Raw genomic sequence first — 53,782 nt, 5'->3', positions numbered from 1 at the left:
TATTTTCTTGCAGGTGCGTGGATACTCCAAGGAGCTTCAGGAAAGGTATATATAAGTCCAAATTTAACAAGTAAGTAAATTCAATGTATTCTTTTCTCTTCCAGGTGGAACTCGAAGTGTCCGGACTCAATCCTTCCGAGAACCCGACAAGCGGCCGGCTGATAGTCACTTGTTTCATATACAACTATTTCATTAGGGGTCTTCTATCCAGCCCATCCTAAGATCAGTAGACACGCAAAGTATATTCCTGTGTGTCTGTCCCGGCACACCAAGAACCAAGCCGTGCGCCAGACTGTGGATTTCCACTATTGATTCTAGCTTTTGGCACTGGGGAGGCTTATCTTGTAAAATGTAGCCTCCAAGTGGTGGCTGGAGATCTTCCGGAATTACAACTGATCTCCAGACCACAGAGACCAATTCCCCTGGAGAAAATGTCTCCTTTGGAGGGTGGACTCTGGCATTATCCTCTGCCGGAGGTCCCTCCCCTCCTCAAATCCCACCCTTCCCAAGTTCCACCCCCCAAATCTCCAGGAATTTCTCAGCCTGGAGCTGGCAACTCTATGCCTGCAGCTCCCCTCACTATTTATACCAGGCTGGGCCAATCCAAAGGCTTCCTACTGGCTGCCAGTCACAGGGCTCAACATTAACCTGCCCGGAAAGGATTGAGGCTTGAGCACCCAAGCCAGGCCTCAGCCTGGTCAAAGTGCCAAGTTCGAGCCTCTACATCTCTGACAAAGACACGATTCACTAACCATCGCTTCTGTTCTGTGCAACCCCACAGCCCTTTGCAAACAGCTGACACAAAGGCAGAATTGGAAGGCCTGCAAAGTTCGTGGAAGAAAACGCCCCCGGAATATTAGGTCACAGGAGAATTTGATCCCAAGACCGAGGCTGTCCGGCTGTGTTACCACGGCGACAGTCACATATCATCTAGAAAGGAGTGCACTGTTATGGCTGCACACAAGCAATATTAATTCCAGAAGAATAAAAATCCCCCTTTTCCTGTGCCAGTTGCTTGTTTGGGCTTTATTCTTTTCCTTTTTTCCCCCTTCAGGAAAAGTCTCTCCTCCAAACAGCCCAGCAATAGAGGCGTTTATCGTAACCCCTTTTTAAGGTCACAGCAGGATAGAATCTGTCTCCCTGCTTTCCAAATGAAAAGATCGCTTCCCAGAAAGATTGCAATGGCTGCAGCAGATGCTTTGCCCTTCCCCTGACAGCTGGCGGCAGAAACCGGAGGCATGCAAAATCCATTATTCCTTTTTTGCTCTTTTTTAAAAAAAGAAAAATCAAGAGTTTAAAAAAATATATGAGCTCACTTCGGTTATGTGTGCATTAGATTTTTTTTCTGAGTAAAAAAAAAGAAATGACGATATATATGTCAACAACAGGGGACTGGTAGTCTCTATGAATATTGCAATAAACCAGCTGAACGATCTTTATTTAGTGCTATAAATTATGGGATGCTGTCAGGCCCAGGCTCTGTCAAGTTGGGAGGCAGAGTATGACCAATCTATAGCAACCAACTGGAGCCACCAAAGCAGAGCTCCATTTCGTTTCAGAGCCATCAGCTTGACTTCTGAGTATTTGTATCATTATGAGAGTATCACATGATGCAAACTGGCCTGTCGCTGTTAGGTGACTTCCTTATTGGTCCATTTTATCTCTGTGCTTTTTCCTCCTTTGGCCAGATCCTAGAAGGGGCCTGCAGGTTGAATCCTCAGGTGACACCCTTTAGCTCCCAAGTTACAGATCTGCTACAGACTGGAGTCCTTTTCAAGCAAAAAATTAGTGCAAATGGCAAGTAATGGCGAATGGCAAGTAATGGCAAATGGCAAGTAATTACACAAAATGCAATTCAAGGAGAAGCAAAGTAGCCATCAGTCGTGTAAGAACATAAGAAGAGTTCTGGTGGATCAGACCAAAGGTCCATTAAGGCCCACTTGTTTTCCACAGGGGACAACCAGATGCCGCTACGGCCAAAGCTTCCCCCTGTAGTTTTCATTGGGACTATTCAGAGACGCACAGCCTCTAAACATGGAGGGTCCATTTATCCCTCCTAATAGCCTTTGATGGGTCTGCCCTCCATGCACTTTTATGTTAACTTCAGCAATAACAGCAGGAAACATGGCAAAGAAGTGACAATTTGCTATCAAAGCTATAAGTAGGTCAGCATTTGTCTGTTTAGAGGAGTGGCCACTTGAAAGTTTGCACCTGAAAACTTGATTTTGGGAGAAAAAACCCTCTGATCTTGGTGAGCGTTAAAGCAATAATTTTTTTTATCGGTTCTATCTTAATAATATTTTATATTTTGATACCTTGCTTTATTAAAAAAGATTAGAGTTTATTTTAATAAAGAATAAACAATAACCTCTAATGAGAAGTCTTGGTGGGGAGATTACAAGGAAGAAGAACCCATATAAATCATTTGTACTAATTAACAGGCTCTCCAAAAAAGAGTTCTCTGAGGTCTCAATTCATACGGCCTTGAAAATTGCTCAGGGTTGCGATCTAAATCTTAATACTGGCTGATTCCGCACACATTGGATAATGCACTTTCAATGCACTTTATCAATCGTTTGAGGTGGATTTTTTGTTCCGCACACAAAAAAATCTGTTCCAAATGATCTATAAAGAGGATTGGAAGTGCATTATCCAACGTGTGCGGAATCACTCACTGACCAGTTAGAAAGCCTTAATGACACACAGATGCGCGTTCTGTTGCTTATCTGTCGGGGATGCTCTTGCTGTGGACCCCATAAGCTCCCTTCCAACTGTAGGCCATTTATTTTATTTTTTACTTACTTCACTTATACACCACCTTTCTCACCAATCAGGACCCAAAGCCGCTTGCATTTTTCTTCTCTCTTGTATCTCCACAATAACCCTGTGAGGTAGGTTAAGCTGAGAGTGCATGACTGGCCTAAGGTCACCCAGCAAGCTTCCACGGCAGAGCAGGGATTCGAACCTGCATCTCCTAGATCCAACTAGTCCGACTCTCTAACTACTACACTACACCAGTTCCACCCACATTGGCACCGTCTTCCATTCTCTCTTAACACACCAACATGGTTTTTGATTCTCAGACCAAGGATTACCTCTGGGTACACATACCCTCCACAAATGCATGATTACGTATTGGTGATGATTTTTCTGCGCCTGGTATGTTTATTGATTCTGTAATAGCCTGCCATCCATGGATTTAAAAGCCAAGAGGTTTCTTTGAAATAAACAGAAAATTTCAAATATAACAGCCCTACAACACATAAACAGTTCAAAACAAGCCTTGTGAACCACTGTGTGTGAATTAGCACACTGTTTGCTGTACATGGTGCCTGTTCATGCGCACACACTGCGACGTGAATGTATACTCAAAATAAGATGCATCCAACCTCCACTGAGAGTTTTAATTTCTTCTTGAGACCTGGGGAAGGGGTTAATCTTGAAGGACAACAACATCGGCAAATCAAGCTAACAATATTTTAACATGGCCTCCCAAAAGACAGGAGGAAGAGTTGAGACTGGGGCAGTTGTTTTTGAGGGGCAGCCACCAGAAAATAGGGGTAGTTGGAATGTCTGATATCCCACCCTAGTTCAGAATATTTGAAATTATCCATTTGGGTTCCCAGAGTGTTGACGGGCCTTCAGCAAAATTTGTTGATTAATCAGATGCAAAATCTCAGCTGAGAAATTCTTTATCAAGACCCAAAGACCACCAGAGTTCCACCCCCAAAAAGGTTGCTGGGAATTCCAAGAAGTATCCTGGTTTCAGCTTGGATCTGTACTGCGAGGTTGCACTGAACAGCCTCAAATTGTACCTTCTACCATGCAGACCCCAAAGAGAACAATTCGTCACCCCGAATAGTCTGATAAAGAGTTCTGTGAAGAGTGGAAGGATGTTCCCACACCAAGCAGGCCCAATTAGAGACAGTCGTTTATGGAAAAAAATATTTTTAAAATGACAGCGCAGTAAAAGATATCACAATATCCATTTTGTGTTTAAACATCAAGCTAAGCGCCTATTTTTTTCAGCTTATTTTTAAAAAGTCAGTTTAAAAAAAACACAAAATACTGATTCAAATAAGGAAAAGGAGGGAAAAGGGTCAGAAAGGCAAAAAGTTAAAACCCCCCCCCAAATCTCCCCCTCCTTTAAATGACCATTTTATAGGATAATAAAGAGGAATGTGTCACTCAAAGCATCATTGATTGCTTTGGTTGCCCCCCAAGAGAGGGAGAAAGTCTAAACTGAGCTCTTTCGTAACCGGAAGGATGACTTCATAAGAGCTTCTTTCGCTCTTTTAAGTTCTAATCAGGGCTTCTGGTCCAGCCAGGAGCGTTGAGGTCCTCATTTTTCATTTACAATATTCCTTCCGAAAGTCTGAAAGCAACAAAGAGGTGAAGAGTTAGTATTCAGAATTTTGTTCCAGGATTCCACCGAAACCGAAAATTCACTTCAGCATTTGTTCGACCCTTTCTGTGCTCGAAACAGACACCCCCAATAGAAGTCAGAGGACAGCAGTCTGAGAAACACGGCCGTGTTAAAACAGTCCGTAAAAATATAGAACAAAACAGAGCTTTTTTCTGGGAAAAGAGGTGGTGGAACTCAGTGGGTTGCCCTCGGGGAAAATGGTCACATGGCTGGTGGCCCCGCCCCCTGATCTCCAGACAGAGGGGGGTTTAGATTGCCCTCTGCGCCGCTCGGCGGCGCAGAGGGCAATCTACACTCCCCTCTGTCTGGAGATCAGGGGGTGGGGCCACCAGCCATGTGACCATTTTCAAGAGGTTCCGGAACTCCGTTCCCCGGAGTTCCTGCTGAAAAAAAGCCTTGGAAAAAAAGTCAATCGGATGCCCGAAAGGGAGAGCATGGCTAGAAACAAAGCAAAGGAATCTCATGACATCTCGAAGATTAATGGTAGGAAGAGCTTTCCTGGACCAGACTGGGGCCCACTTCACACTCCTTGGGGGAGGACCCGTGGATCAGGTGCCACAAAACTTTTTCGGGTTTCGCTGCAACATGGCTACCCCTCTGGAAGCTGAATAAATATATGACAAGCAAATTAAGGCAAAAAACACACACACCTGCTCAGCCAACAGGAAACACCTACTGGAAAAACAACAACTTGGTGTTGGGCAGCCATTGGAGAGGGGCAGCTACCTCATGGGCCAGCATCTAGGGTTGGCATTGTTGGGGGCACCTTCTGAGGCATCTGACGAAGAGAGCTGTGCTTCTCGAAAGCTTATGCTACAGTAAAGTTGGTTAGTCTTAGAAGTGCTACTGGAGTCTTTACTATTTTGCTACTACAGACTAACACAGCCAACTCCTCTGGATCTATGACCAATCTGGAGTTGGCACTGATGCCTCTTTCCATAATGGGAAGGCACCACAGAGAAAGGCCAGCACTGTCTCGCCCCCCAATCTTCCTAAAACAACAACATGGTGCAAAACAAGCCTTCTCTTGTGGATCTAGGAGAGCAGGAAAACATATGGACAGATATATTTAAAAAATCATTTGTTCCATGTCACAGCACCGTGCACCTGTCAATGCTAAAGACTTACACCGGTTTTGAAACCAGTCTAACTGTTGTGGCTTCCCCACAGAGAATTTATTTATCGATGTAAAGAAATTTTATGTCACAGAATCCTGAGAATTTATTCATCAACGTAAAGAATTTTCTTGCCACTTCTCCAGGGAACCTGCCTAGGTAGAGAACGGTAGTGTAGCAAGATCGCTAAGGGTTCCTTGGCAGATCTCCACCGTTACAGATCCTAATGTTCCATGGCATAAAGGAATTCAAGCTTCTAACACAGACACACCCTAAACCTTCACCTAGTACAATATTTACGAGGCAATCATGCAGGCAATTTGCACCAGCTGCCAAACTGGAGAATGCCAATTAACGTTACCAATTTACACCAGTGTTAGCAGGTTGTCAGAGCAGGATCATAGCATAGAGCTGTAGTTTGCAGCAGCGCCAGGTAAGGTCTGGAGACCTCTCAGAATTACAGCTGATCTCTGGACTACATGGATCAATTCCCCTGTAGAAAATGGCTGCTTTGGAGGGGGGGGGGGCTGTGATATTATATCCTGCTGAGATCCCTCCCTAAACCTTGCTCACCTCCGGCTCCACCCCCAAATCTCCAGGAACTTCTCAACCCAGAGATGGCAACCTCAATAGTCAATGGATTGTGAAGCTGCAAAAATAACACTAAAACAAAGCTTTGCCTGCTGTAGGGAGATTTTTGTCGGCACAATGGAAACAAGTATTCTAGCACAGCACCAGAGAGGGAAATGATGACTCGTCATCTACCAACCTATCGAAGCAAGTAATAACCGCCTGTAACTAAATTGTGGTGTTCCAAGGAGAAACCATAGATGGGACGAACAGAGCTGTTTGTTAAGCTATGCAAACGCTTCTCCCCCATCAGCAGTCGGCTCTGCAGACAGCAAGAGTCTGACACACCCTTTCCCAGCATGCCGAGGGAAATGGATCCATGCCGCCAACAGCAACCCGAAATAATCGTGTGCCGTCACAACCAACTTATGGCGACCCCTTATGGGATTTACGAGGCAAGAGATGAATAGGGGTGGTTTTCCATTGACTTCCTCTACACAGCACTGGCTAGGGTTGCCAGATCCAGGTTGGGAAATTCCTGGAGATTCCTGGGGTGGAGCTTGGAGAGGGCATGGTTTGGGGAGGGGAGGGGAGGGACCTCAGCAGGGTATAATGCCATAGAATCCACCTCCCAAAGCAGCCATTTTTGATCAGTAAATTGTATGTTGGCCCCAAAAACCTAATTAAAGGATTCCATGTTTGGGCCGTTAGCAGAGTCTATCGTTTAGCAGAGGAAGCGTGATTCTAGGTGGTTGTGAGCTGGTTCTGCTGGCTTGTGCATGTGCAGGAGAGAAAATAACAAGTATAAACTTGTTTATATTTAGAAAGGAAACAAGAGTTCTTTATTGTAGGAACTCCATACTCTGATAGGAAAGGAGGAGAGAAAGATCCTAACTACCTATCTATTCTAAGGATGGACATGGATGCCAGGACAAGTCCTGTATTTATGCTGCCAAAATGGAGGGAGGAGAAGGAGAGAGGTGTTGCCTGGAACCATGCCAGGAAGAGAAGAGGTGAGAGGGAGGAAGACAGGAGGAGGAAATCTTGAGAATAGAAATCTACACCTCAAAGGATGGTCAGAGCAGTAAACAGCTTGCCCTGACCTCGCTATCTTTCTAACTATTTGGTTTGTCCCCCTCTGAAACCAGAGGAAAGGGACAGCGCTGAATCTTCTTCCAATAATTTTCTCTAGGGGAACTGATCTCTGTCAGCTGGAGATCAGTTGTAATTCTGGGAGATCTCCAGCCACCACCTGGAGGCTGGCAACCCTACAGCAACTCCAGTCTTCCTCGGTGGTTTCCCATCCAAGTACTGACCAGGTCCAACCCTGCTTAGCTTCCCAGCTCTGATGAGACTGGGCTAGTCAGAGCTATTCAGGCTGCAGACAGCAACGCTTACCTTTGTCTAAGTCGATGTTCTTGGCTGGAATGTACTTGCTGTGCCCAGCCTTCTCCTTCAGGATATTGTTCTTATAATCTGTTGCAGGAAAAGAACTCAGTTCAGAAAACAGCTTTCCTTAGGTGGGGGACGGGAAAAGCCACTCATGCCCCCCCCCCAGCTCCCAAGGAGGTCATTGGGTCTGGTGATTTATCTCGAGTTGAAAACAGGCAGCCTGTTTTTTTGAGCTCTCAAGGCAAAGACAGATGTCCTGTTTTAAAAGCTACAACCATTTTTTCAGCCATGGCTTGAGTCCTGTGTGATGGATTTGACATGACAGAGCAGCAAACTAGAACCTGTGCTGAGTGCCTTTTTAAAAGAATAAGTGCCACATTTCGTTTGTATATGTGTTTACCCGTATCATTTTCAATGAAGGGTTTTGTTTTGTTTTAAGTTACAAAACTGCTTTGGGAATTGGGGGGATGAGATGGTGACGTTATATGCACACTCCAATAGGTGCCTTCCATAGAGCTAAGTCCAGCAGCACCTTTAAGATTAACCAACTTTATTGTACCATAAGCTTTCGAGAACCACAGCTCTCTTTGTCAGATGCATCTGATGAAGAGTGCTGTGGTTCACGAAAGCTTATGCTACAATAAAGTTGGTTAGTTTTAAAGGTGCTACTGAACTCTTTACTATTTTGCAACTACAGACTAACTACAGGCTAACTCCTCTGGTTCCATATATCTATCTTCTCTATTCAAAAAGATACCCCCCAACCTTTATGCTAAGAGACTGGCCTTGGAAAAGGTGTTTGTTTAGAAAGGAGCAAAATTTCAACAAGCCTTGGGATATATAGTTCTCAGAGACCCTGATGCCCAGACTTAATAATCCGGTACCCTGCTGGGGCTTTGGCTTTGGGAGGCTGCCAATTCAGTGTTCTAGACATCAAGGAGGAACAGAGGGCCACCAAGAGGCCTCCTTCTAGCCACAGCTGCCACCAAAATAAGTTTTTGGGGAAGAGACCAGCTGAAGTGGTGCGAAATAACGGTGCTGGGCTGATCTCAGTACGAGCTGAGCCTGAACTTTGGTGGGATTTGAACTCGGCGTGAAATGAGCTATGAGTTAGGGTGAACTCTCAAGTTTACCATTCAGAGCCCCTTCCATTTCGCGCTTTGCAGGGGTATCACCAGCATTTGGAAGGCAGCAACAGCATCCTCAACCTGCCTCTGCCGCTCTTAAAATGTTACAGCTGTCTGCACTTATGGCTTCTGAAAGTCTGGTGCTCAATACCAAGCCACTCTGAATCGCTCCAACACCTACCCAGCGTAATGTCTTCGCTTTTGTAGCTGGACAAATTGGTCATGTCAGCCGTAAACTCCCTGAGATTCACGTCTTTCCTAGGAAAGCAACAGAGGAAAAGGGTCAGGCTGGCCTAATATTTTGCCTACTCTTCTTGTAAAGCCGGGAGGCAGCAAGAATTTCGCATTGCTGGTCACCTAAGGCGTTCCGTTACTGGTGGCTAGAAAACACTTGCTTGGATCAGCATTGATGGCTTTGGAGTGGGGGAGGGTACCAGGAACTGAGTGCAAATGGGTACAGGTGCAGCTTTAAAGGCTGATCCCCCCAGCCCCCCTCAACATGCAGCATTTCCCCCTGTAGGAACCATATTGGTGGCAGAGAGAGCCCTCAAGTCATAGCTGACGTATGGCAACGCCTGGCGGGGTTTTCATGACAAGAGACTAACAGAGGTGGTTTGCTGTTGCCTGCCTCTGCAACCCTGGTCTTCACTGAAGGTCTCCCATCCAACTACTAACCAAGGCTGAACCTGGTTAGCTTTTGAGATCAGGCTCACCTGGGCTATCTAGGGCAGGGCAGGAACCATATTAAATCTCCCCAATGTTGACATTTGAATTAAACTTGCACACCCTTCCACTGTGTTACGGTCTAAACTGCTCCCTTCAAGGGCTGCTATTTTTTAAAAAAAACCAGACTACAAATTTTGAATTGCAATCCAAAACTGCATGTTAGCCGGGCCCTCACAACGAACAATTCCTAGAGTTGTGTGTCCCTTTCACACAAAGATTGACTCTCTACTTACTGGTCACATTTCTTCATGTTGTACTCGAAACCTAGAAAGAAGGGAGAAGCAGGGCATTCAGATGTGTCCTTTCGTCCCCGAAGACTAACAGAGCCATCACAGACCGACGGCACAAACCTAAGCAAACAGTTTTGGTGTCTGAAGATGGGAGCTCTCTGACTCTCGAAAGCTTCCACCTTGGAAATCTTGTTGGTCTCTAAGGTGCCACCGGACTCAAATCCTGCTGTTCCTACTCACCTAAACTATCCTAAGCAAAGTGATGCCTTCTAAAGACCATTAACATTGATGGGATTAGAAGAGTGTAAATCTGTTTGGGATTGCACAGCAGACTCCTCAGGGAATGTTTTGGGCACAATCTTTCTTTGATATTAGTGGCAAAACGGGCGATAATACAGCGATAGATGAGATGTCCATGCATGACTCATGGTTATCACAGTTAAATTAACAGGAACTTGCCTTAAACCAAGTCAAGTGATTGGTTGATGGAGCTCAATATTGTTTTCTCTAACTGGCAACAGATGACCGGGTCTTAGGCAGAGAGACTTCATTTCTCAGCACTTGGTAGTTTATGAACTGGACATGCTGGGGAATGAACCCTGTGACCTTTTCCACGCAACACAGGTGCCTACCTCTGCCACAGTCCCTCCTCTAGAATATATGACTTATACCAAGTCAGACAATTAGCCCGTCTAGTTTAGCATTGTCTCTCTTTCTCTGACATCCGTTCTGAAGGTTATGCCTCAGATCTCTTAACTGGAGATGCCCTCTTTTTAGCTGGGATCGAAACTGGGGCCTTCTGTGCACCTCCTAGTCCAATTTCAGACAAGCATGCAAAAGAAAAATTATAGGTAGATACACAGCAGCTATTAAGCCTGGCCCTGAAAAGGAAACCGAAACATTTCTTAAGAAATTTTACAACCCGCCTCTCTAGAGAACTGTTTCGAGACAGCTCGCACAGTCAAAAATTGCAATAAAAACTAAGAAACAAGAATTATTAACAATAAAGTAAGCCAGGGGCATAAAATCAGCACAAAGCAACTTTTGGTAGGCTAAAACGATATTCATAGAACAGGCTGAATCAAGAAACGAGAGTAACTTGTGTTACTCCGTAAAGTGTTTTATCACTGGAGCGATTGAACAGCACAAAGGTGTCTATATCCTGACCTCTTCTCCGGCGCTTGCGGGTGACGAGAACCACGAGGATAAGGAGGAGAATGAAAAGCAACAGTGTCGCCAAGATGTACCCCAGCTGTTGGAAGAAATGGGCTCGGCTCTCGGGAATAATGACGTTGATCACGTTGTGTCCACGGCCAGCGTTAGGATCTGGGTTAGCAGAGGGAGACCCAAGAACAAGGGATCGGTCAACAATTCTCCTTGGTGGAAAGAAAGTGGTAAGACGGACAAGATCCTGAACAGGGGAAGGTGAGGGCAGGCAGAAGCCAATCCGCAGTCTACGGGGGATCACTGGTCAGTTTCTGGTGGATGAGTCAGTACATGTCAGTTGCTGGGATTCTTGCAAAAGAGGTGGACTTTAGACTGATCCAGAGGGACGTTTGTGTTCTTGACAGGGCATGCTTAATATCACATAAAGTAATTACGTGTTACTTGTTAAGAGAATTCAAGTCGGCTCGCTAGAATATTGTTCATTTGATATACTATCGTAACAATAGGTTTAGCAAGTTTTCTGAATTCTCAGCTTTCATTTTTAAAAGATGTAAGTCTCTAGTATCCTCCCTTGTGAAGGTATGTCTTTCCCCTTATATCTCCAAAAGGGAAGGGGCTAGCAACTTTTTTTAAAAAAATGAAAGGTGGGAATTCAGAGAACACACTTGACCCGTTGTTGCTACAGTCTGTCAATATAGTGATATTCAAGTGCCAATTTTTGTAAAAAATTGCAAGAGCCCTGGTGGCCCAAGGCGGGGTGAGGGGGCACTTCTGGGGGATCAGGGCAGGGGAATCTGCCATGTAGAGGCCCTGTTGCTTCCGTGCTTTATCTGTAGCCTCCCTAGCATTGGGGAAACCATAAAACCCCAGTGTAGAAGACTCCTGTGACACTGATAGTAATGGTGCCAACCTCCAGATAGGGCCTGGAGTTCTCCCAGAATTAAAACTCATCTCTAGACTACAGAGATAAATTCTCCTGGAGAAAATTGCTGGTTTGGAGCATAGATTCTGTGGCATGTCGCCCTTCCACAAACGATGGCCTTTCCAGGCTCCGCCCCTGAATCTCCAGAAGTTCCTCACCCGGAATGGGCAACTCTAACTGGTAGCCATTTCAGTAATCCCCAGTAACCCTTGTCTTATACCTGTTTGCATGCCTAGTAACCCACATACTACTCATTAAAGAAAGGTAGCAAATTCTGTCTTGCAGAACTGCTCTGGAAACCAAGGGTCAAGAATGAATGCAGGCACACAGCAGTACGGGCAATACACGTTCTCACCATTTTGTGGCCATAGTGTTAGTAACTCGTTCAAGCAAGTACTCTGTGCAACTTTGGTTCCAGGATCTTGCGCTACAAAAGTGCCCAGCTGAGTGGCGTTAATCTTACCAGAAGGAAGGAGATTTTGTTGCCCCAAAAATTATCTTAAAGAAAAACATACACACACAAAATCTCAGACAGCAAGCCAGGAAATCATTCTTCGGCAGGGTGTAGCAGCTCAGTCTGTTGAGCCAGAGAGGGGAAGTGGAGCGCGAGCCTCCAACGTGGAATGCATCTCTGCACAACCCCACTAAGTAGGTCATGTTTAAAGGAGAGATTCTGAGCGATGTTTGTTCGGGAGAGCCAAAAAGAGTTAGGCAAGGGATTGATAAAGACATTCTTGTTCTGTTTTGTGGCAGAGGAGGCTTGGCTTTGTATCGGGATTCAAAGCAGAGGGTTCTCAGAACAAAATCTGGGGAAAGCTAGGCTGGAGACAGACCTGAGTTGCGGAGAAAATGGTGTTAGCTTTCCACTTCGGCTGATTTCCAAGGTGCTGGTTGATACCTTAGAAGCCCTCATACCTTGGGCCCTTGTTGTGCCCTCCTATGCCCTCTCATCTCCAATATCACCCAAGGAAACCCTATCGGAAGTTCCCTCCCCATCCCATATGCTCCAATCAGCTCAACTGATCATGGTCAGATCTTATTGTTCGGTCTCTGTTAGAGATCGGCATGAACTGAAATATGAACCAAAGTTCATCATGAACCGGGCTGATTCGTGGTTCATAAACCGGTGGTTCATCAGAGCCCATTTCTGATGAACTGCCACGAAATTTAGGCCAGTGTGTTTGTTTTGTTTTTTGGTTCGTCACTGAAGACAGTCTGGCCCGATCAATCAGTTTTCGAGGCAACGGGGAGTGGGGGGGGGGCTTTCTGCAGACCTTCTGCTACCCCGGAAGTGATGTTTTCACAAACCAAATGAAATGGTTCACGAACCCAGGGCAAGTTCGTGAAAGTTCGTGGTTCGTGAAACGTGACGAACCATGAACCGCATGCTTTGGTATTTTCCCAGTTCGTGCCCATCTCTAGTCACTGTCCTTGTGTTTGGCAGGAATGTCTTCTTAAAATTGTGTTGGACTTAGGGTCAAACCAGACATGCAGGTTTTTAAAGAGTTGGATTGAGGTTCCCCAGACCCAACTCAGGTTCCCGGCAGCCACACCGCAACTATTATCCCACCACCACCACCATATTGTAGATAGGGTTGCTAACTCCAGATTGTGAAATTCCTGGAGATTTGGGGTGGATCCTGGGAACAGCAGGGTATAATGCCATAAAGTCCACCTTCCAAAGCAGCCATTTCCTCCAGAGCTGCCTTCTTGCTCACTGATGAAGGTTCTACTCTGCCTATTACATACTGTATTAATTTACTCTGCAATTGCCTGTCCAGCAGTGTTTTAAAATCCAAGAAGCATTTGTCCTTTAGGTTACACACAATGTTCCTACAGTCTATTGTTATCATTCAAAATCGTTCCTAACTGCAAGTGAAAATTCTATGTGCCATGTGGCACCTTCTTGTTCACATGTGTGCACAGGAGATGAAATGCATCCCCCTCCGCTCGGAGATTTAACTTCTTAAAGAGCTGGGTCTTTCAAAACCTGCACATTTAGTTTGACCCTGTCACCAGAGCTCTTGATCTGTGAAGCTCACGTTTCTCAGCCCCTGCAGAAGTTACATCTCCGAGTGGAAGTGCATGCATTTCATCTCCTGTGCACACTTGTGAACAAGAGGGTGCCACATGGCACATAGAATTTATGTGCCATGTGGCTATGACAGCGATTAAATTTAGGTAGGGCCCCAGTTATGGAACTCTGGAAAATTTGGACGACACTTTCCACATTTAGAAACAGCCCTTGCCAGAACAAAAGCTGACCACACCATTTTGATTCTGCCCACTCTCCCAGGAGCACAGGGCAGTGAACACAGCTCTCTCCTTCCCTGTTTCGGCCTCAAAACAACCCTGCAAGGTAGGCCAGGTTGGCAAAGGGAGCTTGGCTCACAGTCACCCAGGGAGCTTCACGGACAGTCAATCAGGATCATTAAACAGCATAACTCTAGAGCCTGGCAGCTTGACATCAGAGTAAAAACTCCGTGGGGGTCGGGCGTTGTGTTGACAGGCGGTTCATGCTTTGCCACATGCACACAGATGAACAGCTGGAATAAATGACACGGCAGGGCTGGGGAAGGCAACTCTCATTGTGTAGAAAGGAGTTGAGCGTACGCTCAGCAGAACTTCTGCAACGAAGCAGCCTACAGAGTTAATAAGTAAATCGGACGGAGGGGGCCAAATTATCCCCACATCAAGAACAGCTCGACCCATCACAGCGCCCCAGTTTTGAAAAACAGCCTGGGAAAGGACAGCCACCCTAATTTCCACAATGACTGTCATTGCAGAAACTTCGCCCGAAAGCCACAGAGTTAACTTCGGCTTCTATGGCAGAGGCAGCGAAAATAGACGCTGGCTGTGTTGATATTGTCAGCAGAATAAAATTTCCTGTCTCGGCAAGCGTTCCAGGCCTTGGAGCCGTGCCTGGGATTAAGAGCATCCACAGCGGAGCTTTGGAAGCTCTGCTTTTCTTTATCTTTCTGGTCTTTTTTTTTTAAAAAAAGGCCCTGACCCTGTAGGAGTGGACATGGACTCCCACAGTCAGTCAAGAGTCTGTTGCAGCCGCTCTCTTGCTGAGTATACAAAGATCCATTTCCCATACCCTGCTTAGAAGGGGCTGGAGATGGGGAAGCAGACAGATGAGACGTTCCAGCCTGTCTTTCTTAAGATACAACATAAAATTCCCATCGATTCAGCAAGTTCTTCCTCGGATGTTTTATACACCAGAGGAGGCTCCACCCCAGAACTGTGGCAGAAGCCCAGCGCAGACACACAACCCCTAAACAGCTAACTAAACAACACTTAGCATTTATATACCGCTTTCAGTGTTCAAAGCATCTTACATAATTTTTTTTGGTAATCATCCCAATAGCCTTCTTACATAGGCCGTTGCTGTTATCTGCCACCATCTATACTGCAGATAGGGTTGTCAACTCCAGATTGTGACATTCCTGGAGATTTGAGGGTGGAGCCTGGGAAGGGCGGGATATAATGACATAGAGTCCACTCTTCAAAGCAGCCATTTCCTCCGGGGGAAATGACCTCTGTCTCCTGGAAACCAGTTGTAATTCCAGGCAATCCCCAGGCTGGAGGTTGGCAACTCTAATTGCAGAGAAAGGGGCTGAGAGCCAAGCTACAAGTGATGCCTTACACAGGTTGGACACTTGTCAGCTTCCCTCAAGTTTTGATGGGAAATGTAGGCGTCCTGGTTTTACAGCTTGGCTCTCCATTACAGCTGCAAGGCCAGGATGCCTACATTTCCCATCAAAACTTGAGGGAAGCTGACAAGCATCCAACCTGTGTTCGGCGTCACTTGTGGCTTGGCTCTGAGAGTGACTCGTCTGAAGGTCAAAACAGGGAAGGAGCCATGAATGGGTCTTGCCAACAATTTTTAAGAAGCAATTTCAGCTGTGCAGGGCACCAATTTGGGTCAGAATCATGTGGAGAGGGGAAGGGGGAGTTAACCTTCCAGCTCTCCACAGTTTTGTTAAAAATCGTCTTACCCCACACGTTGGTATTGCACCCACCTTTACAGATAGTGTAAGGGAGAGGGCTGTTTAGAGAAACCACAAGGGATTGAAAGAATTAAAGTCTCTTTGCCTTTCCTTGTATGGCCCCAATTCAAACCAGACCTATATGCGGGTGAAATTTTAGATGATCCAAGATCTGTTTCACAGGGGTGGTACCACGTCTTTTGTCACCCCCAAACACTGCTCTGCCCCAAGTTATTTGTGTGAAAGCAGGTCCTGCCATCTCATCTGACCATAAAGGCCACTTCGGGGACTAATGGCTGGGGCAAGATTTGAACTGGAGATTTCCCACATCTCAGAGTCTCTCTACATGAGATGCCTTGGCACCTGTACGTCAATTGTAGAGAGATGCAATGATAGCTGGGAAGCGTAGTTTAAAATGACAGAGCCTGCGGAGATCGCTCATCAGAGGGTTTGTTAATTTCATCTTCGCCTCCCCAAAGGCTCTGTCACTTTCACCTCTCCAGTCTAAAACTGTATGGGATCACAACCAGAGGGCAGCGAGGAATGGATATGGGCTGGAGCTGCCTTCCAGAGCTGGGCTTGGACCTGGAGAGGTTATAATGGACTGAAGTTTCCCTTCTGGCATTTCCCAGCCCCTTTACACTGCTCCACTGTATAACAAAGCCTTTGCCTTGCCACAGGCTCTGTCTTTTTAAACTACCCTTCCCAGCTTAGCATTGCATCTCCCGACATGTATTCTTCACGTGTCAGACGTCTCATGTAGAGAGAGACTCAATTCTTTCTCTCTTTACTACAATGCTGTCAGCCCTCGTGTGTCTTCAGGGATGGAGCCTCAAAAGCCCCTAAAGATAAAGATTTTTATTGGAATTTTGCTTAAAATCATTTCCTTTGAGAATCTGGCCGATTCCTTTGTTGCAGTTGAAATTCATTTCTGAGCAGTAAGGCGAGAGACTTCTCACAAGGTTTATCTGTTTTCTCAGATCTGGGAAATCTGATTGATTTCACGCCTGTTCCCAAAAGGTGGCCCCTTTAAAAATTTATCACATCGTCTGCAAATCTGATATTAAGCGGGCAATAAATATTAAAAGCACAATAAATATTTTAAAGTGATAATAAATGGAGAGTTTCACACCCAGCAGGCTAAAGATGATTAAGCTCTGGTTTCGACTTCTCTGTGCGATGGTAGTGATGAGTTTAAACAGAACAGATTAGAAAGCAATGGCTTTTTCTGAGATGGAGGGGTATGTGAGTCAGTTCTCCACTGTCTTGATCCTTACAGAACAGCAACTGAGGGCCAAGCTAGAAGTGACGAATTACACTTGAATGGCAAGTGAACAGACTCACGTGTATTCCTCCCTGTTCACTTGCACTCCACTCGATCACGTGATCGAGTGGAGTGCAAGTGAAGTGCAAGTGAACAGAGAGGAATACACGACGTGAGTCTGTTCACTTGCCATTCAAGTGTAATTCGTCACTTCTAGCTTGGCCCTGAGTTTCGGGGAATTCATGAGATTCACAGCAGTTTATTTAGGGTTAGAAATGAGGAGGCAAGCTTCCCCTTTGAACCATATAGTTTTGCCCAAATACCGGAGCATCCCTTGGCTGACGTCACTTCTGGATATGGCATCAGCATGTTACCAGCAACATGATAGTATTTCTAGCGAGCCCTCCCATGACCGAGTAAGTCCTCCATGGTACAACCCTACTCCCACGAGGGAAAACTCTTTGTGAGGCGGCAGCCATTTTATCCTTGCAAAGAGAGTCTCCTTTAAAGAGGAAACCACTTCTGTGTGGGAAGAACTTACCTGCAGCTGGTGCGTTGTGGCGGGTGATGTTCACCACCTTTTTTTCTGGTTCTGGCTCCATGACAGACACCTGGAAGATACGGCGCTCGTGAAGGCCACAGTAATGGTGGTGGAGATGGCAGGAGTAGGTTCCTTCATCGGCAGCCTCCAAACCAGATATCTTCAGGGAGAAATCACCCTGGCTGAAGGCTCTTTCAGTGATATTCATCTTTTGCCGGATGAAGAGAGGCCCATAGGAGCGCCTTTCCCCAGAGGCGTACAAGTCAATGAGGCGATCGGCCCGGTCGTGAGGCACGCCTGGCGGTTGCCGGTCCCAATGAACCACTTGCTGATCTTCTTCATTATACCGATCCGTCCAGATGTGATTTCGGTTGATACAAGGGAGCTCCACGGTACTTCCCTTCAAGGCCACAATCACAGCCTTCTCCCCGTCCCAATACTTCTTTGCGCCTTTCGCTACAGAAACCACAAAGAAGGGAGATATAAAGGCTTTGGTTTGGCCAGTTGATAACGTTTCACACTCCCTCTCACCCCCGCTAAAGGTGAGAGGTTTAGAGGTTACCAGACAACTTTGCTTTGGAGAAGAAGCAGGCACTCAAAACTTACAGGCGTTACGGAAGCCGCAGAAGCAAGAACACAGGCTGTACTGCATTCAAAGCAAGAGCCATTCAGCTACCCCAAAATCTAAACCCTAAGCTTTAATTTTCAATCTCCTTGCTCATCAGAGGGCTTAAATACACCCCAAGTTCTGCCTGGAGAACATGTGCTGGGAATTCAGTGTTGAAATTTAACTCTCCAGTGCATGGGGCCCCAATTTGTATCAAGACCGTGGCACATGGGGAAAGGGGTCTTATACCTTTCCCTCCCACACCATTTTCCCACCCTAAAATGGCCCCAGGAGGTCCTTATTTGTCCCGTTGAGGAAACATACATGTTCTGATGGGCTGGCTACGTGCAAACCAAAATGTTCCCGCAAATTTACTTTTAGTGTGAAGCATCTCCAGTGAAAATTAAATTCACAGCCCAGTTAAAGCCAGTTTGGTGTAGTGGTTAAGAGCAGCAGGACTCTAATCTGGAGAGCCAGGTTTGATTCCCCACTCCTCTGCTTGAATCCAAGTGGGTGACCCTGGGTCAGTCACAACTCTTTCAGAGCTCTCTCAGCCCCACCCACCTCACAGGGTGATTGTCGCAACGATAATAATAACATACTTTGTAAACTGCTCTGAGCGGGCATTAAGTTGTCCTGAAGGACGGTATATAAATCAAATGTTGTTTTTATTATTAAAGGTGCCTCAACCACTTGATCATTTTAGTTGCACCTTATTGGGGTGCCCTTTTCCAGAAGCAACACTAACAATAATAGGTCTTTCTAGAATTGATCCTTTCCTAATGCCCCACCCTGGAGTGTTCGCCGGTTCCGGCTAGTGTATAGGGCAGAATATCTCACTTATTTAATGGCCCCACATTATCGCAGAGCTTATTCGTTAGCTCGGTTTAATGTGCTACCTTCTGCGATACCTTATGGGAGATTCCATAAAACGCCGTATGCTAACAGGTTATGCACTTGTGCTCAGCGAGACACAGAAACCCTGGAACATGTTTTTTTGTATTGTACTTATTACTGTGATATACGTCCCGCACTCATTGACCCGCTGTTGAGAGAGCAAATCTGATAAATGTAAAGTTATCTTCCTATTGGCTACTCAGAACCAAAAAGTTATCGAAACTGTAGCTAAATTTTTGTATCTTGCATCTATGAGGCGAGTTGTGTATTTGTAGACTGAGTTCTGGTTGCGTTGAGTGTTTTTGTTAACATGGGCCGTTTCCACACGGCTTGCCTTATTCTGCAAAATAGTGAAATCTCGCGTAAAATCTCGTGAGAAGACGCTGTTATCGCGCGAGAAGACGCGATAACAGCGACTTCTTGTGAGATTTTGCTATTTTGCAGAATAAGGTAAGCCGTGTGGAAACGGCCATGGATGTAATGCCAATAAAGGTTGCTGCTGCTCGAAGTCTCTCTGGCCAGAGGCTGCGGTTTCCATCTCCGAAATGGAGTGGCTGCAGCTTCTCTTTTCTGCAGCTCCGTGACAGGAAATGCTCCGATGCCCACAAACATCTTAATCACGACTCCCTGGCCATTCATTTGCTCCTTGCTGAGCAACGAGACATCAGATCAGAGGCTGACTGGAACAAGCGCGTGAGTTTACAAGAGAGATTTTGAGCAGAACGAAAAACAAAACGGGAAGCACGGCCACACCGGCTCCTTTCCCACTCCAGATCTTTGCTGTGATGGCATTTACCTTTTGTGGTGACATCGAGTTGGATCTTCACTGATTCGTACAGATGACAGTAATGGTGGTGGAGGTTGCAAGAATAGATGCCCTGGTCGCTCTTGGCAACGTCTTCAATAAAACGAAAGTATGAGAGAGGAGAGAGACCGCACAATATTAGCATCAAGACAACTGATTGAGAACCAGGGTGGTATAATGGTTAGAGCAAAGAGTCTCAAACTCTCTGAAGTGGGGCCTAACTCTTCAGAAGTTCGCGCCTAGGGGTCCTTAACCGTTTTGAACCTGTGGGCACTTTTGGAGTTCTGATATAGGGTGGTGAGCATAACTACAAAATGGCTGCCGTTGAGGAGGAGCCAAACACACAGAGGAAGCTAAGATGCAGGGGAGAAGAGAGGGGTAGTTTAAAAAATACACTGGGAAGAAGGAGTGAGAGAGAATAAAAATCAACACTGTGGTGGCGGCTGCCACTGAAACATCTGTATAGCCAGTGGGATTTTCAATGGCCAATTGGATATCCTGTTGGCAAGAGCCCCACACTTTCTAAAACTCTTGATGAACACTTGAAAAGTTATTGTTAGGCTCCATGGTGCCCACGGGCACCATGTTGGGGACCCCTGTTTGAACACATCCCTGAAGGGATGTTGGCAGCATAAGTCCAAGAAGTAACAGGCATAAGCTATACCTATTACCTCCAACATCATTCATGGATGGGAGCAAGCTGAATTCCTGGGAATACATTCCTGGCGTGCAGGGCAAACCAGGGGAGAAAGAGAGAATGTGGCATCTCCCCCTTCTCTTCTAATTTTCCCATTGCTGGGAGAAGAAAGGTCCAGAGATTCTTCTCTATGTTCAGTTGTTTTAAGTTTTTGAGTTAGGGCCAAGCTACAAGTGACGAATGACACTTGAACAGCAAGTGTATTTCTCCCTGTTCACTTGCCCTCCACTCAATCCACTTGCCATTCAAGTGTCATTCGTCACTTGTAGCTTGGCCCCCAGTCTCAGACACTAACTATGGCATATGTGTCAGACAAAGAGAATAGAAATTGAGGTTCAAATCCACGTGTTTTTTTCTCTCCAACTTTCCCATTTTAAACAACGAGTAATTTGCAAATAGGGTGATGTCGGTGGAGAATGCAGTGGTTCTCAGTACCTTTGATCACCAACGAGAAGTTGCCCTCCTCAAATGCGGTATCGGGCATAAATATCCGGCCTTTGTTGTAGTCACTGTAGACTCGCTGCTCCCCGGCAGAATACATGTCACACAGTCTCTCGCTGTTATAATCATACTGGTTTCGGTACAAGTCCCAGTGGACCACGCGTTGGCGGTCATTCAGGCGGTCCTGGGTCCATACCATCCGGTAGCTCTTGCAAGGCAAGGCCATTTGGGAACCTGCCCTGGCGGTAAAGTTCAGCACGGACACCACCACGCTCTCAGGATTGGACGCATCTGCAGGGACTGTGAAACGGACAGAGGGGAGAAGGTGATATAGGAAGACAAATCCTTGCATGTGACGAAGAGAGCTGTGGTTTTTGAAAGCTTCTGCTACAATAAAGTTGGTTGGTCTTAAAGATGCTACTGGACTCTACTATTTTGCAACTACAGACTAACACGGCTAACTCCTCTGAATTTGTAACAAGGGGATCTCACTGTCTGTCAGGACTCAAACCTCAGAACAGTGGGATAAAGGTTACAGTGTCTAAAAGTGGGTTCCTATGCCAATCACGACACAGCCACAAACTCACTCAGTAAATTTAGGTAGGACGCTATCTCTTGGCGTCATCTTGCCTTTTACAATATGGAGGTGAGACTAAGATTTCTCTGTCTTAAATAGGGTGGTGGCTGGAGATCTCCTTGAATTACAACTGATCTCTATGCGACAGAGCTCAGTTCCGCTGCAAAAAAGGCTATTTTGGAAGGTGGACTCTTTGGCATTATACCCCGCTGATGTCCCTCCCCTTCCTGAACCCTAACCCTCCACAGATTCCATTCCCAAAATCTCCAAGGATTTCCCAACCCAGCCCTGGCAATCCTAAAAAGGGCTGTAGGAAGAACTGCATGTGTTATATAAATTCTAAGTGGGGTGTGGTGGTTGGAGTGCTGGGCTGTTTTCACGTGTGCCCTGGGAGATCGTGCAAACTCACGCCATGAAGCGTCTTCCTAGCACAATCTCCCAGCACGATCTCCTTTACTGGCCCGATGACGTCAGAAAAAGTGCCATTAAATGGGATCGTGCTGGGAAATCGCGTTAGGGAGACGCTTTTATGCCAGGAGTTTCGCACAATCTTCCAGGTGCGTAGCCGTGTGAAAACAGCCCTGGACTAGGATTTGGAGACAAAGGCAGTGCTATGGAAGCTCACTCAGTGATCTTGGGCTGATCACATACTCTCAGCCTAGCCTACCTCACAGGGTTGCTGTGAGGATAAAATGGAGGAAATGGGACCAACATAAGTTGCTTTGTGTCCCAGCGGGGAGAAAGGCGTAGTATAAATGAAGTAAATAAATAAAAGAACTGTTATTTTATCGTTATCATTATTGTTATTATTACTTACCTGAGTAGGGATGAACAAGAGTTTCTGAAAAGAAAGAGACAGAAAAATAAATTAGTGGCAAAAGTCAGATGAGAATTTGAACATTGTTCTCTCTCATACTTTTACATGTTCATTTGGTGTGCCGTGATATACCAGCTCAAAGTCCGAAAAACCATTTTTGCTCATTCCTTCTTGGCACTGCCAACAATCCTGCTGGTATAACACAGCCTCTCCCCCCCACCCAATATACCAAAACTCCTTTTATTGTACTGAGTGACAAAATATTGAAGTTGCTTCTTTCTGAAAATCTTGCCCCAAAGTCTCTGCCGGCTGCTTCCCTCTACCTCAGAAGCTCCCACCTGGGCCGATTCCAGACGACTAACCTGAAGGCGCTGCATGCCACCATGTTCCGGATCGCGACGGGGAAAACGCGAAATATCGCATTTTCTCGCGCGAGTTTGGCGCGACGTCGCGCCAAACTCACGCGAGAAAACGCGATATTTCGCGTTTTCCCCGTCGCGATCCAGAACATGGCAGCATGCAGCGCCTTCAGGTTAGTCGTCTGGAATCGGCCCTTGTAACATGATCCAAGCTCAGGACCAGTTCCAAGCATTTAGTCACCCCAAGCAAAGGGCTCCTATTTCCCCTGTGCACCACTAATGGAAGGAAGCAAGCGATGTTCTGCGCTGCATCCATGCTGTCCTCAAGGGGCCATCCTGAACTGTTGTTTGGTTGAAGAACTGGCCCTTTGCAAGCTATATAAAGCTTAAACTCCTCCCCACTTGTTACATCACTTCCTATGAAGGACACCAGGCAGGGGCAACCAAAGAAAATAAATAAATTTTACTGCCTGTCCTAACTATTGTCCATTATTGTACTTTACTCAGTGAATGTCCAAGCTGTTTGACTATATTGTATTTTCACTCACACTGTGTAATTTGCCTTGGATCGCAGTGAGAAAGGCAGACTATAATAAAAAATAATAATGCTAAAAAGATCCTCTGACAACATGTAATTCTGCTGTGGGGAGAGATGTTATGATTCAGTTACACCTGATGTAACCAATGTAAATTGGGTAGAATTTCTCACTCTCCCAATGAATGCTGATTGGAAGGAGACAAGGCCAGAGCAGCTATTCATCCAGAGACACAGCAGAGACCCTCATCTTTAGGTTGGTACTTCATGGCGGGCACAAGAAGCCCTTGATGGTTTCACATCTTTCTCACAGCATGGTTCTAGTGCAGCTCAATGTTTGGGAATTATCTCAAGGCCAGCCATGTTTCAAGACCTGTTTTTCTTGCTGCTGGAGTTCCTCGAATGGCTGACATTTCTGAAAGAGAACCAGCTGGCCGTAAGCACGACTTTTCCTCTCCTCTGTCATTTGTGGTCTGAGAGCTCAAAAGACACTGCCGACAACTATGTTCCCGCCCCAAATTATGGCTCTGCAGAGGCCAAATTGCAGGCCCCGCTTTGCCAAGGTAGCACCAACGAGCAGCGTATGATGGAATGCAGATGAAAGCCCCACGATGGAGGATTTTGGGGCCTGGCTGATGTAGCCCCTGAAGGGGCACAGTTGACAGGGGTTACGCTGCCATTTTTACCATACCACATTCCAGCCCGTGTGACATTCGCTTGAGTGCCAGAATACTTTTTCCAGCTGTGCATAAAGGCATCCAGGCTTGTTTCTGCTTTTCTATTTAATGCACGGAGCATTTGGGGGGCTTTGCAGATTCTATGGATCCAATATGTGACTGTGCCATTTCTGAAAGTTTGGCTCGTTTTTCAAAAAGCAGGAAACGTACCATATGTGCTATTGGGCCAGAACAGTACGATCTCCAAGCAAAGAACAGCTGTCAACCCTGCTTTGGGTTTATTACGCTGGTTATATCTGCCACCTTGATAAAGACCACCCCCAATTCCCTGATCTCCTGCCACTGAAACAGGGTGAACTGGGAAGGTATTGTGTGCTTGTTATGTGGGCAGCTTTAAGCCTGGGGAACAGTTGCCCAACTTCAGGTTGTGGCTGGAGATCTCCCAGAATTACAACTGATCTCCAGGCCAGAGACCAGTACCCCGGGAGAAAATGGCTGCTTTGGGACGTGGACTGTATGGCATTATAAACTGCTGAGGTGAGGTCCCTCCCCTCCCCAAACTCCACCCTTCTTAGGCTCCACCCCCCAAATCTCCAGGAATTTCCTAACCCGGAGCTGGCAACCCTAGTTGTCTATTCTAGCCTTGGCAGTTCTCTGGAATTGTCACCATGGTGAATTAAGGATGAGTGTAAACTTAAAGGTTAACACCTTTCAAGCGAGTCAAGGAAAAGCTATATTAATGATCCAAGTTCACTGAGCCAAGGCAGGGCCGTATTATTCATAAGGCTGACTAGGCCGAAGCCTAAGGGCCTCGCAGGGACTAAGGACCCATCACATTTTTTTGCTGAGGCACCCCGCCCCCATAAATTACAATTAATTGATTCTCTTATATGACCTCTTTTAATAAGATAATTAACTGCTTCCTTATTGAAACAAGAGTGATTCCGCACACGTTGGATAATGCACTTCCAATCCTCTTTGTAGATCATTTGGAATGGATTTTTTTGTGTGCGGAACAAAAAATCCACCTCAAACGATTGATAAAGTGCATTGAAAGTGCATTATCCAACGTGTGTGGAATCAGTTGTCTCTTATATTAAAACAATTATCCATACATTATATATTTTAAATAATAAAAAAAATATTTACTTCAAAATATTACAGTATCGAACAATTATACCCCCCAAATATGCTTTCCTGAAGAGTTCTCCTCGCAAAATAAAAAATATTTTAAAAATTGCGAATAGAATTCTTCAGGAGACCCTTAAAATGGATATAGGGCTACATACTGTGGTCGAGTACCTACAATACCAGGGGTCAGGCTGTCCGCTGTAGTGGGGTTAAAGATTGAAGTGCCAGAGGGGGCCCGAAATGCCTGAAAGCCTAGGCCATGGGTTAATACGGCCATGAGCTAAGGGCAATTTTTTGGGGGACAGACTAGGTCTTGTGCCGAGAGAGAGAATTTTTGTTGAGGAAGCCAGGATGTGAAAGAGAGACCCAGAATTGTTTTTAATCCCCTCCAGTATTTAAGTGCATCAGCAGACATGATCGACATTTAGAGGAGTTCGCTGTGTTAGTCTGTAGTTAGAAAATAGTAAAGAGTCCAGTAGCACCTTTGAGACTAACCAACTTTATTGTAGCATAAGCTTTCAAGAACCACAGCTCTCTTCGTCAGAGGCATCGTCAGCTTTCGAGAACCACAGCTCTCTTTATCAGATGCATTGTCAGCTTTTGAGAACTTTCTGATGATGCATCTGATGAAGAGAGCTGTGGTTCTCGAAAGCTTATGCTACAATAAAGTTGGTTAGTCTTAAAGGTGCTATTGGACTCTTTACTATGATCAACACTGCAATCCTAAAAAGCATTACTCCAGTCTAAGCCCATTGAAATCAGTGAGCTTAGTCTGAAGAAACTCAGTTTAGGGTTGCACTGTAGGTCACACAAGCACAGCAATCTCATGTATCCTTTGCAGGTGCCAGCCCCAGCATCGCCAGTCCACAGCTCTCTCATGCAGCAGGATTTGGGAAAGACCTTTCTTTGCAAGAGCCAGTGGAGGGCTGCTGCCTGTCCAAAGAGACAGGACTGAGCTAAAGGATCTGACTTGGTGCAAGCCGGCTTCCTAACTAAGTCGTTGGGGAGGGTCCGACGTGCAGAACGCCATGCTCTGCACAAAAACGGTCCCCAGTTTAACATCTGGCACCTGAGCATCCCCAGCTAAAAGGACCCCAGGTTGCCAAGCCTGGTTGAGTCGATGCTGGAGCTTCAGAGTAAACACCAGTTTGCTGCATAGGAAGATGAGGCCCCTCCTTTCCCTTGGTCAAGTGTGCAGAAAGCCCAAAGCCTGGGTGGAACCGGCTCCAGGTGCAGCAACTTGCGAGATGGCTGGGCGGGACCTCTTCACTTCTCCCAAAGCAGCGACGCTTTCCTCCAAGGCAGGGTCATGGCAGATTCCAAACTGGGTCAGGCACGCACCCAAACACATGTCTGACTTGTCTAGACTCAACAAGGCAATCCACCCATGTAGTCCTTCCAACACTTAAAAAATATGAAATTACTAGCAAAGAGGCGGTCGTTCCTGCAGAGCGGGCAAGAGATACATGGCATCCTTCTTATTGGCCCAGCTTCCATTTTGGGGGGATAATATTGGGAAATATCACATACATATATATACAATGCCCTGACATGGATAGCCCAGGAGAGCCTGATCTTGTCAGATCTCAGAAGCTAAGCAGGGTCAGCCTTGGTTAGTACTTGGATGGGAGACCTTCAATGAAGACCAGGGTTGCCGAGGCAGGCAATGGCAAACCACCTCTCTTAGCCTTGAAAACCCCACCAGGGGGCGCCATAAGTCAGCTATGACTCGAGGGCACTCTCCACCACCACATATATAACAGACCCATAACTGTTCAGCCATCTCAATGTTAGATATTGTGAATATGATTATTTATTATTATTTATTTATAATCCACCTTTCTCACTAAGGGCCAAGCTACAAGTGACAAATGACACTTGAACAGCAAGTGGATTGAGTGGAGGGCAAGTGAACAGGGAGAAATACACTTGCTGTTCAAGTGTCATTCGTCACTTGTAGCTTGGCCCTAAGATCCAAGGCGGATTACACAGTGCAAGTGAAATACAACATAATCAACCTGCCAGGATATTCATGGAGCAAAGTACAACAATGAACACAGGACATTCAGCGAAACAGATACAATAGGATATGGTAGCAGAAAATTTGAAAACGAGCCTGAAGCCATGCACAGAGATGAAATCTTTCTGAAACAAAGCATATCTCTAATTTCCATGGCATGTTTAGCAACATGGAGACTCCCTAGTAGGCACATGTCTGTATCAGCATACCCTACAGAGTAGCGTATAGTCCCTTTCCCTACCAAAGCATCTCTGAGCTACTTCTTACGACACAGCCCTATAACCTGGGTAGAAAGCCTTCCTAAATAATTCAGTTTTGCCTAGTTTGCAGAAAGCCACGAAACTGGGAGCTGTCCTGACCTCCTCAGGCAGATCGTTTCATGGGGCTACCACACGTGTAATTTCTGGTGTGGGACAGGTATGCTAGGACAAATGTCACCTGAACGCTTTTGGTCATTTTATATTAAGCTTCATTGGTCATTAAAAAACATTGCCAGGAAAAAATAACTTCAGCAAGCATTTTCACGCTTCTCGGTAACTTTCCACTGGGCTCCCCAACAAGGAAAAGTTTCTTTACTTTGGATCTACTTACAAAATCTCCTTTTTAAAAAAAGGCTTTACAGCACAAACAGGAAAGGAACACACAATTTTGCAACTTGCTATGAATGGCTCTTGTCACATTGAACCCTGAGCAGGAGCGATACAAACCAAGTATAGTGAAATCTTTTATTAGCTCAGTTCCCAGGAGGGATAACTGTAGTCAGGCTCTTGGATTTTGCAGAATTCTTCATTAGCAAGGAGATTTGTATAGTTCAAAACCTTGCACAGATCTACACAAGCAAACCTTTTCTCCCCATACATTTTGGTAGTAGAATCTTGCATGACTTGTGCCAAAGCTGATCTGTTATTCCTCTCCCAGCCCTGGTCTGTCTCAACAGGACCACAAAGAGGTGCTTAATTATTGTAAAGACAATTAACAGCGGAATAAACAAAAGCTGCCATTCAGAATTATATCAAAGCTGTCACTCAAAAGAAGCGTGTTTTTCTTCCAGGCCCACCAATTCGCCCTTAGTGCAGTCCTAAGAAGAGTCACACCGGTCTAAGTCCATTGATTTCAATGGACTTAAACTGGAGTGACTCCGATTAGGATCGCACTGTTAATCATCTAAAAACTCTGCATTGACTGATCTGAGTAAACCACTTATAGCTTGCCTCCTTCTAGGGGAGGTGGTAGGGCATCTGGTTTGGCATCCAGAGGTCTCATGTTTGATCCCCAGAAAGAAAAACTTTCTCAAAGCCATGCCCTGATTCCAAGCCATCAGTTCAGGGCACAGAGGGAAAAAGAGGGATTCCTGCCAAAAAATAAAACCTTTTCAATGAAGACCCTGGAGTACTTGCTGTGAGGGGTTTGGGGATCGATCTGTCATGGACTGCCAGCCCTAGAACTGACAGTAGCACTCGAACATGGGTCTCCCTGGTGGCCACTCTTGTACCAACTATATTGCAATGTCGCTGGAGGCAATGGTAGCACTCCAGGTAAGACTGCCACTGTTTTTAATTGGCTCTGCTCCTGTGCCTTTTCCCAGCTACAGATCTAGCAGGTGACCCTTCTCCCAGCTTTCCCCGCTAGATTTTCACATGCCCGTTAAGGGCACAGGAGCAGTACAGATTTTAAACGGTGGCAAAGCCCTCCTGTGACAGTTTTCAGCCCAATGACAATTAGGTCAGTAAGATGCAACATGTAATGTCAGCAGGGGTGCCTTTAAACAGCAGCTTCATTCAACAGGCACAGCTTTCATATCCATGACAATGCAACGGGGAAGCTTTGTCTGTTGGATTTCTGCCTGTTACACTTCCTTAGAAAGCCTATATGCCTTTTTTACTGTCACACCCCCTCCCCTCCGCTGGATTCTGGCTGGCCAAGGAGGCCAATTGAGCAAAGCCCTGTAAAATAAAGCGCCATCAGCACAAAACTTACATAACATGGTTCATGTTTCCACTCATCCTTGTCGGAGAAAGGATACCAGGAACATAAAGCTAGCTAATTGCAAAAAAAACCATGCAAACTATCATTTTCTAGATCACACCCTCCAAAAAGGGTCCCTCCAAAATCCATATTTTGCTCTGAACAGGAAGGAAAAAAACAGCAAATTCCTCCTTTCCAAGCTTACCTCGCAAAAGTAACAGCAGACACCAGAGGAATCGTCTCGCAGGCTCCATGGTTCTTGCGTTCAGCTCTCTGGCTTTTCCCTTGAAAAGCCAAATTTTTGCAGGCTGTTTCCCTACTCTCCTTGCTTGCTTGAAAACACTTATGATCTCATCAGTTTACAACTCAAAAAACATGAGCGCACAGCCCTCCGCCCTCCCCGTACCTCCAAGTTTAACTCCTCACCTCCTCTTTGCTCTCCGTTCCCCCTGTCTTTCCCCCCACAACTCTCTTTCTACATCACAGACTTGCCTTCTGAACTTTTCCTTTGCCCTTTTCTTCCAAGCTTCCTTTGATGTAGCAGTTTATCTAGTGAGTTTCTGCTGGCCCCATGCAACCACCCCTTCCAAAAGCAACCTCCACCCCACCCACCACCCTGCCCGGTATGGTATTAATTTTCTTGGATATTTACAAAAAGCTGCTCTTTCCTTTGACATTCTGCCAAGGCATTGGCCTGGGTTCTGTTTCTTTCTCTCCCTTCCCCTTGCCTTGCCTTCCCTTGCGGGTTTTTGATCTTCTGTCTCCTCTCTGCACGGTTTTTGCTGGGATCACAAAAGATGGTGCAGAAAACAGAGTGGCTAATGTTTGCCCAGAAGTGGCCAGTCAGCAGGCAGTTTCACGGAGACGAGAAAGCCCCTCCGTGATACTCTTTTGCGTTCCTCGCATCTCCAAGCATTTTGGGAGGCGGTCCTAAGAGAGAACTGGAGATTTATACGGGTTTTGTGACATCTGTTTACAAACATGTAAGGGAAGAATCCCAACATACAATTTTCAAGCAGCACCAGTCCCTCCTTCCCCAAGGCAAATGGCAAGTCCTCGGAAATATCCTCCTGGCCAAACTCAAGACATTTGTCTCCTTTGCTCATTGCCTTCCAACTTCCCAAGATACTTTTAGGCGAGCAGCCATGTTGGTCTGCAGTAGAGCAGCAGGGCCAGAGTCCGGTGGGACTTTAGAAACCAACGAGATTTTTAGGGTGTGAACTTTCGAGAGTCAACACTACTTTCTTCACACGATGTCGTGCAAAACTCGCGAGAAGACGCTATCTTCCACGTTTTTTTTGCGACGTTCTGCAGCGTTCTGGATGAAGGTGAGTCGTGTGGAAACGGCCAATATCTGGTCCAAGTTCACCCAACTAGCTTAATGTCCAGGTGGGAATTTGAACCCTGGTCTTAATCCAGCACTCAAACCATCACACTACCTAGCCAAAAGAAAAAAAGCCTTAGCGAGATTCTTTAAATTTCTGGTCTGCTGGAATTTCTAGTATAATCTGAGTTGTAGGCAAAGGGCACTTTCACCCACTTCTCCCCAGCTCACATTGCATAGAGGCTTTGGCAGGGAGCCCCTTAGCCTCATTCGCTCACTTTGCCTATGTGGCAGCCAAGGGGAGAACTCTGGCAAAGCTTCTTTTGCTATGGAGAAGGGGATTAAAGAGCCCTTTGCCCAGGTCGGAGTAAGCCGATGAAGTGTGATAAAGGGAGGCCTCCGCTGAAGCTACTTTTGCTGTTCATGCTGGGGAAGAGCCCTTTGTCCACATTTCACCTTGTGCCAGAGAGTGCAACTTACGGTGCAGAATTCAGAAGTGGGTTCCTGATCAGAAGCCGTGCAAAAGCCAGAAGGAAAAACATCTGTGGTGGCTCTGGTGGCAAGGCCTCCCAGTTTCCTACCCCTGTTCTATGTCAGCCCTCTTTGTGGGAATCATTCTTGTCTTGTTCGAGCAGTCTGGGCATGCTCAAACAAAAGAATCCCCAAGAGAACCACACTACAGAAAAGGTTCCAGTTGTGTGTGTGTGTGTGGGGGGGGATGTGTTGCTTATTTAGCATAGCTGAGTACTTTCCCTGTAGGATTTCAACATCTCTTTTAACCCTTTGAAACCATGTCTTTGGATCTTTCCCTGCATCAGAGAGAAGACTCGAACGGCTGTATTTCGGCACAGCTGTTCCGGAGAAGGTCATCTTTCAGGGGCGGACACCAAGAGTTAAATTTCTATTCAACCTGCCAATTGGGCCAGAATTAAAACACAGAGAGGATCAGAGGAAAACATCTCCCTCCCATCATCTGGTCCCCAGGAACTGGATCGTGGCCAGGGACGATATTGTTATCTGCAAACGCTGGACGGGTTATTCTCACCATGTTGTCAAGTTCTGTTACAAACAAAGAGGGTTGTCGATCCAGCCGTGAGCATTCCAGTGGAGGAGGATTCCAGCTCTCGGTGAACATTTCCAGCTCTCTGCTCATGATAACGGGAGGCCCAGCAGAGTTGAAAAGGCAGCTGGTATGAGAAACAGAGAAGCCAGCACTCTGGGTTTCCAGAAGGCTGGGTATTTCTCCCTCGAGGTGGATAAAAGCAGAAAGCCGGAAATAACACCCTGGCCCAGTTCTGGAATCCATAAGTGTTTCATTGTGAGCGGAGAGTCTTGCTGTGCTTCTCTGCAGCTGTATGCTTTAGACTCCCAGCAAGGTGCGCCATTTTGGATTTCAGTAAAGATCATGGTGGCAAAACACTTTCATTAGGTGGGGGAGAAAATTCACAAAAAGTGCTGCTCTTGGATATATTCACTTGCAAAAACCCCCAACCCAAACCCCAACGCAGGTGTATTTTAAGATTGTTTCTACGGCCATTTCTTACTGCCATGCATTGTTACATCTAGGGACGTCGCAGAATTTTGGGAACCCCCCTTTTTCCATGAGAAAATTGTAGTTTCTGACATGTTTTCCTCCCTCGAGAAAAAACTGTCATTTTTTTCTCCACGACTATACGAACAAAATTGGACAGTAATGTTACTGTTAAAACTGACCTTCGCATCAAAGGTGCAAAAAATGGCATATAAGAAACAAACCCATTGGGAATGCCAGCAATGAAAGCAAATGAAAGAAACAAAGCGCATGAAAGAAACAAGCAACACACAAGAACCAAAAGGGGCACATTTGACCAGCTCGAGTTATTAAACAGTTTTTAAAAACTCTTCTCTTTAAAGCAACATGGCTCTCCCTCCCAAAGGAAACAGCGTGGCCTCAGGAGTCAGGAGTGGACCTCCCCAGCATGCAAGTCTTCTCACCAGCAAGAACTCAAACTTCCATCTCCTTGGCTCTTTGCAGTCTAGAGGACAAAGAGTTTCTCTCTAGTCTCTGCCAAAGGAAGTGGAGTCTGTTTAGTGCCCCCCCATCCATCCATGATATCAACCATCTGCTGTTGTTCAGCACCAGCATACGGTGCCTTGAGGTATACTGCCTTGGAACAGGGAGGCTCATTTTGTTATTCGTTTAAAATAAAACTGCCAGGCCTGGCTAAAACCATTAGGCTTTTGCAATGATTGCTGAAATTTGGCAGTAAGAGAGGGCTGGATTGCAATTGCTTTGGGAAGCTGCAAGCTCCATCTTCTAACTGGGGCTGGCCCTTTTTTCAGGAAAGATGGAACAATTTGGTGTAGTGGTTAAGAGCGGCAGGACTCTAATCTGGAGAGCTGGGTTTGATTCCCCACTCCTCCACTTGAAGCCAGCTGAGCGACCTTGGGTCAGTCACAGCTTCTTGGAGCTCTCTCAGCCCCACCCACCTCACAGGGTGATTGTCATGAGGATAATAACAACACACTTTGTAAATCTCTCTGAGTGGGTGTTAAGTTGTCCTGAAGGGTGGTATATAAATTCAATGTTGTTAGCTTCAGGGGGCAGTTCTTGAAGGAACTTTAAATGATAGTTTCAGGTGGGTAGCCAAGTTTGTCTGAAGTATAACAGATCCATCAGGGTTGAATCAGGACACAGGATTTTTCTTGCATTACAGATGCTAATTTTCTGCACTTCATACCCGGTCTCTTTCAAGCTAACTACAACATGTATTATAGTTAGCTTCCTGACACTCTAATTTACAATACCTGTCCTACTCTCTGCCTGGCTTATAAGGATCCCTTCCTTTTTCCACTCCTTATTTCTGATGAAGGGAGCTTTGACTCTGGAAAGCTCAGACCCTGGAAATCTAGTTGGTCTTTAAGGTGCTACTGGACCTGAATCTCACTCCTTAAATGACAGCGAACTATAATAACAGCGATTCTGAGAATGCAGATTGACAATTTGATTTTTTGCATTGCAAGGATGAGCGTCAGTCCCTGGCAGGTAGATCGCCAAGTTCTCCACAGTTAACACACAGGTATTCCAGTTGAAGTAACTTTATTAGAGATCCATTCAGTACAAGGTGCTTAGACAGTGAAATTGGCAGAAGTGATGTATGTGGAGCTAGCAATGTTAGTTATAGGGAATCTTCCCGCCTTGGGAAAGAGGACTGTTAATGGGGCGGGGGGGGGGGGGGTTGTAGTGAGACATTGTTTTATTGTAGACATTGAGAAAGATGAACTTATCTTTGGTTCTCAAGAAGGATACACTTGAGTGAATTTCAGCTGGCAGTCAAGGACTCAGACGGAGTAGAGCGAGAAAGAGAAAGTGAACATTTGCAAGATAACCTACTGGCATTGCAGTGATAAAGAACTTCCCATACTCTCAGAGACCAGAGGCAGAGTCCATATACATTCATGGCAGATATGCAGGGGGCATATATGACAATAAGCGTGTTTGGTTCCTTATCTTTTTCGTTTGTTTTTCTTTGGATTGCCTTCCATTTTCACTTTGTGTAGAAGATGTGAGCTCGTAAATGAAGCAATTTTATTGTCCCTGTGAGATCATCCTACTATTAACAGTTTACAGGAAAATAAACAGAAGTAATTAAAAACACACTTACACTCAGAATGTGACCAGGCGCGAATTAAAATTTGTTACGACGATAAAACATGTTCTCCCCCAGAACTTAAAATCTAAAGTTAATTAACAAATCATCCAAATTAGTTAAATGAAGCATAATCCGATCTACACCCCACAATTCCCTTTTCACTGGAAAATTGAACAGATTTACAACTCTTCTCTGCCAGAATTCCAGGGACAAACTGATTCATTGGGGTAACAACGGCCTGCAATAGAAGAATACGTGAAGGGCCTGTTGGAACAGACCGTCAGACCTATAATCAAATCCAGCATCCCGTTTTCCATAGTAGCCAACTAGATGGCTCTGGAAGTCCTACAAGCTGGAGAAGCGATTGATTGATTGATTTATGTATGTCATTTGTATTCCCCCTTTCTCACTGAGACTCAAGGCGGATTACACAATGTGAGATTAGTACAGTCAGTCTCAAGGACAATTTCATAAACAATGCCATAGGTACAAGTTTACAAAGACAGCATTAGCAAGAATCCAGTACAGAGTTGAAGAAATGCTGAAACAGGACATAAGCAATTCTAGGGCTGACATAGGAGCACATATTTAAAGCAATAGATAGTATGTAAGGCAACACAGTGGTGAAGCCTATGGTCCCTAACTCATTAGCAGAGCAACTGAGAGCCCCTCCCTACAATACAAAAGCCTTTTTGAATAATTCGGTTTTGCATTGTTTGCAGAAAGCCAGGACAGTGGGGGGGGGGGGGCTCTCCTGACCTCCTTAGGCAGGCTGGACAGCAAAATCTCCTCTTGTTATAGTCTCTCCATCATCCGTTGGTAATCTAAGGTACACTGCCTGTGAACACAGAAGTTCCATTTAGTCTTCATGGGTAAAAGCCATTGAAAGACCTATGTTCTACTGCTTTATTGTGCCTCCTTTTAAAGCCTGGGATCTTGTGGCTTTGAGTTCCATAAGTTAATCAGGCTGTGTGTGAAGAACTACTGACTTCAGCTTGAATCGAACCCTACTGCTCACAGACTTTAGTACATGTATCCAAGTTAGGGTTGCCTGCACCAAGTTGGGAAATTCCTGAGATCTGGAGGGTAAAACCTGGAGAAATCTGGAGAAAGTGGGGTTTGAGGAGGGAAAGGACCTCAGCATGTTATAATTCCATAGAATCCACCCTCCAAAGCAGCCATTTTCTCCAAGTGAACTGATCTCTGTGGCCTGGAAATCACTTGTAATTCCGGGAGCTCTCCAGCCACCACCTGGAGTCTGGCAAACATAACAAGTCCAAATATTTCAGGGGATGCAGGAATTTTTTTTCTATTCTCTTTCTCAACACTAGGCAGAATTTTATAAATACCCAGTTATTCATCCCTGCAACCAGAGTTTGCCTTTCCTCACTGGGAAAGTTCTCCAACCCCTTAATGTAATTTTGGTTGTCTTTTTCTGCATCCTCCCCCCCGCCCCCCGCCCAGCCCTTTTGAGATAGGGAGAGATTGCAAGAGCGTTCCTCCCCTCGGGAAATCCCAGGAATGGTGGTTTGCCGGAGAAACCATCAGCCTGCATCGAAGTGGAATCCAAGCAAGCAGGGCTGGGGCAACCCGCAACAGGAGAAACCTGGCGACGAAGACAGAGCTTGAAGTGTAGCCACAATTACAGGGTCCCACGATGCAGTCTCTTATTATTCCCATGAGCTCAGCGGCCAGAGCAGTTTTTCAGGACAACATGTTACAAAGTGCTTTCTGTGTTCTACATTATCGTCAGCTAAAAGCCCCTGATTAGTGGGGGCGGGGGGGGGGCTGTCCACATGGAAGCCTCCCCCAGTGGTTCTGTTTTGCAATCCAATGAATTTGCTAAAAAAACGTAGCTTGCTCCAGTGACCTTTGCCCATACAGCAAGTTGTCGATGCATCAGTGTTTAATTTCACAACGGGCTCAAGGCTATACATGCTCAGAGGAAACCTCTTTCGCAGCCGCCTTTAGCAAACTTGATCTTTCCACAGATGGTTGGGGTTGGTGTTGGGAATCTGAGGAAATGTGTTGATCCCAAAGATCAACAAGGTTGGGAATCAGATTTCAGAGCCTGAATCTGGTTATGCCAAGTCTGGGGGAAAAGGGGGGAACAACAACAATCATAAAGCAAAACAGACACAAGTTACATTCAACGGCATTGCAGGATTGAAGTTGCTGGCCACACAAAGAGGGACTGGCTTGTGGAATTTCCTGCCTAGGGGACTGCTTGAGTTGGATTTAAAAGGAGATTAGATGGATTCACGGAGGAGAGCTCCGTCGATGGCTAAGTGCCATGAGAACTAAGTGGAACTTCCATGTCTGGTTGCAGTAAGACTGTGCACACTAGTTGCAGAGGGGCAGCAATGGAGGGGAGGGCTTGAGCTTCCACACTTTCCAGGGACATGTGGCCGGCCACTGTGTGAAAAAGATGCTGGCTTAAATGGACCACTGGTCTATCCAGCAGGGATCGTTCCACGTTCTCTTTGTAGATTTCGGCCTTGGGATGGAAATGTCTTTGGATCATCTCATAACCTGAATCTGCTCCAACAACAGTTGTGCGGGGGGATAAGGCACAATTTTAATTAAAACCTGCGCATCGTTCAGTGTTATTTGTAAACCTATCATTTTGCTTTGTATTTGATGTTTGTTATAATTGACGGAGTATGGAAAGTAGACATGCATACTTTGCAAGTTGATTCAATTAAGATCTATACTACTTCAAATGGTAGAGAGAAGATCACGCATTTAAGTGCTCTTTTCAAAAGGAAAACGCTCCCTGTACTTATCACTGGGAGAACTTTCTTTCTTTAGAAAATATATATGCGGTATCTCCAAAGACCTTTTTGAGGCAGCTCACAAAGCTAAAGCTATACAACAATCAAAGAATTAAAAACAAGCATCATAAAAACTATCGGCATTAAAGCCAACACTAAAACAAGCCCGGAACCTGCAAAGGACATAAAAAGAACAGGAAAACATTACTCTCCTTGGTGAGCTAGCTTTCCATGTGCCAGGAAATCAACAGAGTCCTCCATTCCTATCTCAGGGACCTCAAATCAAGGAGAAATTTCAATCATTCATGACACTGTAACAGGATGAACAAGACTCTCGGTATCTTTGCAAATCCTGAAGGTACAATTGCAGAGCTGTTTATGCGACTGGCTTCCCCCAAGAATTCTGGGAATTGTAGTTTTACGAGGAGGCTGGCAACAGTTCCCAAGAGCTCTCCTACACTATTCCAAGTGACAAAAGTTGACCAGTAGCAGCAAAATCCTATTGCTGAGTGCCCACTGTCACCCATGAACTACCCATCCAAAACAGAAGCCATCTCTCCACTTTGGGGCTCGTTGCAGTCATTTTTATATCATGGGATGGAAGCAGATTCTTATAAAACTCGGCTTTGGCGTTTCCCTTCTGGCAAGCATTCCAACTTGCATTCCTGGAATTCATCACAAAACCATTAATAGGAACCAGTTAGAAAAACAGAAGAGTTGCCCAGGAAAAACAATGAAACAAAACCCAACCTCTCCAAGAGTAAAACAGTTATCCAGACACGAGTCGAGGAAATTGTTTCCCTCTTTTGCAAAAGAGGAACGATACAAAGGAAAATGCCTGTTTTGTAAGCCTTTGAAGTATTATTAGACCTTCCCCTGTAAAAGCAGAAAAGCGAGAAAGCGATGATACGTTTTGTTATTCCACCAGATTCCTCTCCCACCTTATCCCTAAGAACTGTAGCTTAACATTGGGGCTATGCGTTGAGAAGGATGCTGGCTCCATCCCCTGGTGCCAAGGAAGCCAAGGGAGAACTGCACACTGCCCAGAACAAAACTCCCTCCCCAGGCAAGAGGAAATCTCACTCACATAAGTCTCTGCCTCTTGAACACCCAGAGAGTTTAAGGCAGAGGAGCGATTCAAACCCAGGACTCCCTGATTCACAGCTCAGTTTGTTAGCTACATTATTACTGATCAAGATTTCCTTCCATAGCATCAACTGTACCTATAACTGCTGGCCTTCCCCACAGGGAAAATGGTGTATTGCCCCGCCAGCCCGTTCTCTTAGCACTTAAGACCAGGATCAATGGCCACTGTTGCCAATGAACCCTTCCAAGTAGAAAAGGGCAGCCCTCCTAAAGCGCTGCCTCTCCGACTAATTCTTCCTTCTTCAAAGGGAACGGCTCTAAGACAGTGCAGCCGACTGGGAGGAAATAACAAAGGGATTGAATCAACATCGCTCCACTTGTTCTCCAAAAGTTCAGGCCAAAGTCTAGGAAGGGGCATTCCAAGCACCGTTACTCATTGCTGTCAGCTGGCAGACAATATTCCCCCAAAAGGTCAGTGAGAAAACAATCGGAGAGCTTTGGGTCTCTGGGCACATCAGGGGGTTTGCTAGGAATAAGCACCTCTAAATAATGTCAGATGATATCATTTGGTTCATTGTAGGAAATAATAATAATAACATTCGATTTATATACCGCCCTTCAGGACAACTTAATGCCCACTCAGAGCGGTTTACAAAGTGTGTCATTATTATCCCCACAACAAAACACCCTGTGAGGTGGGTGAGGCTGAGAGAGATCTGAGAGAGCTGTGACTGACCCAAGGTCACCTAGCTGGCTTCAAGCAGAGGAGTGGAGAATCAAACCCGGCTCTCCAGACTAGAGTCCTACACTCTTAACCACTACACCAAACTACACCAAACAATGTAGAAATCTAGAATCAGATTACCAGTTTATCAAGCTTGGTATTATCTACTCTGGCCGGTGGCAGCTCTCTGCTCTGTTCACCACCATGCCTGGTACTTTTAGCGGCATGGAATTGAACCGGCGACCTTCTGCATGCAAACCAGGCATGCAACCACTGATTTATGGCCCCTTACATCGAGTCAGACCGCCAGCCCATCTGGCTGGGTGCTGTCTATGCTAATGACAGCACCTCTCCAAGGTCTCAGGCAGGGAAACCCAAGGTCCTTCTAACTGGAGTTGTGGGAATTGAACCTGGGACCTTCCGCGTTCAAAGCAGGTGTTTTACTGCTGAGCCACAGCCTGTACCCATTGAGTCACTGCCCTTCCTCAACAAGGAAGAGAGCGTCATACGAAACTGGCTTGTATCAGACCGCTGCACCATATAGCTCAGCATCACCGGCAGCCACTCTCGAGGATCTTACGTGTAGAAAGGTCTCCTCGCTCAGCCCACACTACCATAAGATCTTAACCAGCAACTAAAGGGATTATATCCATTAAGACATTTTTGCAGAGTTAATGATAGGTTTAACCATGGACCTTATATGATGCACGTACAAGAAAACGGGTGGGTGGGGAGCACTCTAAGAAAGATATCTGGGCAATAGGGTTGCCAGCTCCAAGTTGGGAAATTCCTGGAGATCTGGGGGGTGACACCTGGAGAAACCTGGAGAAAGTGGGGTTTAGGGAGGGAAAGGACCTTGGCATGGCATAATTCCATACAGTCTACCCCCCAAAGTAGCCATTTTCTCCAGGTGAACTGATCTCTGTGGCCTGGAGACTGGTTGTAATTCCAGATCTCCAGCCACTACCTGGAGGCTGGCAACCCTACTGGGCAAGCAACATGCAGTTATATTTTATATAGGCTAGGAATGGGGGTTCAACCATGTGCAGTGGTGGAGAGTGCCCTCAAGTCCTAGCTGACTTATGGGAACCTCTGGTGGGGTTTTCATGGCAAAAGACTAACAGAGGTGGTTCGCTCTTGCCTGCCTCTGCAACCCTAGTCTTCATTTGAGGTCTCCCATCCAATCACTAACCATGTACGACCCAGCTTAGCTTCTGAGATCTGATGAGATCAGGCTCACCCGGGCTATTCAGGTCAGAGTTCAACCACATTCATTCAAGGAGCTTTGACCTGGATTCTAAATGTTCCCAAGTTATTCTGTTAGTTGCATTTCTTGTAACTCTCTCTCTCTGTTGGAGCATCTCCATTGCAAACTGAAGGAGGAAGCTTTTGCTCTCGGAAGTTCGTATCCTGGAAATCTAGTTGGTCTTTAAGGTGCTACAGGACCCAAATCTTGCACAATAAATACACCTTAACTTTAATTACATACCAGACAGTTAGTGACATTTTTAAAAAGCGTGGCTTATTTACACGAGTCAGCAGTATGAAATTCTCTGCGGTGCTCTCACTAGTTAAGGTGTCCCCCCAACCCCCCAAATATCTTCATTTTTTTAAATCCATAGATGCATCAGGCACAGTGGTTATGGTTTGGCTGCAAATCAGCACTCTACTGGTTCGAATCCCACTCCTGCCATGAGCTCTGCAGGTGGCCTTGGGTAAGCCCCTCCTCCCAGCCCCAGCTCCCCAGCTGTATTGGGGGGATAATAATAACACTAACTTGTTCACCGCTCTGGGTGGGGCACTAATCTGTCTAGAGGAGCGGTATATAAGCGCAGTTGTTGTTGTTGTTGTTATAATATAGAAAGAATAAGCCAGTAGCCCCCTCTTCAAGGCTAAAAGCAGAGTAGGGCCTTTTCTTGCTATGCAACCCTCACAAATAATTTTAAAATTTATGTTATTTATAGTCTGCCTTTCTCACACGGATTACTCTGCCTTGAATCCAAGTGAAAAAGGTGGACTATGAATAACATAAAATACACTCGCAACAGAGCCCATTGTAAAAATAAATACAACGAGCTTTAGCAGCGAGGCATTGGGAGGGCCTCGGAGGGCTGCGGAGCCAGCAGGGAGGCACAGCACAGCCCTGCGGCACAGACCTGCTCACCGGTCCTGCCAGTGAAGGGAAGTGCGCTCACCCGTCTTGCAGCCTAGCCGGCCCAATTCGGGTTGGCGGCTTGACAGGTGGGCCCTTCCCTCCACTGGCCTATCATGGCAGTGAAGGGAAGGGAGCCGGGCCGTCCTTTCCGCACCTGCACCACATAAAACGGGGAGTTGTCTGGAACACGGCTCCTCTTTTTTTGTTTAAGAATAATAAAATAAATATGCCTGCTTCTAAGCATTTACGGCTCTCTAACGCATCTGCAAGTTGGGATTCTCCTAGAGCCATGTGGTTGCAGTGGGAAAATGCCATTTGTAACCCACGGCCCTCACACTTCGAACCAGGCCACCCCCGCCCTCTCCACACAAAAGCCACATCGGGGTGTCGCTGCCCTTTGAAGGAGAACATTTCTTTCTTCCCGTAATTGCTGCCCACCTGCCAAACCTGGCCATAATTACAACTCCGTGGCATGCTAAAGATACTGGATGGCAGAAAATAAGCAGAGCATTAAATACCTTTTCTCCTATCATGGTGCATGTACACCACCTCCCCAGAACAATTTTAACACTTGCCCAGGAGTTCCAAACCACTTTGCTTTATAAAGAACCAAAAAATATAACTTTGGAGTCGTATGCATCAGTCAGCAAAATAATCCAAGCACCAAATTTAGAAACGGAGAGTAGGCTTTTATTTTATTTTTTTCTGAGCCAGGGATGGAGATGCTAAGCTAAATAAAGAAGCAAAAAAACAGCAGGGAGAAACTGCAAAATCTGAAGGTTGTTGGTTTAAGTCGCGGTACGGGATTATAACGTGGGGTTAAAATTTAAAATTGCAAGCTTTGTCCTTGAAATCACACAACAAGGGCAGCGGGGTGGGGGTGGGGGCTGAACTTGGAAGTAGATGGACTCAGGAAATAGGAGGTGCGCAAGTCTGAGAACGGGTGAGCATCCAGAGAGACATCAGGCAATATAGAAAGAATAACCAAGTAGCTTGCTCTCCAAGGATAAAAGCAACGAAGGGCCCTCACTTGCTACTCAAGATGTTTTAATTCGGGAGACACTGGGGATTGAACTTCGGATCTGTATGCAAAACAGGCGCTTGGAGTCTCAGCCCCTCTCCATAAAGCCGTCTTCTACAGAATGAATTATCTTGACCCAAGACCTTGAGAGCCGCTGCCAGTCAGAGTAGAAGATGCTGAGCTTGATAGACCAAGCAGTTGACTCAACAGGAAGCAGTTTCACATGTGGCTCATTTGCTGAGACAGAACCTCACTCCAGGGGTGCTACCAGGGGAGCTCAGCTGGCACACTGGGATGAAATCACCCAGACCGGAAAGGAAACAGGTTTGAGTCAGATCTACTCAAGAATCTGCCGGATGCCGGAGACCCTGGGACCACAGCTGCACCCTGGATGAATGCGATAGAATTTGGCTTGCCTGACCGTCCCCCCCCCCACCGCCCCTGGCAACACCCGCTTTGCAGATGACTGTTCCTCTTTACTCAGCTTCTCTGCTGGCTTAAGGCTGGTGTCCAGCTGCAAAAGCTTAGCAGAGGTTTCCGTTTTGTACAATCTCTTAACATCTTTCAGCCATTCCCAGGCAAGAGAACTTGCTGGACCCTCAGTTCTGCAAAGGAACGTTTTAGAAGCTGTCCGGAATCATCTCTTGGAGTGGAAAAGACTTTTTTAAAAAAAAAAACAAGCAGCGTAAGCGCTCAGGACTAGAGATGGGCACAAACCGGAAAAATGGCAGTTCATTGCTATTCATGGTTCATTTATTTATTTATTTGATTTTCAGCCCTCCCTCCCCACGGATGGGCTCAGGGCGGGGTACAATAAAATACTTAGTAACATTTAAAAACATATAAATACATTTAAAAATCCAAAAACATGAATACATAGAAGAGCATCTCATAATGGCGGCCCTCTCCAATTTCCCCAACATAATGTAAACACAAGGGGGCGGGTGGGGCCACAGTTTGTAATATTCTAGTGACTGCGCTCATGGGGGGGGATGATTTCGTCACCCCCCTGGCGGGAGACCAGTAGGGAGGCTCCTAAAACAATCAAAGACTGGCCTCAACCATACACCTGGTGGAACAACTCCGTCTTACAGGCCCACCGAAAAGATAAAGGACTTGGTGGGCCCGGGTGTCCTCTGACAGAGAGTTCCACCAGGTTGGGGCCAGGACTGAAAAGGCCCTGGTCCTGGTCGAGGCCAGCTGGGCCTCCCTGGGGCCAGGGGCCACCAGTAGATTCTTATTTGCCAATCTAAATGTTCTTCAGGGTACATACAGAGAGAGATGGTCCCGCTGGTATGCTGGTCCCAGTCCATTTAGGGCTTCAAAGGTTAAGACCAAAACCTTGAACCTGATCCAGAACTCCATGGGGAGCCAGTGCAGCTGCTGTAGGATGGAAGTATTATGTGCCCTGTATGGTGTACCCATCAGAACACGTGCAGCAGCATTCTGGACCCACTATAATTTCCGGGTCAAGCCCAAGGGAAGCCCTGCGTAGAGCGAGTTACAGTAGTCTGTTCTGGAGGTGACCATTGCATGGATCACTGTATTTAGGTCGTGGGTTGACAGGTAGGGCACAAGCGGCCTGGCCTGTCGAAGATGGAAAAATGCAGACTAGGCAACTGCCGTGACCTGGCCCTCCATCGATGAGGAGTCCAGTATCACTCCAGGACTCTGGACTGATGAGACAAGCGCTAATGATGCCCCATCAAAGGCCGAGAGACGGATTCCCAAATTCTGCAACCCCTGGCCCAAGTACAGGACCTCTGTCTTTACCAGGTTCAACTTCAGCCGGCTCACTGCATTTTACAAACCAGGAACCAGCATGAAACTGCCCAGTTCGCAAACCGGTTTGTTTTGTTTGTGAAGATGTCACTTCCGGGGCAGCAGAAGATCTGCAGAAAGCCCCTTCCCCTTCCCCCGTTGCTTAGAAAACTGATCGGCGCCAGGCTGTCTGCAGTCCTGAAGCGAAAAATGAACCAAACGAACCGCTCTAAAATTGTCACGGTTCGTCAGAAAATGAGCTCTGATGAACTGCTGGTTTGTGAACCAAAAAAAACCGCCCGGTTCATGACGAACTTTGGTTCGTGCCCATCTCTACTCAGGACTATTACATCAGTCAGCCTCCTTAGACAGAGACTCTAAGAACCGGATGCCAGGAGTGAACAACGGGGTAGGCCTGTTGCCTTCCTGAGGTGGTACAATGTCAAGGCAGTAGGAAAGGGGCCAGAATTAGTCTAGAATTAGGTCATATCAATTCTGAATGTTCCCCACGCAGAAAAAAACAAAGCCAGAGAGAGACAGCGTATCCATCAAGGGGACAGCAGGATTCGAGTCTAGTAGCACCTTAAAGACTAACATGGTCTTCAGGGTCTAAGCTTTCAAGAGGCAAAGCTCCCTTCTTCGCTCAAAAGTTTATACCCTGAAAATATTGTTGGTCTCTAAAGTACTACTGAACTCAAACCCTGCTGTTTTACTGCAGACCTGCATGGCTACCTACTTGATACTAACATCAGAGGAACAGATTGTAAGCCTAGCTCTTTGCCTGCAGTGGTTTCCTGTTTGACGGGAGTTTCTAACGTAACGATGCGTTCTCTGCTGCCTTGCAGGGGTTCAGTTCATTCTATCACTTCAGGACTCTACCACTGCATCCCGTTGCATGTACAGTTCCTGCCTCGCTTTCTCCTTTCACAATTTTAAAAACCTAATAGGTAGCAAGCCACAGCTTGTTTTACACTTTTTTTAAAAAAAGTAACGGGTTCTTTTACGTTACCAATGTAAAAAAAGCCCCAAAGGCCTCCTTTGTTCCCATTAAGAAATTATTGAGCGGCTGCTACTCCTGGGGCACTTGAAATTTTCCAGCCAGGTACTGGTTGCTTCAAAGCAGAAGGGCAAACCTGGCCATTTTAAAAAAAGGCTGCTTTGTAGACCAGGTGCCTCTAAAAACTGGGGGAAGCAAGCCCAAATGGAGCATAAGAAGCTGCCGACTCGGACCTTTGGTCCATTTCGCTCACTATCGTCTTCTCTGACTGGTAGCAGCTCTCCAGGATCTGAGAGAGAGAAAGGTCTTATCTGGCTGTCCTGCTATCTAAACTAGAGGCACTGGAGACTGAGCCTTCTGCATGCAAAACACAAGCTCTACCACAGATGCACAGCCCCCTTACCAAAACTGGAATTACAACGGCGGCGCGAGCAAAAAACCTGAACCGCAGGTGGTCAGGGTTTTTTTTTTTCTTTGGCCTGCGACCTTTAATTGAGAGCCAATGGCACGGGCAGTAAACACGTTCCCACTGCCCATCAAAATCCCCCAGGTTTTAGTGGGAAGCTCTCTGCCACTTGGCAAAATTGCCAAAACAGCATCACAAAGAAAAACAAACTATGTTGATACGAACTGGCGCTACAGAACTAAAATGGGCAGCTGTTCGCTCGCCCAAGAAGAAACCAGTTGCTCATCCCGACGAGGGTTTGGTACACGGGCGGACTGGCCGATGTAAACTGGCACAAATTGGCTTTTCTCCTCCTCCTCCTCCTCCTCCTCCTCGTGTGTCCGAATATTAAGAGTAGATTTCTGACATCTAAGGTTTCCCCTCTTTCCCAATGCTCCAGCTGACCTGGAAACACCACCTGGCTTGCTGGCCAATGAAAAGCACTCCTCTTGTCCGAGGATCAGGGCCCAACACGTGTGTTGGCTGAATCTCAGCAGCCTCTGGAATATTTGATTGCCAGCTCCTTGCCCTTTAGCTCCCCCTGCTGGTTCCCAATTGTTTCTTCATAGGACAAACAGGGCAACGGGGTGGGTGCGCATGCGTGCGTGTAGATTACTCATGTGTGTATTTATTTCCTTTATAACCCACCCTTCAGTTTCAGCTCTTGCCTTATTTTCTCTTCCCTCATGCTGACTCAGGTTGCTTTTCCCAAGCTGACGCAAGTCTGGATTTATTCCCTGGGAGCTGCAAACTCAGATGAAGGGGATAGGTTAAGTTTGAGCTGAAGTTAGTGGAAAGGATTCTTTGCAAGGAATCTATTTTGCAAGTTATAGAGTCCAATTGCTGGGAAATGGCCAGTATCGCTTGTCTGGTGTAAATACAGAGGTCTCCTACGAAGCCTAATGAGTAGCTTTCTGTAGGGCTCTGCGAGTCCTCCGTCTCCTTATATTTTTCTGTTTTTAGGGAGGTTTGCGATCTCATTTCATTCCCCTTAGGAGGCAGTTCTACGACTGGAGTGGGAGGCTTTCCCTGAGATGCCTGGGTGTTACGCTCCGTCTCTAAAACTGCATATTTTTGGGGAGAAGCAAGATGTAAAAGGTCACTTACTGCCTCAGTCCATGAGGTGAGATCGACCAAGTGGAGCTGCTCGGCTGATTTAGTCGGAGAGCAGTGGTCTGAAAGCACTCTTTAGCATTTTTTTCCTTCCCCATGGGAGTTTACTCCCTTTCTTTGAATTCCAAAGATGTCTTCCTGAGCAGAACTGTAAACGTCTTCTTGGGAACTTCAGGCCAGCTGTGCTAGTCAAATCTCGGTTCTCAAGGTAACCAGCATGACCATCATGACCCACTTTTCTCCCCAACAGGGACCCAGACCAGCTTCCAGTTCTCTCCTCTGTTATATTGTCTTGAACACACTAATGCCTGAAGCTCCCTGATACTGAATCAGGCCATCAAGGCCAGTATTGTCCTCTCAGACGGGCAGCAGCTCTCCAGGGTCTCAGGCCGAGGTCTCTCCATCACCTGCTACCTGGTCTTTTTAACTGGAGCTGTTGGGAATTGAACCCGAGACCTTCTACATGCCAAGCAGATGTTCTTCCACTGAGCCACAGCATCTCCTCACACAATTCTGCCAGGTAGGTTAGGCTGAGAGGGCGCTATAACACAGGGCGATTGTAACCCTAAATCAAGCCAAACATGGGCGGGGGTGAGATTATACCGGACCATAACAGGTCAGTCTGCCCCCTCTCCTCCCCCAAGATAATGCTGGCTACCACAGCGGATGTCATAAGCCATTCTATCTCAACTCCCCTGCCCCATATGGGAATAATATCAGACTACAGAATGATAAAATAATAGAATCACAGGGTTGGAAGGGACCTCTACGGTCATCTAGTCCAACCCCCTGCAAAATGCAGGAAATTCCCAAATACCTCCGCCCCTCAGTGACCCCTGCTCCATGCCCTGAAGATGGCAAAACTCCATAAGGTTCCCTAACCAAACTGGCCTGGGGAAAATTGCTACCTGACCCCAAGGTTGCGATCGGCCTTACCCTTGGCATGTAAGGGGGCATGAGAACTAAGTACTGATGCAACCCCTTCTGCCCTCCCTCTCATGATCTGCCCAGGTTCACAGAATCTCTATGAGGAATGGGCAACTTAGAGAAGGGAGATCCAGTTGGGAATGCACAATAGCTAGGGTTGCTCTCCTCCAGGTAGGGCCTTGAGATCTCCCAGAAATTAGAACTCATCTCCGTATTACAGAGACCAGTTCCTGTTGAGAAAATGGCAGCTTTGAGGGTGGACTCTATGGCATTATACTGGCTCAGCTTCCTCCCCTCCCCAGGCTCTGCTCCCAAATTTCCAGGAATTTCCCAAGCTGGAGGTGGCAACCATAACCATATATTGGGACAGTATAAACTTTCAACACTGGATCATCTGAATGGCTGTGGGCAGAGATTGCTTGCCTGTCGACAGCTGAGCCAGGGCTGTTAAAACAACGGGAGAGACCGCAAAAGAGGTGCTTTGGCAGAGACTTGGGAGCATCAAGTCGTCTTCTTTCCTCCTCTCTTCTGATTCTGTTCAGATTTTCACTTTTCTTTCCAGATCACTTCTGCTGAGTTAGTTGTGAAAGGGACGGCACACAATTATTGTATTATACCCAGGCCTTAACGGGTGATAGGGGTGATGGAATTGTTTTACATGCTACAGGGCTCTTACTTAAATTGGATTGATTGAAAAAACAAACGCTGTTCTCTTAACTGCCACGAAGCATTCCAATTCGGAGGTCACATTGGTTCAGCGTTAAAAGGATAGTATTGATGGCTGTGTCAAAGCACAGAAGAATGCTGAACTGAGCAGAAACACGAGCAGTCCACTCACAGCAAAACACTTAACTCGGTTATGAATGTCTGTCATTTTCCCACCTGTCATTGGCAATGATCGCTTGCCTCCTCCCCGTCAAACATACAGAATTTTTACTATGCTTTGTTGGTATACAATGTGTATGTCTGGGAGCCAGAGCACAGACAGCTTTCAAATTTTAAAAAGTGGCAGCAACTTTCTAGTCCTTCCAGAGGTCAGAGACAGAATGTTTGCAAAAGCTGGTACTCTTCCGTCCCTTCTGTTTTCCTAAGGGCATAGATCCAGCTAAATGTGAACTAAGAACCGCACAGCGTCCATACTTTATGCAAAACGGGCACATCTGCCTAGGCCTGGTTTGAACAATCAAAGCATTGTAACTTCCAGGAAAACCAGAGGCTGTTGTGTTTTGTTTGAAATAATTGTTTAATTAAACGGCAGAACACTATTCGAAGCAACATCAATCAGATTTCACGTTCCTGAGATATATCTTGGGCGTTACCCACCCCTCCGGAGGCTTCTTCAAGCCAGCCTTCCTCCAGATGCGTTCCAGGTCCTTTTCAAACCTACCCTATAAAAGAAAAGAAAAAGGAGAAAACGCTGGTCTGGAAGCGTCCTCCTCGGCAAGAGATTCTCGTACCGATGATGGCAAATCTGACTGCATCTTTCTGACTCTCTAACAGGACCAAATAAAGGAATTGTGTTACTGTTGCTTTTGGGTCCCTCCAGTTCAAATGAGAACTGAAATTGTAGATCAGCTCAAATCAAGTATTCTTGCTGTTTGTTGGTAGCCCTGATCAGCCCACACACTTACCTGTTTCCTCCGCCGCCGTCCTTCTAAGACCTTCTTCCGCACAAACTTCCGACGTTTCCGTAGCTTCCAATACTTATGCTTGTTCATTTTCCTCCTTCGGATCTTCAGCACATTCTTGCACTGTATGTTATTCCCGCTGGGCTCGTTTCCCTCCTCCTCCGGGCTCCGGGGACACGGAGGCAGGTCATACTGCTGCGTGGGTTCATACTCCAGCCTCTCGTGAATGTTAACAACGACGCCTTCTTTAGGAAGGGAATAGTGGACTGTCAGCCAGCTTTCCAGGGGGGAGATGGACATCTTCCGGGGCACCAGCACTTCTTCCAGTTCGGGGGGCACTGCGTACCATTGCTGGGACTGTGGTCCATTTTTGCTAGAAGGTTGTGTGCTGTAAGTTACAGAAGGAGTGCCAGGATTCAGAAGCGAAGCAGCCAACCTTGGCAGCAACTGACCTGGGAATACATGAGAATCGACTCTATAAAGGCAGCAGTGAGCCATCCCTCTATCATGCCTGGACTCGAGCACTAAGAATTGCTTCCCAGAGCATCTTTTTTGACAGTTTATTTATAGCTGCACTGCAGTTTTGGCCAATTCTGGACAGAAAACAGGGTAAGAAATTAGGAACAACTAAGGGGAGGGGGATACACACGTGATAGAGATTTAAGTTTTATTTACAGGCAGGAGACTTCATATCGCCAATTGACACCCAACATATCAGCAGCCTGAGCAGACCAGATTCACCCTCCCTTGTCAGAGACTGGAAGCTACGCAAAGTCAGCCACAGTCAGCACTTGGATGGGAGACTACCCAGGAAGACGGGGGCTGCTATGCAGAGGCTGGCAACGACAAACCGTTCCTGATCATTTCTTGCTTTGAAAGCCCCATGTACAGTTGTCAGAAGTTGGTTGTGATTTTATTTATTTATTTCAATTTATAGCCTGCCCTCTGTGCAGGGCTGGTTACAACAATACCAAACATTGCGTAAAACATAACATAAATTACAGAATAAAATCACATTGAAACAACAATCCACGTAAATATCCAATAAATACAACCAGTTAGAAGGCGTCACCGGACACAGCTAAATAAGATGGCTGCAGAGAAGCCAAATCATGGAATTAGATGCATATGTTGCTTTTTTTAAAAAAACAGGCAGGCAGGGCAGAGCAAGGGAAGCCAAGGACGACAGATCGCCTCAGCTGTAGGCCCAGCAGAACATCTATGTTTTACAGGCCCTGTGGAAGTGTAGTAAGTCCCAGAGGGCCCAAATTTCCGGAGAGCATATTCCACCGAAAAAGCCCTGGTCCTGGTCGAGGCCAGGTGAGGTCCTTCAGGCTGGGTACTACTTGAAGGCACTGAATTATTATTTCATACTACCTACTGGCACCCAACTTATAAACACGTTTACGGATGTGCTTTTGGGTTGCCTATAGACAGGACCACAGGACGACCATCTTCTTCCGTTATCAGCCAGCCGCCCACCCTTCGGGCCATCAACAGAGGCCTAGCACCAGGCTTCGCTGTCAAAATTAGGTGGGCAGCAAAGTTAGAGGGCCTTCTTAGTTGTGGCTCCCAAACCTTGAAATTCCTTCCCAAAGGAAGTCCTTTCTTTTATATCATCAGACCAAACCAATTAAAGGAAAGCTTGAGAACTGTTAACTGAGAAAGAAGATGAGGAAGGAGGCATGATGAGGCTTCTATAGTTTTGTTGAGACGGGAGAGCACTTAATACTAGAACTTGGGGTACATCATGAAACCGATAGGCAACAGATACAGAACGTGGGGGATGCCGCTGATCCCACGATGAAAATCCACCCTGCTTCTCTTTACATTGTCAGCTTCTAGTTTCTGATTCTTGCAGACTCTAACATGCCGCGTAATATGATAAACAGACCGATGTACTCCACTGCCTGCTTAACGTATCTCCCTTAACAATAAGAGAAGCAAAATGTTCCAACACGTTGTGAGCAAAACTGTGTTTCTGTTATTTCCACCAGGCCTGCTGAATCGTCGTTCCTCCTATGGAAGAGACCTGCCTGGCTTTCCACCTCCAAAGTAGTGCTTACCTGTACACCGTGATGCTCTCAATATCTGAGACGTCAGCCGCGAGATCAGCATGTTGGATTACTCTGCCAGAAAGATAGATCAAAAAGATCCCCTTGAATATTGCAGCAAGGAGTCCCCTCCAAACACCTTGACTGAGAAATGTTCAGCATTGTGAATCATATCACTGGCATCATTTTCGATTTCCTATGTTTTTTTACAAACTTGAGATTCAGAAGAGCTTTAAAGAGCTACAAAGAGTAGAGGTCTGCTTAAAGGACACCGGTAGTAGAAGAAGGATTCAAATCCAGGCCTTCTGGGTCAAAATCTACCCCACTTTTATTACACTAAGAGTGGAACTACAAGTGACAAAAGGCACAGGTTGGACACTTGTCAGCTTCCCTCAAGTTTTGATGGGAAACGTAGGCATCCTGGTCTCGCAGCTTGGCTCTCTGACTGCTGTCCAACAGACTTTTCAACTGTCACTTGTCCAACATTCCGCCAAGCTGCCTACATTTCCCATCAAAACTCGAGGGAAGCTGACAAGTGTCCAACCTGTGCCTTTTGTCACTTGTAGTTCCGCTCTAAGCCATACTTTCTAGTCTGTAAAATTAATTCTAAGCAGAGTGACACGAACAGCCCTTATGCTCTGCAGCCAGCCTCAAAACAGCATCCATTGCAATTGGCAAAGAATTTTTGTATTTGCTCTTTCCCCACCTCTCATGAAACTTTACCATAAATACCATAAGCACGTGAAGAGGACGTACCCCGAATCAAACCATTGGTCCCTCAAAATCTGTACTGTTTATTCAGACTGGTAGGAGCTTTCCAGCTTCAGGTGGAGTTCTTTCATACCTCCTCCCATCTGATCGTTAACTGGAGACACCGGGGATTGAAACTGGGATTGTCTGTGTGCAGAGCAGGTGCTGTGTCTCTGAGCCACAGCCCCTCCACCTCTCTAGCAGTATCAGTCCCTTCTGAAATTGACCATGCCATCAAGTCACATGGAACTGGCACCTTGAACATTCACAGGGTGGCCAATTCTTGAAGGTTTGAGGGCGGAACCTGGGGAGGGCACGGGTATAGTATCAGGGAGTCACCCCTCCAAAGCAAACATTTTCTCCAGAACTAATCTCTGTAGTCTGGAGATCAGTTATAATTTCTCTGTGTTCTCCAGACCCCACCTGGAGGCTGGCAACCTACAAACATAATACTATGTCAACAATGTATGACTGGCCCTTCTGAAAAGAACAGTTCCTTATGATCACTACCCTCTCTCCCCATTACAGTAAATGATGTATGAATAGCAAGTAGCTACCCTATCTGGCTACATTCTCTCCTGAGGTTGCCAACCTCCAGATGGTGGCTGGAGATCTCCTGGAATTAGAACAGATCTCCAGGCCACCAAAATCAGGTCCCCTGGAGGAAATGGCTGTTTTGGAGGGAGGACTCTAGGGCACTATACCCCACTGAGGTTCCTCCCCCCCAAACCCCCGCCCATAATAGCAACCCCTGCTTGCTACATTCTCTTCTGGACTTGCCAACCTCCAGGTGGTGACTGGAGATCTCCCGGAATTACACCTGATATTCCTATTACAGGGATCAGCTCCCTTGAGGAAAATGGCCGCTTTGCATGGTGGACTTTAGGGCATTATACCCCACTGAGGTCCCTCCCCTCCCTCAATCCAAATCTTCCCAGGCTACCCCTCCCCCCAATCTCCAGGAATATACCAGCCTGGAGTTGGCAACCCTAGTCCCAGTTACCTTCTAAATGGAGGTGTGGAATAATGTAAAATCTCAGATAACTGCAGACTTCCTGCCAAAGCCATGCCCCCCACAACAGGAGGGAGATTTCCCCATAATTTCTGCCTTATCTCCCCTTCTATAGACTTACCATCCCGCTCAGTGGTTTTAGGAATGAGGAACTTCCGCCCAAGCCTTCGCTCCGTCCTATTTTCCATTCCCCTCGGAAACGAAGACCCGGCGGAATGGTTCCGGCATCAGAAGGTCCCTATCTCTTCGTAGACTTATGGACTCTGCTTCCCTCTAGTGGTTACTCGTGGGATAGCAACGCCGAACGAGCGCTCAAAGCCAGACGGGGGCCGCCTATTGGTTCTAGGTTTAAGTGGAATTACCTGCCTTGCCAGCTCCAGGTCGGGAGATGGCGGGAGATTTGGGGGTGCAGCTTGGGGAGGACAGTATTTGGGAGAGGAGGGACCTTATCAGGGTATAGATGCTATAAAAGGGGAACAAAATCGAGGGGTTAAGTAACAACCTAATATATATATATACTACAAACTCCTACATATATATGTAACACACTCCTATATATTGGAAACCAAGCCTCAGGTTGGTTTGTGATTGGGTTTGGAGAACCTGGGGAATCAATTAAGAGCATGTTAGGGTATAATTTTCTAATTTGGTACATTTTTTCTTTAGAGTGCAACAATAAACAAAGAGCAGTGTGTGAATGCAGTCCTGGATCTACTGCAATATTTGTAGTTTATCACACAATACTAGAGGTAAATTCTGATCCAGTATTTTACCTAGAATAATTCTAGCACTGAATAATGGACTATATTATATTAAAAATTTCCTCCCCCCCCCCTTCTTCTTTTGTTACAGCTCTAGATAAAACACCGGGAGCATTGCATGATTGGTTTCTGTATGTGTGGGTGTGTTTGATCATAAATTGTTTACAATTGACCACTGAGGAAGGCCTAAGGGCCGAAATGCGTCTGGTTAGTTTTTACTGTACCTTGGTTTGTTTGTGTTGGTCATTGCACTGTACCATCATCTGTATTTTGAGATGTTTTAGCAAGTTTTAGTATATGTATGTAGCCTGCCATTCAGGCCTTATGTTTTAAAGTTGTTTTTAATCTATATTGGTGCACATCTATAATAAATACTCTTTCATGTATATATATATATAGAGAGAGAGAGAGGGAGGGAGGGAGGGAGGGAGGGAGAGAGGTTGTTATTTAACCCCTCGATTTTGTTCCTCTGCTTGTTTGGGTTGAGTTTGTGGGGATTTTCCCCCCAACCCCCTTTTTTTGTCCTTGCAACTCCCCAAAGCAGCCATTTTCCTCCAGGGGAACGAATACGGTTCCCAACCTCCAGGAGGTGGTGGCTGGAGCTTACAACTGATCTCT

At 46.2% G+C, this 53,782-nt stretch overlaps 2 protein-coding genes across 3 annotated transcripts; both read right to left on the bottom strand.

The window, feature by feature from the left end:
• Positions 1–3,142: 3,142 nt before the first annotated feature.
• MXRA8 (matrix remodeling associated 8) lies at positions 3,143–29,848 on the bottom strand. Its single transcript, XM_055002013.1, has 10 exons — positions 29,206–29,848; positions 22,314–22,337; positions 20,914–21,219; positions 19,773–19,874; positions 17,473–17,928; positions 10,754–10,912; positions 9,590–9,620; positions 8,812–8,888; positions 7,510–7,587; positions 3,143–4,375 (listed from the first exon to the last, which is right to left on the bottom strand). The coding sequence occupies exons 1-10, from the start codon at positions 29,252–29,254 to the stop codon at positions 4,350–4,352; spliced, it is 1,308 nt and encodes a 435-aa protein (XP_054857988.1). The 5' UTR covers positions 29,255–29,848; the 3' UTR covers positions 3,143–4,349.
• Positions 29,849–48,184: 18,336 nt separating this feature from the next.
• AURKAIP1 (aurora kinase A interacting protein 1) lies at positions 48,185–52,595 on the bottom strand. 2 transcript variants are annotated; one of them, XM_055001660.1, is made up of 4 exons: positions 52,525–52,595; positions 50,654–50,716; positions 48,591–49,039; positions 48,185–48,347 (listed from the first exon to the last, which is right to left on the bottom strand). In XM_055001660.1, the coding sequence occupies exons 2-4, from the start codon at positions 50,703–50,705 to the stop codon at positions 48,237–48,239; spliced, it is 612 nt and encodes a 203-aa protein (XP_054857635.1). In that variant the 5' UTR covers positions 50,706–50,716; positions 52,525–52,595; the 3' UTR covers positions 48,185–48,236. The 2 variants fall into 2 exon arrangements, with proteins under 2 accessions (XP_054857635.1, XP_054857636.1); XM_055001661.1 differs by lacking the exon at positions 52,525–52,595 and adding an exon at positions 52,395–52,415.
• Between the last annotated feature and the right edge of the window lie 1,187 nt (positions 52,596–53,782).

Source organism: Eublepharis macularius, chromosome 17, assembly GCF_028583425.1.
Source record: "Eublepharis macularius isolate TG4126 chromosome 17, MPM_Emac_v1.0, whole genome shotgun sequence".
Lineage (NCBI taxonomy): Eukaryota > Metazoa > Chordata > Lepidosauria > Squamata > Eublepharidae > Eublepharis > Eublepharis macularius.
Note: the sequence above shows the minus strand (reverse complement) of the source record. Positions and strands in the feature narration are given on the sequence as shown.

Coding starts and splice junctions, on each gene's coding strand:
- AURKAIP1 (XM_055001660.1), bottom strand. CDS start 50,705: ATGCTGATCTCGCGGCTGACGTCTCAGATATTGAGAGCATCACGGTGT. Junction 49,040..50,653: donor GAGAGCATCACGGTGTACAG/GTAAGCACTACT, acceptor ATGTATTCCCAG/GTCAGTTGCTGCCAAGGTTG. Junction 48,348..48,590: donor GACGGCGGCGGAGGAAACAG/GTAAGTGTGTGG, acceptor TTTCTTTTATAG/GGTAGGTTTGAAAAGGACCT.
- MXRA8 (XM_055002013.1), bottom strand. CDS start 29,254: ATGGAGCCTGCGAGACGATTCCTCTGGTGTCTGCTGTTACTTTTGCGA. Junction 17,929..19,772: donor ACTCGATGTCACCACAAAAG/GTAAATGCCATC, acceptor TGGTTTCTGTAG/CGAAAGGCGCAAAGAAGTAT. Junction 4,376..7,509: donor GAACATCGACTTAGACAAAG/GTAAGCGTTGCT, acceptor TGTTGCTTTCAG/ACTTTCGGAAGGAATATTGT.